Source organism: Engystomops pustulosus, chromosome 11 (assembly GCF_040894005.1).
Source record: "Engystomops pustulosus chromosome 11, aEngPut4.maternal, whole genome shotgun sequence".
Lineage (NCBI taxonomy): Eukaryota > Metazoa > Chordata > Amphibia > Anura > Leptodactylidae > Engystomops > Engystomops pustulosus.
Window position 1 is genome coordinate 31025502 of NC_092421.1, and position 72089 is coordinate 31097590.

The following is a 72089-nucleotide window of genomic DNA, read 5'->3' on the forward strand; positions in this document are numbered from 1 at the left end:
CCCTGATAAAACTACGCATTTCATCCACAAATGAGGCTCTCTCTTCTCTGAGTAGGTTATCCACACAGGTTTTACAGACTGTTTTTTTGTAGTCCGTAGGGAGTTTTTCTAAGCACATATTGCACTTTTTTGAAGCGGCTTTCTTTGTGCCTGACTGATCTTTGTCCTTAGCTATCCCTTTATCCTTCTCCTTCTCCTTTTCCCTGGGATCCTACCAAGGAGAAGGAGAAGTAATTAGTCCTTAACCGGACACCTTATGTGATAATATGGGGATATGTGGGTGACCCACCACCCTATCCCTAAATAACCCTACTTACAGGGTTCAAGGATATGAGATCCAGACTCGAAGCCTCCATGCCATGTGTCTCCATATTCCCAATCGTGGGACCACTGATATCAGCAAGCCTAAACATTTAACAGAAATGTGTGATAGACTCTGACATTTAACAATGTGGAGTATAAGTGAAGGAGTACCTTGAAGTATCTTGAATAAGTGATACACTGCACAAGTTCCTAAAAGAAATATACACAATGATATCCTGCCTCCCCGCCAGGACCCTCCACCGGCCGAGGACCGACACCCGGAACCCGAATGCCAGTCCTCAAAACAGAGGAGGCTCCAGCCGGTGGGTACCGCCAATGCTTCCACTCACCCCACCACATTCGGCCCAGCATTAGTCTCCCGGGACCGCTGGGTTTTGTTCCCCTCCACTCGGTTGTGGAGGCGGAACTATAAGTAGAAAAAAAAAAATCAAAAAAGTTAAAGTAAAAAGTAAAAAATAAAAAGGTGAAAAAATTTAAATTTCTTGTATCCCATATCCCGTAGGGACAGGAAGACACTGGTGTTGGGTGCTAGGGAGGAGCTTTTAATCTCTTGCAACTTCCTGTCCCTACAGGATAAAAGGAGCATCCTCCAGGTGGGGGCCGTCATGGGAACGTGTTGGAAAAATTATGGACAAACCCTTGAAAATGCATTAACTCAGCCCTATACCAACAATGGAAAATAACTCCAAGGCTTGGAGGTAACACTCCCAGTAACAATCCTGAAAGTCAGGGTTATGGCCGGATTGTCTGTACATACCATTATAGTCAATAATCCCAATAGGAAGAAAAGCACCAAACTTTTTTTTTTTTTTTTTTTTTTACAGAAATGTATTTAGGGGAAGGATGCAGTGCACAACGATACAAAGATCACCATTAGAACAGGATTAAGAATCTGTTCGTACATTAAGTTATCTAAATATAAACACTTCACATTCCAGAACCCCACAGACATGTACAAAAAAATCATTTAAAAAGGGTTATAAATAGGTAAATTTTGCCAGAAAATAGATTTTGAATTACAAAAATTACAGGAACATTACTGCAGCTGGTGAAAAATTCTGGTTTATCGAGCAACACGTAAAATAGAGACCACATGGGAGGATCAACGGAAATTGGCAAATTCATGGGGGACTATAATGTAATCATTTTCCTGTTGGCACAATATTCCTCGGCTTGTATATAGGAAGCTAAGGCACGGATCTGTCAGAGCAAAAGCCAATAAGTACAGTAATGTGTGCAGTACATCAATACATGACATGTTCACACAGCAATGGCGGCGAGGAGGGAGGGCACTTTAGAGGCAGGCAAAATGTGCCCAATATTTCAGCAGCAAAATGCCATTCATCTTCTTCAGCACCATACTGCTGTGCTACACTCGGATACATACAAGGTACCTATACTTTAATCAGCGCTATAATGTAATGCACAATTCACATTTATTGGCTTCTGTACTCCCACTGTACAGGGACTAGAATGCTTCCAATAAACCAACCGAAATGGGTAAAGATCCCTACTGTTATATATAAGCCCCATCCATTCTTACATTGCTGGACATTTGGGAGAACTGACTTACCTCCCCCACTGATCACATGGCTGTCACTACAATTCAAAGTCTATAGGACTAAATGTAGACATTTCTGCACTTCATCACCAAAAATTTTGAATGAAAAAGTAGCAGATTTCAAGGACTTTCCATTCACATCCACTAGTGTTATTGTGTGGATAATGGCAATTGCTGAAGGAGAAGCCTTTTAGGAGTCATTAACAGAGTCTTGTAATTTATTAACTCTGGTCTAGACATAAGAAAATTGGTTGTCAGATTCTTGAATAAGTTTTGAAGCAACATGGTTTTGGACCGGATAAATCTTGAATCAAAGCTTCAGCTCGATCATCTCTACAGTTCGGAGGAGAAAGTATATCACAGGGCAGGAAGTTTGAGCTTCTTTAGTGTAAGTGACAACATTTTTAGAGCCCATTGATTGTTAACGAAGTACTGTTTATGGATGAGGGGGGGGGGAGGGGGTGTATTGCTTAGATGGGGTAATAGTTTTCTATTGGACGTGTCCTCATGTGTGTTCTCTCCCCAAGGCTATGTGGTCATCATGATACTGCACTAGGAAATGTCCTTTAAAATAAGATACGCTAAATCAATTATTTTCCCTGATCACTTAGACAACCTGAGGCAAGTCTCTACTACTCTCTACTGTATTATGTCTAGTCCACGCAGCAGCACATGACGCAGGGGAAGCCAAGGCCTGCTTTAGGCATAATACAATTTCGTAGTATTACCTGGAGTGTTTCTTTCAAAGTTTTTATTCCTATATGTAATAGGAATTTAACTTGTGCAAAATGAAATGTAATGCTGCAAACTAGAACATGAATGTTGAATAAAGGAAAAAAAAATGGTGGCATTTCTAAAAAGGAAAGTGATCACACCCAACCCTGCACCAAACGAGTGCTCAATAAACCTTTATGTATATAAATATAGTTTTTTTTTTTCTCTTGGGGTCACCAAAGCAGAGAGGTCGGGACACTTTAGCATTAGCTTGTATCGCGTGGCTCCAGTTTCAATGAATGTTACTAAACGGATTTGTGCAGATTTTCCATCTTCAGAGGTTTAATACAAATAATGAATAGTGTCCTCCACAAATTATTATTTCCCCGAGGTTTCTGAGACTACGGCTTTATAGTTCTTTGCTAGCAAACTGGGCAAAGCACAGTCTGGAAAGCTTTGTGGCTGAGACGTGTTCCTTATTCACATAACGTAGGCTCGGATCATTCCAATTCAGACAATTTACACGGCCTTCGGAACTCCTGACCGCGCTCGTGGATCCATTTATTTGATACTGCAAGACAAAACGTGTGCATAAGATTTCATAGGTTTTACCACTTTCTTGTTTTCATTTGCAGCTATTTTTTTGTGAAAGATGGAGCGAAACCTTTAGGCAGTGATACCATATTAAAAGGGTTTGTTAATGCGGTTTATAAAGCCAAAACCATGTGTGGATCAAAACAGTAAAGTGCAAATGACAGGTCGTACTACTTCACCATTTGCAACAGAAACTGGATGCCAAAAAATAAATGTGAAAATCCGACCAGAATACTCTCTATACTCACCCCATTTACTGCCAACTAAAACGGGACAGGCCGCGTGCCTTGTACTGTAATCTCCTTCTCCACTTTGGAAGAGATTATACCAGAAAACTGCAGTTCCCTACAAAATAAATACAAAACTATATGTATTACATGTGATTGAAGCAAGCAATGACCAAAAATACAATTACAAACCCATTGTATCCAAAAAGTACAAATCAACCCATACAAGCTAGACATACACTAACATAGAAAAACAGCTTGTCAGTTGTAGAAAGCATACAGTGGGTTGCAAATTGTGAGAGTTCTACAGCTAAATGCCAAGAATAAAATAAAAATCTGCAGCAGAAGCCAGCAGAAAAGTGGATTCAATTCTCATTCACACGCTGCAAAACCAACAAGTTGAAGTGAGATTAATGTTACTATAACCACAGTAGGTCACATTTGCTGTAGATTTTGGGAGTGAATAACATGCAAACCTACTACATACCTTTTTAGGGTATACTGCAGCTCCTACTTCTGGAAAGACTGTGGCGCCACCTGCTGGCACGTCGCTCATCTGCAAAAATAATGGCTCGTATTGTAATGATTGACTGGAGTTATGATTAGTTGTACAATCTGATAACATTTACAGCTGTAGGCGCCTGAAAGTAAGGTATTACAGGAAAATGGTAGAGACATTCATATTTCTAATTTTCATGTATAACCACAAGTCTATTGAGCAGTAGTGATGAGCCTAAGAACCTCGTAGCATCGAACATACCAAGATTGTGACACTCAGAGTTGGGCTACATTCACTTGACCGTTAAGGGGCCATACATATGGCTGCCGTATATACGTCCTTTTTAGGCTGGCAATGGGTGCACGTACCCAGGGAATTGATAGGACAGGTTCTATCTTTCCCCATATAAACCCATGTAACTCTATGAATAGGGCGGGGGCGAACAGCGTTCTCCCCCTCCTCCTCTCCCGAGCGCCACGGCAGAGGAAGCACACGTTCATGTGAATCTAGCCTAAGTGGTAGGACACTGGCTCAGTGGCCAAATGTAGACTTACATAAAACAGCCAAGTGGCAATTCTGTTGCCTGTGCCCAGCTCTTTGAAAGCATCCGGTTCATCTTTCTGCAGATCACACAAAAACAGGTTAGTGCACAGTCAGCATTTTACAAGACGTCCAGAGAAACATGCATTGTTTACATTGATTGGAAGAATGATTCAGCTTGCAGATATATAGCAAAATCTGGCTTGTATGGTCATTGGGTTGCTATCTCTAATAGTAATCAGGTTATGGGCATTGGGAAACATGCTTAGACAAATAATTATAGCTTAGCATCAATGCACTACATCTAAACATTCAGAGATGCAAACCTTGGTCACACAGTCTTATCCAAGGCTATAAAACCACCATATTGTCAATGAAAAAAATAGTAGACTGCAAATTCAATGTTTTCAATGCAATCTCTTTGAAGGCGGAGTTGTTTTTTCCCCCCAAAATTCTTGGTTGGTGGTTTTATAAATTGTGACTATGTAAATCTTAAAAATTGATTCATTCCAACACACACAATTATGGCGGCCTCACTGAAAACAGCAGTCCCATCAGTCTCAGCTCAGGCTAACACATACAAATGCATATCACAGGTAAGAGCCCACAGATGGAAATGCTGCTTGCAGGACCCCAGAGCGTTACTTGCCCGTGCAAAGTCAAAGTGGGGTTCATACTGTCCTCCCATGCCATAATTTGCCACCTGAAAGAGATAAAAGACAATACATGGGAATATTTAGCTGTCCTCCAAAAATAAAACTTACCCTTCCAAAATCAAAGTGGGGCTCATATTGGCCTCCAACACCATAGTTGGCCACCTACGAGAGGAACACAGTGAGGAATGAGAGCGGATAGACATGGATAACATTCCCTATGTGGAATTTATTTCACTTCAATTGAATCAGAGAGGATTTTGATAAAAAAGATTAATAGATGTGCTTCGGGTGGTAAAGGGTCTGTGTCTGTAATCTGATATAGATTGCCCATAAATACAAAGTGCAGCACTATGCATGCCGCAACATAACATTGTGCACATAAAGGGGCATTTTGTGGCTTATTCGCACCGGCAACCACACACCCGTTATACTGACTGCATTAGAAAAAAAAAATTGCACTTTGCCTCATGAATCTGCCCCACCCTGTGGGTGCCCCAAAGCGCATGAACTGACAGCATGTAGTACACACTGCCTCACTGTTAATAAATGTGGACCAGTGTATTAAAAAATGTGCAGTTCATTTTAAATGAATGACAAGGAAACTAAGGCGCACAATGGCAGCGGTGATAACCATAATGCTGTATAAATCTGCAGTAATAAAATCCACATATCAATGTTTGTCCGGTACAATAAACACATATTGTGCAACAAAGACAACTGGGAATGAAAATGGATTGAACAGCTGCAGGAAGGACGCTTGTGGATGCCGCCGGAGAACAATGCAATCTTGTCCTTTTCTTTTATTTTCTTATTTTGTTCTATAAATTCTACAAATCAAGGATTTCCATCAACATACCTGTAGTTCCTCTGCAGTGGTTACATCTAGACCTGTTAATTCTTGTATCCGAGTGTTAATTCGGGCAATGGTGGGGTCCTCATAGCCGGAGAGCCAAGCACTAAAAAGGTGGACACAGATTATTATTCCAGTCAGATACTAACTAGTCTCAGCTCTATTAAGTATAGTCTCATTTAACATGCACAGCCCTACTGCTTTACTGCTATTTCCAGAGGTCAGGGTTGCTACTCTGCATACATATTGACTTGAGTTCCTACACAAAGTGTAACTCAGTTAAGCAACACATTGCACAACTGTCAGGCTTTGGATGCCCACGGTTTATGCTTGCATAAATTTAGGACAATTCTCCCAAATGATCAGTTAGCCTGGAATGTTTCAACACATTCTAAAAAAACCTCTGGTGATGGAACCGGCTACAATAAAGCTTGTGTACTGCGCCTTTCTTTGCATTTGCTGACACTGCAAAGAAGTTAGATTTTTTTATTGCACTTAGAGGAAAACAAATTTTCTTTCAAGTAGGAGCTGCCAGTGAGGAAAATATCCACAGTTACCCTTTTGAGAGTCCTAGAATTCCTAGAGTGCCAGCAAATGGTTATGGCTGTTGTGTGAGACACATCACAGGCTGCCCTGGTTCACTAAGGATATTGGCTATAGGCCATGGTGAATTGCCACGTACTTTGCGCAAGGCACACAAGTTACAAACAAGGGTGTACTTGTCATTCCCAGCAGACTTGGCTGTGGGCCGGAGTGTTAAAAAAAAAGCAAGTAAATGAAACCTCTGGAAGAAATTACATTAACATGACTTTATTCTATACAGCACACATTCCTATCAACACAGAGCATTGCCTGCACAATATAGACTATTACATCATATTGTGGGGAATTTAGAATTAGAGTGTGGTTCAGACTATGGAAACTATACCTCCTACATAGAACACGCCGGACACCAGTTCAATGTTGGCTATAATGAAGCCAAGTTTTGTCCCGGCTGTCAAGAATCCACACTGTGGAGCGACATCTATAGCAGAACTCAACAGCAGTGATGGATCTAAGAGATGTAAGACCAGTACCACTTAAAAAGTGTCACTTTTATTGTGAGGGGAAAAAAAAAAATCTAGACATCCTCCATTAACTGTTGATATCATCTTCCAATGAAAGGCTACTATAACTACCCCAGTAGGAGTGTTACCAACCTGTTTATTTGATTGGAGAAATTCCTGTATGAAAATATAGAATTTGAGGACACTTGGGGTCCATAGCTCAATACACAGGCAATGACACTACTATCCGTGGTGGGAGGGAGTGGCTAAAGCAACATGGAAAACCATAGGTTGAAGGTGAACTGAAATGACTTTCATACTCAAAGTGATGGGCGAGGGATAAGGGGCTTATACAAGTGTTTGTTGAACCTCAATAAAAACCCCCAATGGACATACTCAATAAGAGTTCCCTTTGAAGTGTTGCTGGCAACATATTCCACTAACCCAGGCAAATCTGGATTGAAAATAAAGAGACCTCTAACTACCGGCATTTCTGGGGGTTGATAGGGACTCCCTTTTAATTACTACACCTATTCAGCAATATACCTAAAATAGACATTTATAGTTATTTTTTTTTGTATTGCAAGGGGACCTGTCAGCTGGATTTTCCAACCTAAACTGAGGTATGCTCACCATCATGTAACAGAAGGCTTAATAACACATGCAAAATTTCCTTCAACTAGTCATTGGATTAACATGATAGAAAGCTTCACAATGTCATTACTTGATGGTTTGTATGCAGGGCCAAAAACCACCTTATCCTTTCAACTACAGTAAAATCATAATACATAGAAAGACAAAATACATTGTAATAAAAAATATTTTAGATTGTAAAGACCAAGTCATGCATCAGCCAGAAATAATTGAAAGAAAGATGGGAAAAGGTTAGTAGCAAAGTATTAAATAAGAGATCATTCCCAGCGAGTGAATGCATTACAAGGTTGACCTCTCATTCCTCCAAACAGGAGGCAGCCATTTACAAAAGGCATTGAGATTAGTTTACTTTCTGCTCACTTTTTCATAATAAAGGGCTGGAGAAATAAATTCTATTGCACCCCAAACAAAATTTTAAACAAATGTTATGTGTAGCCTGGAAGTACATGGAGCAAGCAAATTGCATATTGCAGCCAGTTTTAAACCCTCGATAAAACGTGAAATGATTAATTTAAGTGGTTACCAAAACCACTTGAGGTACCACGCAAGTCGTGCAATTCAATGAATCGAGAAATACAATCCAATGGCTCACTATGACAAATGGAGTCAGAGCCTCATGCCCACAAGGGCCTTCCCTTACCTCTTAGAAACTCTGTATTGTGCAGTGGTCAACTGTCCTGTCACAGGGTCATGCACAGTAGCCCGTCTCAGCTACAAAAAGAGAAAGGACTATGGTTTAATTTGGAAGCAGGCATGATGTGTGCCTTGCCAGAGGTTCTGATTGGTCTGGGTGACTCTTGACTAAGAAAACCATCCTTATAAATACAATAGGAAAAACATAATGCCTTGTTCTGCAATTTGTCGTCCTTTCACTTTTTATCAGAGACACTGATAAGGATCACTTGTGGTGCAGTTTATATTTGAAGCAAAAAAAATAAAAAAATAATAATATTATATACATACATAAGATAATAAAGTTAGTTAGCATTCGCTAAATAAGAGGTAATAGGCCTTTATCCATCTTGTAGAAAAATACAACTATAAGAAAAAAAACTGCACCAGCAGTGATGGAAGATCAGACTGATCCATCGGGATAGAAATCCTGATACCTCAGTTTCTTAGCACAGAAAATTACCTGGCCGAAAAAATGACTTACTTGTATGGTTATGGAAAACTTTTTTTCTTACCTTTTACTAATTCTGTAGTGAGCGGTCTCCAGGACTCCTGTGATAGGGTTGGAAATGGTGGCTCGCCTAAGCTGTGAAGCCAACCAATCACAAGAGTTGTAACAACCAAAAACTAAAATTCACCCAACCAATCAGAAACCCCTTGGATGCAAGCCATGTTGTCAGGGTAAGAAACTATAATGCAATTCATTTTATATCTCTGATAATAATTTCCCCGCAAAACATTTTTGACAATGAAAGATGGGTAAAAATACCATTTTATGAAATCAATTATTGGACATTGTACTACAAGACCAAGAATGGATTGTGAAATAATATGGTCATCATGAAACCTCTCCAACAGGATGGATAAAAAGTAATATGTAATGATCCTATAGAAACCCTACTAAAGTACATTGAGTTAATGGGGTCTTCCAATAACATTGATAAATCAGAAAGATAGTTTTAAATAACCCTATTAAAAAAAAAAAAAAAGTTTTATAAATTCCCACTATTCACTTCTTCAATCCCCTCGAAATAGCACAGATGTTCCATAATTTTCCGAAAATGACCACTACAACTACTTTGTGATGGCAAAGGCTAGTGCAAGTTCAACCCAAAAAAAAAAAAAAAAAAAGGGAAGGTACTGGCAGACCATTTGTACTGGGTCATTGGGATGCAGAGGAATGTGTTTTATGTCATGTGTAGTCTTTTATCAAGCCCTTAAAGCGAACTGGTCATCAGAAATTGGCCCCACTAGCAGCAAGTTGTCAAGCAGCTGAGCAACTTCTAGATCATGTTTCTTTCATGGCCTGGTGCAGTGGCATCATCCAGAAAATCCACTTTGAAGTGAGATGTAAATTGGTTTTATGAAGTCAAAGAGGCGGAGAGTTTAAAACTTAAGTCAAGCTTCCCTTGCCTTAGAACTCCCCCTTTACTGCAATTTATGGTCCTGCATCCAGGGAAATCATGGATAAGATCTCCTGAAGTATGTTGCATGAAGAGGTGTTCGCAGGCAGGGGGAGGTTGACGTGAATGTTAAACCCTTCACCTCCCTCACTTTATACATCTAACTTGAAAGTTGATTTACTGGATAAGGCAATTACACTGGAGCATGCCAGAAACCTGATCTAAAAGCTGATAAACTGCTTTACAACATACAGGTAGTGATTTATTAGACCAAATTTCTCATGACAGGTTCCCTTTAAAATATTAAAGGAGATATAAAAATCATGACGAGCGAGAGCGAGTGCAAAAGAGCGAGCGCCACACCTGACCTTGCTGTGTGTGACTATTCCAGCCCAGCTGTATAGAAACAAATGGAGTTTAGTTGCAATCCTATATACTACATATGGTCAGGTGTGGTACTATGCAGTCATGATTTTTTTAACCCCTGGGCAAACACTGAAGACAAACTCATTTTTTTTTTGTATAAGAAAAAAAAAAAAAAGAATGGAATGCTTTAAGCAAGCTCCAGAAGACCCCTGTGTCCACACTGAACTACAAATACCGCACTGAACTATAAAATGGTCTACAGACAGGGCTGATGCAATGCACTACTCACCCTGGGTCTTGCAAGCGCTTTGACTTTTTCAATCTCTGCATCAGAAATGATATCATGGTATCTCACAATGTGAGGTTTATCCCATTCATCCTCTTGCTTTGTAGGAGATAAGATTAAGATCGGACTCCTGTTTCCATCATAATAGCGGCAAAACAACTTCTTCTGTCTGCGAGGAGTCTAGGTAGGGAGAGCAAAATGAGGACTAGACCCTTCATGTCATACAACATGTTCTAATTCACCATAGACTGATCCCTCACCATTTTGATCCCCTCTCCACGGCACAGCTTCTCATACTTCTGTCTTTCTGGCAAGTGACCCTTGGGGCGACCCTTCTTCGTTTTTGACACTACAGCCTCAGAATCAGAGGAGCTGGATGTATTCTCTTCTTTTGCCCTGATGTATTCAAAGTATTTTAGATTACCATTTCCTCTTTGATGTTCAGGATCTAGAATAAGAAGAGACAGATTTTTGGTGAGATACCACTGTGTGAAGGTGAATGGCTCCATCAGGGGATCTTATCTACTTGTTTTCCACCACAAAAATAATTTTTTTCGGCTTCAGTACTTTTATTTCTTGGTTTCAAGACACTAAAGCATTTGACTAAACAAATTACATGAAAGATTCGGGGGATATAAAGGACGGGTTGCAAGGGGTTTTCTTCCGATTCAACATATTAATGAAACAAATACATAGATACATCTAATGGGATCACCAACGCCTACACTTCACCACCCATCTCCTGCATTTCTCTCCACAACTGTTCTTGTACATAACCACAGACCATGGAACATATCCGAGGCATGTTCCTGACAATTGGGACATGCCGTTTTCTTGTCCGGTTTCTGGTGGGAAAGCGTCAGATTAAAGGCATAGATTGTTCTACGCATAATACCAAAATGGCTGTCCCTCCATTTCTCACTCAAAACATCCCTTTTGGGATGGGTTTGCCATGCCAAAATAATTTTCTCCCCAATATTTGTGCACTGCATATTTGTGATCCAATCTGTGACACAATCTGCCCTAATTAACCTCTTATTTTGCTGGGTTGAGAAATATTCATACTAATATCAAAGAGGCAAACACATTTGTCGCAACCTCCTTATTTTTCGGTGCAGACTCATTTCCACCCAGCCATTGTTCAAGCACATCCCTTTTTGTTGGAGTCAGGAAAGTGAAGGGGGAAAAAAAAAAAAAAAAAAGTTGTCCCATGAGCCACAGGATAGTTTGCTGAGTACAGCTCTTCATAAAGGTTGGCAATCTCCATGATGAACCTGGCAGCCCGTGCATACGCCATGGCGGGATACATCAGACAACCCGGTTCTTGTCATCAGTGGGGGTTCCACCACTGAGACCCTCATCATTCAGCAAGTTAAGCCCTATCCTGTGGATGGCATCTAAATTGCTTTGTGGGAAAACCCCTTTTATGAATTCCACATGGTTTTAAATATAATGTTAATTGTTGCCACTTGTTATATATTTCCACCTATTATGTGAGATTTTTGTCTTCCTGTCCTTCACCAAGTGCAAACACTGGGGGAGTTACATTATACCTTCTCCGTCAGTTTTCTGGCAAAAAAATCCACATTAAATCTCACGTCCCCACTGGTTTCTGACCTACACACCACTATGGACGTGCCAGACACCAAGCACGGAGCTTGTCGGGCAATGGACGTGGTAAGGAGAGAAAAATGACAACTAGACCCTACACATCAAGCAAAGATACAACATGTCCAAATACACCATACACTGCTCAATCACCATTTTAAATCAGAGCCGGCCAAAGCCTCTTATTAAATATGGGCACAGGAAAGCCTATGGGGGAATTTAAAATACTTGGTTATTTCCCATGTTCTAATTTTATGTTTAACATTTTTGGAAAAAATAGAAGAAAAATGCCAAGAGAAGTAATTACAGTAATTGAAAGCAGTAGTTTCATGTGACATAAGATGCAGCAGGTAACGCTGTCATCTCTATGGCTCTATTCCTAATAACCACAAGTTGTATACCGCAATGTTAAAATGCCAACAAAAAGTGCATCTACGATACCCAATGTGTGTTTTATAAAGTGCAGGCATGTGGGAAGATAACAATACACCACATATATCCTGTTGGATGAAACAAATATATCTGCAATCCTTTTTCAGCAGAGCCACATGTATGTATGGGTCACAATGTAATTAATTCTGACAACTCTTATTCCCGCAGTACTTTGGCAATGTAGCTCTGTATCCCAAAGGCAGGATGAGTTATTATAAGCAATACGACTCCAGTTCAAAAGAAGCTACTAGGTATACGTTTATCCTTCATTTGTGCCATTGTGGGTGCATAATACTGCAACTACTGTCCTTATTAAAACTTCCCTTATATTTTTCCATCCCAATATACAATTTAACTTGTACAGAATTCTTTCCCGAGTGCTGACCTTGAAGAGCATCCAGCTTACAAGACAAGGAAATGCTGGAGAACATATACCCACATCTCAAGAAGACGCCCGTGACTTACCAAGCTCTAGCAACCTCTTGGTCAACATCAAAGCTTTTTCCAAGTCTCCTTGTTGGTATACAGCATAGCTGAGGTAATCCAGAACCAGGACCTTATCAATAGAGGATTCCTCGCCAGCATCCAATTGCCGCAGAGCTTGCTCCATCCATAGCTCTGTGTGGTAATAGTCAGCTTCTGTGTAGGCAATTTTTCCCAATTCATAACAGTCTTCAGCCGTCAGGGTGGATTTGTGGTGTACACCTATGGAAAAACAAATCTTAGTTGCACTCATTTCCATGCCCTGATCTATTCTGAAAGGAGCTAATGATAGGGAGATAAACTGGATAAACTCAGATATAAAGATTTTTAGGCAAACCGAACCATGCGGAGAAAAACGTGGAAAACTTTCCATTCTCCCTTATGCTCAACTACTCCTGGGGTAGGTTCACAATACCTGATGACATAACCAAGACATAAACTGACCCTAAGGGCTAAAATCGACACATCAGGCAGCTACAAAAGCCAATTTTTCACGGACCGACCAAAATGCAGATTACAGATCAGTGCTGCTGTTGTGTGTGGGGAAAAAGGGATTTTATGTGTTGCATAAGTTAACACTGTGGTCGGTCCTGTAAAATCAGGGCCTTGTATATTTGTTTTTCATAGACTGACCAGAGTCGTCTGAAAGAGCCATAATTTTACTTTGTTTCACAAAAACCCTGACACATTACACATCTATATCTATTTATACCACTGAGCTCAGATTTTAGAAGGCAGCAGAAATCAAACAACAATAAAAGGAAAACGTAACCAGCACTGCATTACCTGGAAGGTTTCCCTTGGAGATGGTTTCTGTGTCCAAGTTATACGTGTCTTGTAGACGAATCAAAGCCCTGGCTGCTCCAGTCTGATCCTCATCACTAGGAAAATATTGGCGCTGGATGGTCAAGTTGGAGATAAATCCTTGAAGAAAAGTAATAGTTAATAAAACATTTTTTTTCTAATAGAAATATTAGAAATATCCAGGTTATAGCCAACAAAAAAAAAACAAAAAACAGAACAATTAGAGGTTCATAAATTGAAACCAGGAACCAGATTATATGGCAGGCTTCGGGGTCATGCACTCCAAGACCCCCACTAGTAATGTCCGATTGTCCAGATTGTCTCTGACTGATGCGCCTGCATCCAAGCTGTGACAGTGATTTACTGACTCCATCAGCGAGCGTGCCCACCGTACTCAATTGCATACTGTATGCAACATTCTTTTCAGTACTGCATGTACAGTGTCACCAATATACACCCCCCTCCCCCTCAGCGCATAACACCTAGTTGACTGGTTGCCAGCCAAGTCCTATCCAATCAGAGTTCGGAGTACTTCAAATATCAATCGGACTGATCTGGAGGGGAGAGGGCACTCTCAGGGAAGCAGAGGTGCATGGGACTAGTGTGGTGACTAGGACTCATTCAGTATTAGGCTAACACCACTGTACCAGCTAGACCAGCAGCTGGACCAGGGGTAGAAAACCTGTGGCTCTTTTGATGGCTGCATCTGGCTCACAGACAAATCTAATAAATAGTGATTGGAGCAGTGTGCGTATAAGACACACACAGCTATGGTCACTAGACTCGTGATCCAGGTGCCGTTGCTACCAGCATCTTTGTTCAGGCGACACTCAATGCCAGCATTCATTCCTCTCTATGACCCAGACACCTTTGCCTAAGCAATGATGGTGGCAGCTGGATCACAGAGAACAGCAACAGAGTGACAAGAAGCCAGCTGCAGGGATTATAGTTAGGTTAGTATAACATTTGTATTTGCTGTAACTAGCTGGGGGGCATGTGCTGTGACTACCTATCTACAAGGGGCCATATTCAAATTGTATGGCTCACACGGAATTACACTTTAAAATATGTGACATTCATGGCTCTCTCAGCCAAAAAGGTTCCCGATCCCTGAGCTAGGCCATCCCCACTGTCACTTGTACCAGCTAGGCCATCCCCACTGTCACTTGTACCAGCTAGGCCATCCCCACTGTCACTTGTACCAGCTAGGCCATCCCCACTGTCACTTGTACCAGCTAGGCCATCCCCACTGTCACTTGTACCAGCTAGGCCATCCCCACTGTCACTTGTACCAGCTAGGCCATCCCCACTGTCACTTGTACCAGCTAGGCCATCCCCACTGTCACTTGTACCAGCTAGGCCATCCCCACTGTCACTTGTACCAGCTAGGCCATCCCCACTGTCACTTGTACCAGCTAGGCCATCCCCACTGTCACTTGTACCAGCTAGGCCATCCCCACTGTCACTTGTACCAGCTAGGCCATCCCCACTGTCACTTGTACCAGCTAGGCCATCCCCACTGTCACTTGTACCAGCTAGGCCATCCCCACTGTCACTTGTACCAGCTAGGCCATCCCCACTGTCACTTGTACCAGCTAGGCCATCCCCACTGTCACTTGTACCAGCTAGGCCATCCCCACTGTCACTTGTACCAGCTAGGCCATCCCCACTGTCACTTGTACCAGCTAGGCCATCCCCACTGTCACTTGTACCAGCTAGGCCATCCCCACTGTCACTTGTACCAGCTAGGCCATCCCCACTGTCACTTGTACCAGCTAGGCCATCCCCACTGTCACTTGTACCAGCTAGGCCATCCCCACTGTCACTTGTACCAGCTAGGCCATCCCCACTGTCACTTGTACCAGCTAGGCCATCCCCACTGTCACTTGTACCAGCTAGGCCATCCCCACTGTCACTTGTACCAGCTAGGCCATCCCCACTGTCACTTGTACCAGCTAGGCCATCCCCACTGTCACTTGTACCAGCTAGGCCATCCCCACTGTCACTTGTACCAGCTAGGCCATCACCACTGTCACTTGTACCAGCTAGGCCATCCCCACTGTCACTTGTACCAGCTAGGCCATCACCACTGTCACTTGTACCAGCTAGGCCATCCCCACTGTCACTTGTACCAGCTAGGCCATCACCACTGTCACTTGTACCAGCTAGGCCATCACCACTGTCACTTGTACCAGCTAGGCCATCACCACTGTCACTTGTACCAGCTAGGCCATCCCCACTGTCACTTGTACCAGCTAGGCCATCCCCACTGTCACTGTACCAGCTAGACCAGCAGCTAGGCCATCACCACTGTCACTGTACCAGCTAGACCAGCAGCAAGGCCATCACCACTGTCACTGTACCAGCTAGACCAGCAGCTAGGCCATCACCACTGTCACTGTACCAGCTAGACCAGCAGCAAGGCCATCACCACTGTCACTGTACCAGCTAGACCAGCAGCTAGGCCATCACCACTGTCACTGTACCAGCTAGCCCAGCAGCTAGGCTAACACCACTGTCACTTGTACCAGCTAGGCCAGTGGTGGCGAACCTATGGCACTGATGCCAGAGGTGGCACTCAGAGCCCTTTCTGTGGGCACTCAGGCCATCGCCCCAATTTCAAACAGGACCAAATCCACCAAATCTTCCTGCAGTGCCAAGCAACTTAACAACAATGCTATTTTAAAGCGACACTTCAGGACTGCATTGACTTTGAAGGTCTTCCTGCTGGACCCACCATTCTTCCTGGACAATGATGGTCTGAATTTGTCCAACTCTTTTTAAACTGTATTGGTGGCCTCAGGCGGCCAATACAATTGAATGATGTTGAAGAACAGGTAGCAATAAGTTACTGCGTGAAATGCCATGTTGGCACTTCATGGTAAATAAGTGGATTTTCGTTGTAGTTTGGGCACTCTGTCTCTAAAAGGTTCGCCATCACTGAGCTAGGCCATCAGCTAGGATAACACCACTGCCACACTGTACCAGCTAGACCAGCAGCTAGGATAACACCACTGCCACTGTACCAGCTAGACCAGCAGCCAGGATAAAACCACTGCCACTGTACCAGCTAGACCAGCAGCCAGGATAAAACCACTGCCACTGTACCAGCTAGACCAGCAGCTAGGATAACACCACTGCCACTGTACCAGCTAGACCAGCAGCTAGGATAACACCACTGCCACTGTACCAGCTAGACCAGCAGCTAGGATAACACCACTGTCACTGTACCAGCTAGACCAGCAGCTAGGATAACACCACTGTCACTGTACCAGCAGCTAGGATAACACCACTGCCACTGTACCAGCAGCTAGGATAACACCACTGCCACTGTACCAGCAGCTAGGATAACACCACTGCCACTGTACCAGCTAGACCAGCAGCTAGGATAACACGACTGTCACTGTACCAGCTAGACCAGCAGCTAGGATAACACCACAGTCACTGTACCAGCTAGACCAGCAGCTAGGATAACACGACTGTCACTGTACCAGCTAGACCAGCAGCTAGGATAACACCACTGTCACTGTACCAGCTATACCAGCAGCTAGGATAACACCACTGCCCCTGTACCAGCTAGACCAGCAGCTAGGATAACACCACTGTCACTGTCCACTATACCAGCAGCTAGGAATACCACTGCCACTGTACCAGCAGCTAGGATAACCCACTGGCTAGCCAGCTAGATAACACCACGTGCACTGTACCCTAGGCCAGACCAGCTAGGATAACACCACTGTACACTAGACCAGCAGCTAGATCACCCTTGTCACCTGTACCAGCAGCTAGGATAACACCACTGTCACTGTACCAGCTAGACCAGCAGCTAGGATACCACCACTGCCACTGTACCAGCTAGACCAGCAGCTAGGATAACACCACTGTCACTGTACCAGCTGGACCAGCAGCTAGGATAACACCACTGTCAGTGTACCAGCTAGACCAGCAGCTAGGATAACACCACTGCCACTGTACCAGCTGGACCAGCAGCTAGGATAACACCACTGTACCAGCTAGACCAGCAGCTAGGATAACACCACTGCCACTGTACCAGCTAGGCCAGCAGCTAGGATAACACCAATGTCGCTGTACCAGCTAGACCAGCAGCTAGGATAACACCACTGCCACTGTACCAGCTAGACCAGCAGCTAGGATAACACCACTGCCCCTGTACCAGCTAGACCAGCAGCTAGGATAACACCACTGCCACTGTACCAGCTAGACCAGCAGCTAGGATAACACCACTGCCACTGTACCAGCTAGACCAGCAGCTAGGATAACACCACTGCCACTGTACCAGCTAGACCAGCAGCTAGGATAACACCACTGTCACTGTACCAGCTAGACCAGCAGCTAGGATAACACCACTGTCACTGTACCAGCAGCTAGGATAACACCACTGCCACTGTACCAGCAGCTAGGATAACACCACTGCCACTGTACCAGCTAGACCAGCAGCTAGGATAACACGACTGTCACTGTACCAGCTAGACCAGCAGCTAGGATAACACCACAGTCACTGTACCAGCTAGACCAGCAGCTAGGATAACACGACTGTACCAGCTAGACCAGCAGCTAGGATAACACCACTGTCACTGTACCAGCAGCTAGGATAACACCACTGTCACTGTACCAGCTATACCAGCAGCTAGGATAACACCACTGCCCCTGTACCAGCTAGACCAGCAGCTAGGATAACACCACTGTCACTGTACCAGCTAGACCAGCAGCTAGGATACCACTGCCACTGTACCAGCAGCTAGGATAACACCACTGCCACTGTACCAGCAGCTAGGATACCACCACTGCCACTGTACCAGCTAGGCCAGCAGCTAGGATAACACCACTGTCACTGTACCAGCTAGACCAGCAGCTAGGATAACACCACTGTCACTGTACCAGCAGCTAGGATAACACCACTGTCACTGTACCAGCTAGACCAGCAGCTAGGATACCACCACTGCCACTGTACCAGCTAGACCAGCAGCTAGGATAACACCACTGTCACTGTACCAGCTGGACCAGCAGCTAGGATAACACCACTGTCAGTGTACCAGCTAGACCAGCAGCTAGGATAACACCACTGCCACTGTACCAGCTGGACCAGCAGCTAGGATAACACCACTGTACCAGCTAGACCAGCAGCTAGGATAACACCACTGTACCAGCTAGACCAGCAGCTAGGATAACACCACTGTCAGTGTACCAGCTAGACCAGCAGCTAGGATACCACCACTGCCACTGTACCAGCTAGACCAGCAGCTAGGATAACACCACTGCCACTGTACCAGCTAGACCAGCAGCTAGGATAACACCACTGTCACTGTACCAGCTAGACCAGCAGCTAGGATAACACCACTGTCACTGTACCAGCTAGACCAGCAGCTAGGATAACACCACTGCCACTGTACCAGCTAGGCCAGCAGCTAGGATAACACCAATGTCGCTGTACCAGCTAGACCAGCAGCTAGGATAACACCACTGCCACTGTACCAGCTAGACCAGCAGCTAGGATAACACCACTGCCACTGTACCAGCTAGACCAGCAGCTAGGATAACACCACTGCCACTGTACCAGCTAGACCAGCAGCTAGGATAACACCACTGCCACTGTACCAGCTAGACCAGCAGCTAGGATAACACCACTGCCACTGTACCAGCTAGACCAGCAGCTAGGATAACACCACTGCCACTGTACCAGCTAGACCAGCAGCTAGGATAACACCACTGTCACTGTACCAGCTAGACCAGCAGCTAGGATAACACCGCTGTCACTATACCAGCTAGACCAGCAGCTAGGATAACACCACTGTCACTGTACCAGCTATAAAAGCAGCTAGGATAACACCACTGTCACTGTACCAGCTAGACCAGCAGCTAGGATAACACCACTGCCCCTGTACCAGCTAGACCAGCAGCTAGGATAACACCACTGCCCCTGTACCAGCTAGACCAGCAGCTAGGATAACACCACAGTCACTGTACCAGCTAGACCAGCAGCTAGGATAACACCACTGTCACTATACCAGCTAGGCCATCAGCTAGGATAACACCACTGTCACTGTACCAGCTAGACAAGCAGCTAGGATAACATATTTATAGGAGAAAGTTTAATTTATAATAGTAATGTGTACCACCATCAGGGCCATATTCAGTGGGGGCCCCTCCAACAAATTTTGGGCCAAGGGTCCTACATAAAAATTAAATCTAACCCTGGTTGCAACTTATGTATGAATAGTTTCTATTACCGATAGGCAGTAATTAAGCACAAACTGAATCATGTCCATACCATCTGACATATCCTTCAGCACAAGATTCTCCAATTCCAGCCATTCAGTATTGAGCCTCTTCATTAATTTGAAAGCATTGACTGGGTGACCCAGGAACCCCTCTGGGTCTTTTGTAGCAGTTTCGGAAATCGAATTGAATTTCTCTGCCCATCTGCAGGGGAAAAAAAATGGATTTTAAAAGATTATTTAAAAAAAAAAAAAAAAAAGGAAGAAGAAGATGTGCACATTGCCTGCCACGTGTTTGTATATGTAATGTGCGGGATTAGTATAATTAACTCTGACAAGTCAATGAACAACAGGATTATGCTAAATGAAGGAGCTAAAATCTATCTTGTCAACAAAAGGAAAAATTTCTATCACAGAGAGGAGGTGGAAAAATACTTCTCCACTGCAAACTAGTTCTTATATGCAGGCCATAGACATTAGACAGCTGTTCAACCAGAATTCAGAAACTACAAAGGAGTGACCAAGAAGTCTAGTGCACCCACGCTGCCACACCACAGGCACAGCAAACACAACACAACATGTGAACGGTACTTTAAAAAACAAATCCTGTAATCTCAGGCAAGATTGACTTTTTTTAGTTATGTTCATAGGGCAAGGTGCTGCATGCTAACCACTGCTCCTGTGACACCCAGAGTATGGGGGGGCTTGGCCTAAAAGTATGGGTGCGATTATGACACTTGCACCAAACCCTGGTTCCGACTACCTTGGGGCCTCCTCATGGTGCACAATTTGCAGCAGGTAGAACTTGATCAAAATTTATCTGCCACATTTGCGCACGTGAAATTAACTACATACTGTTGTACATTGGTGGCATTTCACAAACAAATATTTTCTACTTCTGCTGATTCTCTGCAAGTAAATGCTTTATTCTCCATGATGGCGATTACTGTGGATCACCCAGAGCTGTGCTCTAGCCACAGGAGTGTCAGTCTGCCCATCACAACCCTCTCTTATTCTTACTGCATCTTCCAGGTCAATTAAAGGACATTAACACCAGGATCATGGATTATAAACAAAGCACACAGACATACCTGTTCTTCTTTTAGTTTTTTTTAAAGGCTTTAAAATTATGCAAATTAGCCCAAGAGGCTCCAGGCTCCATAAATGTTAATGGAGCTTGGAGCCCCTCAGGCTCATTTGCATAATTCTTAGCCTTTTTTCTTAAAAACGAAAGAATAACAAGCTAAAAACAGAGTGGATCCTGCCAGAGAAAGCACACACTAGTATGTTCGTGTTTGTGGTTTACAATCCTTGATACTGGTGGTAGATATCCTTAAAAGGGAACCTACCACCACAAATCTAACTATAAAAAGGTAGATTGTGTGGTAGGTGGATCAATAGGTTGTGAGGATAGCCCTTTTAAGGGCTAATCCTCACGTCCACGCACTTTTTTGATAACTTTTATTAGCCAAATATGTAAATTTTATAAAGAGGCTACACACCCCAATAGCCTCTTTACAAAATTTACATATTCGGCTAATAAAAGTTGTCAAAAAAGTGCGGGGACGTGAGAATAAGCTCTTAAAAGGGCTATCCTCACGTCCTATAGATATACCTACCACCCGATCTACCTTTATATGTAGATTCGTGGTGGTAGGTTCCCTTTAAGCTCCCAAGTCAAAGACATCTTCAGCGTCATGCTGCCTTCCCTCCAGACAACCACCCAAGTACATGTAGCCCAAGGAAAACCCATACCTAACCAAAACAAATCAGTCAGGCAGAACTTCGAAAAAGCAAGGTTTCTCAGAGCCTCGCGTCCTGAGCAGAGGGAGGGTGGTGTGACACAGGGAGGAGTATGGTTGGGTGCCCTGGCGAACAGAGACTCTCCCCATGCACCACCGTGCTTATAATAAAGCTTCATTTTTAGAGGATCTGCTACAACAAGAAAAAAACGAAATATGTAGGTAATTTCATAAATACAGATGCTGTGGTAGGCTCTCATAAAAGGGTAACCTAGTGATACACACCCTTCAGACCACAGGTCCATCTTTCATAATCTTAATACTGAAATGGATAATAACCAAGTCCCTAATAGGCATCTAATAAAAAAGGATAAGTATATACGAATATTCAGGTGTAATATTGTTGATAAAATTCGATATAAGATGATTGCCAAAATAAGTACAAAGAAAAGAAGCACAAGAACAGAAGAGAAAGGGATAGATGAGAACACTCACTTTTTAATCTGTTCCAGCTTTAACTCCTCAGCTTTTATGTATTCTTTTAGCGATGTTAACAGATCCTTTTCTGTATACAGCAGGTCGGTCATGTGACCTGAAATGCAAATAACACACAGATTTTTAACAACATTTTTAAATGCTTTCAGTAATACCAGCTGGTAAAGGGTTAAAAGTCCTCCCCCATATCACCATAAATTATCTGCCACTAAGGCACTGTAACTTAGTTACAGCCAGTTTTCTGATATGCAAATGAGTAGACAGAGTCAAATTCTGAAGAAAAGAGTCATGTTTCTTCAGGCTGCCTCTTTTTGATTGACATCTCAGTGTCTCTTCATATCTCAGCCTCAGCAGACAGGAAGACCTCTCCCTATCCACCACTTGATCTTACCAGAATGCTGGCCCTCTCACTGCATGGTGTATAGTAGTGAGAATTGTGTGGGAAACTGCAGATCTAGTCATTATTTCACATGGGTGGGGCCGTGTGGTGAGGGGCGGAGCCAAAAGAGAAGGCCATAAAAAAATTGTGGAATTATTAAATTGGTTGGAGAAGGTAAATATAAGCAGGGATGTCTGCATTACACTTTTCAACAAAGGACGGGATGGGGTTGGGGTTAAGGTTTATGGTTCTTGATGACAGGTTCCCTTTAAGATTTGTTATGTAGGATAATACCCATTCGTATTGTTCTATTTTCCTATGTGCAATCTATTTTGTGTTAGTGTGAATGGGTAATACCCTAGTGCTTCATCCCTTTGATTTTCTGGAGGCTTCCTTCACAGAGTAAGACAATAGAAACAATCAAGTACTTAACAAGAAAGCAGCTTACCGATTGAAGTAAAGAAGTCTTTATGTGCTTGGCATGAAGAAAACAGCACCAATAGTGGCAAAACCTTGAGCATTCTCATTGCCTTCATTGTGCAACTGTAGAGAGATGAACAACGTCTCAGTTAATGCACTTTATAAGCGTCATCGCCTTTTGTGCTTTAAAATTGGCAAGAAAGACAGACCGCAGCTTGAGGTTCTGTTTGTTAGGTGCAACCACAAGTACTGTAATAGGAGGTACATCTGATTATAAGGATAGAAGTATTTATCTTCACAATATTGAGAAGCCATATCCTCCATAGATTCTACCAAGATGCTACCAGATGTGACCAATGAAGAAGCTTCAATGTTTGTCATCCATTGATGGCCTACAGTAAGGCTCTAGATTGTGAATCTGGAAAATACATTTAAGGTGATGTTCCCAGAATAAGAAGGGACTATACAGTGCCCAAGGCTGTGTTGTACTTCTATTTTTCTATGGGTGAACGAGAACACCCAAGAAAAGTTGGTGATGGGGATTGAGGATCATGTAGGGATATAAAGTTGAAATGCACCCAAAATTGTTTTATTGATAATGCTCAACAAAAGCCATGGTGGTACAGTATCTCTCCGCAGCGTACCCATGCACCATGTGTGATCAGGGCACCAATGAGCATGAAAAACAATTGGAACATAGTGCGCCATAACCACTTATCATAAAGTGACAGTATATCCAATAAATGCATTCAATTGTATCAGGGAGCAGAAACTTCCAAATGCAGATGCGTTAAGGACTAAACTCTTCTTGATCATCACCAAAAGACTTCCTCGTTCCCAAACACAAGCGTTTATAGCAATGCATCCGCGTTCCAGAGCCTTGGAAATTCATGTGCACCGTGTGAATTTGGCCATGAATATCGGAAAACCCCTTTAAAGAAGGATTAGAGATTTCACAAATTCTACAGCCCTACAAGTATTATCTACCATCAATTCCAACATAATTAAAATATACATTTTCAGGTTACTGCTTCTACTCATTACATGCCAGTATAAAGGGTTTCTAAGGAGATGTAATAACATTACATGATTAGTACTTGGATGGACTTCAAGCAAAAAAAAACAAAAATCAAATTCAAGGATAAGCTAAGAGCATCTGTTCTTATAGCGTAGACATTTACACAAGTAATCACTCTCCTGAACAAATGATAGAGGGTTAGGAAGACCAGGGCCGGATTTACATTGCCATGGCCGGTCAGTGAATCCGCAACATTGTCCCATTGTGTGTGGTCCTGTAAATCACGGACCACACATTTTCTGACCACAGCATGTATGATGCAAGTGGTCCCTTCTTCCCCACGGATGTTATCATGATTATAGTTCTTGCTCCATAGGGAAGAAGAAAAGACTCCTTGTATCATATCTTCAGGTTGCAACTAGCCCCATCCTCTGCACGGTTATCGGTCCTTGAAAAAGGACAAATCTACGACAACCTACTATAGCCTGTCGATTTGAAACAAGGTGGGTGTAGAGAGGTGGGTACAAAGTATAATAGTTTAGTTGGGGTGCTACCACTTGGCTCCCTTTGAAGTGAATGGAAATTCAACAACACAGTATTTGCCTTCATCCGTATACAGTGCAAATCAGATGGCTGTGCCAGTTAATAAAATCTCATCCATAAGCTAATGACCCACTAAAATGAAATATTTGTAAAGTGCATCTAATCTGGCAGAAAATAAGTCCTTATATGTCCAAATTGCCCAAAAAAATAAAAAATAAAGATTGTAGAGCATAATCTGCTCTGAATGGCGCAGCTTGCCCTCAATGCCCTGGCGTGTGCCCATACAGCAGGTTACCACCACATATGGGGGATTGTTACACTCAGGAGAAATTGGGTATCAAATTTTGTGGAGCGTTTTGGTATTTTATCCACTGAGAATTTGTAAATTTTTTTTAAAAACTCATTCACTTAGCCGAGAAAAATGAAAATGTCATAATTGCACATGATTTTGTTTTAACCCCTGTAAAACAATTAAAAGGTTAACAAGCTTCATGAAAGTTGTTTTATATACTTTAAGGATGTAGTTTCCATAATGAGGTAATTTATGGGGTTTTAATATTATATAGGCCTCTAAACTGGGACTTGAAATCTGAGCAGGTCCCTAAATAGTAGGATTTTTTATTTATGAAAATGTGAAAAAAAACACAACTGAAGTTTAAAGCCTCATAACATCCTACAAAAATGGAAGGATGCAAACCAAAAAAACAACATGTCAACATGAAGCAGACATCTGGTTAATGTTAGCTATGAAGTTCTGCCATCAAATTTTGCTATATGTGGAAAAAGCAGAACATTTTCAATTTCGAACATTTTTCCAACAATATGCATTTTTCATAAATAAACAAAACATAACCCAAAAATTGTTCACGAGAAAACAATTTCAAAATCACTTGAATATGTTAAAGCGTTCAAAGGTTATAACCACTTATAGTGACACGGGACAGATTTAAAAATAATGGCCCGTGTCAGAAACGTGAAAAGCGGCTCTGGCAGCAAGGGGTTAATATACTAGATTAACAAAAAAAAGCCATCAGTGGCAAGGTCAAAGCTCAAGTTGTTTCCTTCTCACAAAAGTAGGAGTTAACTGTATTTCACTTTTCATGAAGAACAAAGCCACGCCTGTGCGGTCACTGCTCCGAAACGGGAGCGGGCCTGCAAGAAGCTGCGCGCTGAAGATTGTGGGTTGGAGGGGTAAAGTGGCTACTGGGGCGTGGAGTAGTCGCGCCGTGTAGCCACAGCTGTGGCTACTCCACGCCTCAGTAGCCACATAACAAAATTAGCACAAAGCTATAATATAAGTTCACAAAACAGCGCGGGGACGTGAGGACTTGCCCTTAAAAGGGCTATCCTCACGTCCTATTGATCCACCTACAACCCGATCTACCTTTATAGGTAGATTCGTGGTGGTAGGTTCCCTTTAAGGCTCAGCCCGATTTTTTGGATTCTGTCTTGCGTCGCTTTATATGGTTATAACGTTTGAACACTGTTACTTATTAAAGTGATTCTGATATTGTTTTTTCCCCACATGTTGTACTTCATTTTAGTGGTAAATGTTGGCTGATAAGTTTTGCATTTATTTACCAAATATGATGAATTTATTAAAAAAATTTGCCATGTTTGAAATCATTGCGTTTTCAGGCAGATCGATTTACCACCTAAATAAGTTGCTGAATAACATTTCCCATATGTCTACTTTACATTTTCATAATTTTTGAAATATCTGGATAATTTATTTTGATGTTACGCGGCTTACAAATTGAAAATCGGTTTTCTGTATTTTGAGAATTGACTATTTTGGGGATAATTACTGTTTTGAATGAAATTTTACATATCAAAAACCCCTTTTTTTCACTTTTTCTAGCATGGGAAATTAACAAGCAATCATCTGATTGCTTGTTCATGACAATACTCTGCAATACTGATGTATTTCAGGGTATTGGAGTGTCAGCACAGATGCCATCTTACCGGCAGTTCTTGCAGGTAACACTGGGGTTCAGATCGGACCCCAGTGATGCCACAGCAACGATCAGCGCCCCCCGCCCTCCCGAAAACGATTTGGGGGTGGGGGCATCGTGGAAAGACCCCCCAGAGGCATGTTAGATGCCGCGGTCGCGCTGACTGCGGCATTTAACGGGTCAAGCACCCGCGATCGGAGCACACTCCGATTGCAGGTGTTACACTGGGGTTACACTGGGGTGCCCGCTCTGCATCCGATATATCGGACTTAACGCTGAGCGCAAAGTCACGTCACTCAGCGTCCGACTGACGCCATAGTAATGGCACATTGAATACTGGTTGCACCGGAAGCAAGAAATTGGTACACAAGTCTGTCAGTGTATAATAAACTTGGCAGTCTTAAGAAAACCTCATGGGGTAGCGCACACCGACAAAACGCCTATGATATTAAGGCTGCACTAAGAAGCTAACACTTCTCTTGGATTGCTCAGATATTTTATGCTAACAGTTCTGCCAAGATCCTCAAAACGCTCAGAGATTTGGATGCTCCCCAGGTTCTTCATTTGAGCAGACAATTTCTGTCTTAATTCAATAATATGTCAGGTTTTCCAAATATTTTGGAATTATGACGTCTGTTTGCTACCATGATGGAAGGCTTCATAGAAAAATTTCATCTGGAGTATTGTCCTATCCAGATTGGCCTGTGTGCAGCCACCCGGATACAAGGAAATAAGCTGACACCATCTAAACCTTGCTCCATACTTGGCATTAAGGAGTGAGAAACAAATATCCATCACAAGCTCAGTCACGTGGTTTACTAGGAAGGGGTTTTCTCCTAGAACCAACGCTTGTTACACAAATGGCAATCTGCAACAGGGTTGACTTTCTATTAGTATAACCCTGTGCATATGAGCTGTATTATGGTACAATCACATGGGTGTATGGCCGGGTGAGCATACACCGGGCACGCTGGAGAGGTGAGCACTGCTAACCTGACTCCTCTCTATAGAAATTAATGCCACAGGCCTTTCTTACGGGCAAAGATAAAGCATGCCCTAACTTTTTTGCGGCAACGGCACGGCATAGCACCAGTCATGCTCACTGAACCCAGCCCAACGTCATAGCTGCCAACGGTGGATGTATAACCGGCCTACAAAAGGGACCATTGAGGAAACTAAAATCCTGGCTGCTGCAGGTCGCTCTTTCCCTCCTGCGCCTCGCTGTGCGCCCATAAAACAAATAACGGCCACATGTGGGGGTCTCTGTACTCTGAAGGATTGCATAACAAATTGTAAGGTGGGTTTTCTCATTTTATCTTATGGAAAAGTAAATTTTAGGGCTAAATAAAGGTATAACCGAATACACAGAAAACAAGCCCATACACAGATCTTTACATGGAAAAATAAAAAAGTTACAGATTTTTGAAGGTGGGGAGTGAAAAATAAAGGGCCTGGTCCTTAAGGGGTTAAGAAATTAAAGGAAACCTACCATTTGACTTGATGCAGTATGAAGCAAACATACCTTGAGACTGCTGTAGCCACACTGATGCAGGATAATATCTTCGTTAATCCCTGAGCTGAGTGGTTTTGCTGATAAAACAGACATAATATTATGATAATGAAGCTCTGTGGCCTCTATGTCTGCTCTGGCGCTTGCTTTCCCACTTCTTATAGCAGGAGAGTTTCTATCTGATTTCATCATCATCTCCTGCAGTTTTCTTCCTGCCAGACAGAATAATCAATTTCTGCACCAGCCCCCAGCCGCTGTGTATGAGTGATCCAGCTCAGGTTGATTAGTGCTTAGTCATTCTTTACATAGCAGCTATTTGTAATTCCAAGCTCCCGTGTGTAATGTGGTACATGTTGACCCAGCTTTTCCAAGGTCCTGAATGTTATAATTGTTTTTTCAGCAAAACCACTCAGCTCAGGGATTAACCAAGATATGATCCGGCATCAGTGTAGCTACAGCATTCTCCAGGTATGTTTGCTTCATACTGCATCAAATGGTAGGTTTCTTTTAAGCTCTTAAAGCTCGTTTTTAAGAAAAAAGTTTTAGGTTTTGCAAATGAGACTGAGGGGCTCCAGGGTCACTAGATGTTAGAGAAGTCTGGAGCCTATTTTTTCTAAAAACAAGAAATTAAGAAAGTAAAAGAAGAGCAGATCCTGCCAGAGAGGACACACACCAGTATATCAGAGAGCTTGGCTTACAATCCAGGTGGACCAGGAGTGGACACTGTAGTCACACAGGGATCCCTATTGTCAGCCAAATTTAGAAATCATTTTATTAAATATTTGCATACTGTGTGTGTTTTTCCTAGAGGACATTTACATATTTGTATACTTAGGGAAACTTATTATGTTGCCAAGAGGAGCACAAACTGTTTCAATACATAAAATATTGTTAATACACATCATTAACTACAGTAATACGTTTATACAGGAAAATGTCCAAAAGAAAATGAAAGAACAGAACCCAAAGATTAGAAATCATTTGCTAAGAGAACTAGTAATGGGGACAGCAAAAACAAAACCTTGCTTCATGTATCCCCCCTACCACGTCAACCAAGGATAGGAGCCTATAATGAATTTATACACTGATATTGTCAGGATGTAGGGTAACAGTAGAAGATGATGGGAAAAGTCACTACAGTCTCTTGGTAATGTTAAAAACCCCTTCCACTACTCTTCTTGTTAGGATACAGGTTATAGTAATGAGGAGAGCAGTATCCGCAGCCAATACATGTACATAAGTCAGGCAATGCTGGACAGTGTCAGATGTGGTTCACAGTACACAGGGAGGCAGCATTCCCACTGACAATAACCAAGGAATATTGAGCATTAGAAGCACATTGCCATAGCTCTGTTACCGGATCGTTGTATATGCTTTGTAACAGCTCAGTATAGAAGACAGTGGTGAGTTTTAGATCTCCAAGATATTTGGATCCAAGGTAAAATAAAAACCCTATAGTAAATATGTGCAGATGTATGCAAGAAAGAAGTCATCTCCAATATCACACTAAGAAATATACTGGAACACCAATAATATTGCTGCGCACGGCTTTCCCTTCTCTACAAATAGTGATTGTTAGCACCTGTATTGCTTTTCTTGCATAAAAATATCTCAATCGCACCAAATTTCCAACACATTCCTAAAGTAGAATGAACTCTTACGCATGCGCCTAAGGGGCATGACATAAGAGGCCAATATGCAGCACACAGGTGGTACAAAGTTGCAAAAAACAAATATTAAAAGAAAAATTTACCAAATGCATCATCCATCTCAGTAATAAAAATAAACCTTTTATATACGATTAGGCCTCATCTACATCTCAGTTTAGTCTTGGTCAAGATTTGGTTGTAAGCGAGAACTATGGCGCGGCAAATTGAGAATATGTAGGTAAAATACCATCCATAAATCATGCTGGGATGAGTGACCTTCGTATGGACCGTTTATCCATCCATGTGCATTGGGGTGTTGTAAGAGGTTAAGCTACAGGCAACACATAGAAAAACATGTCTGTCTGGATGAAGTCTGCAGTCAGGTCGTCTTCCATCTATAAACTTAGCACATATGACCTGCAGAAGGCAGGATGGATACTCACAGAGTGGTTATGCATGAGGAGGGAACTATTTTAGTTTATACTTTTCAGTGATACTTGGGTACTAAATCACATTCAAAAAGTGTGGGGTTCAGTTTAGCACATACAAGTCATAATGGAAATCTCTCATCAGAAAATTCATCATGATAAACCAGGGCACCTACTCATAGATCAATCCACCGTGACTATGGGAATATTCTTATGTTTGTTATCCATGGCCTCCTCCTTTCTAAAACCTACTTTTTAAAATTATGCTAATAATAATCCGGAGTGTTACCAGAGCCCCTGGTTAAGCCCCTGGAGCTGTAAAGAATACTTCTCAATACTCTCAGATAAATCAAAGTATTACACCCTATTGATGTACCATATGATGTCTTGTTGGGGAACAGAATATACCCTGCCAGCTACTGCTCAGTTTCTACATACACTGATCCGTGAGCCCACATAATATTCTAGAGTAGCCTTACTAGCAAAAAGCAAATGACACGTGTATCCAAGAACAAGCATAGGAAAGGTTTGCTAGACAGGATACAATTACTGCAGTCTGGCCCCAGGAAACAAATGGCTACTTGTCCAATGATGAGGAGGACAGGGCCCTGAGCAGCAGAGCCGACACGGAGGTTACAATTGACTATTACTTCAGGCTTCCGAGGAATTCTGCGTCCTCAGAGAGCCAGAACTCCCACAACTCACATACTTAACTCTTGAAATTCAGATGTTTTACAGCTACCCAGAAATCTACAGAGGGAAAATAATCCCTATTAGAGAGTTTCAAACCTAAACAATTGATATAGTGGTGGGACTTACGTCATTTAACCCTTTCATATTTCCAATTGCAGATACATTAGCAACAACCCAATAATTCTGGTGCCTATTTTGGACAACCCTTTATAAGTCAGGGCAATGAGTCCCCTTCAAAAATATGTAATATAGCTGGTTTCATTAAAAAAAAAAAAAATGCTGTTTGCCAAGGTTTTTAATAGATCCCATCACCAAGGATTTCCGTGGAGCAAGTTGGCAGAGTAATAAAGTAGTAGCGTAGAAAAAGGGGTTTCCTCCAAAATCCCACTTACACAATGTTATAGAAATCTTCAGTGGTAATGGGTTGTGATCTGCCGGATGACATTCATCTGCTGCGGATTCTGGTGCAACGCAAAGCTTGAGCATCCGAAAGAGGATCGCAGAAAGACTGCAGAATAATAACCAAGGCCATTCCTCTACATACGTAGAAACCCTTAAGAGGTATAGTGACACTGAAGCAATTGGTCAGACCTAATCCCTACCGAAAAACACTGCTACATGTCCCCAATGGTCATGCACATTATTGTAGCTTAGTTATAACATACCCAGGCCAAATCTATGGTACATACAAAAATAAAGTTTTCCAAAACCCCATAAACAGTAAAAAAGGAAAACTAAATATCTGCATAGTTTAGTCCTAATGATAACTTACTAGTAACATAACCCCTCTAAACCGCTTTAACTCAAAACTATGCAGTGTATGAAATCGGCAGCAAGCGCCACAGAAACCTTTGATGCAGCAATCAGAAGAGTCTGGCAGCGTCTATCGCTAGTCTCTCTATCCACACAGAGTCACATTTCAGTATATACCGTGGCCTCACACTTCATAACTGTTTATATAGGTTTAATTCTCATTTCATGAGTCAAGGCGGCATCTTTCAAGCATCTGATACACATCAGGGCTCTGTCCAACTGGTAGTACTCAGCAATATTCCCCTGTAGCTCCTCCACGTCTACTCCATGACTCACATGTATCTGGCTTAAAACCAAAAAGTGAGGCAGACTATAGATACACGTAAAACTGCCATAAAGATCCCAAAGAAAGCTGCTAAAATGATAAAGATGCACAGAAGTCGTGGAGGCAGCGGCTGCAGAAAGCCACCTCGGCACTGAACATCTGGAACATCACTTCCACATCAAGCATCGGGTCTCCCACAATGCAAAAACATAAATAAAATGACAAATCCAAGCTCTGATATGATTATTTATGTCTAATTTACAAATAGAATATGTGTTTGCTTTGATTTACAGACTAGAGAAAATAAACTAAAATATGATGTGAATACCCCCCCAACGCCCCCCAGCACATACCATTTATCATACATAGGATGACCATTACTGCTATAACACAAGTCACGTACACTTGGGGAGTCATATGCTTTATCCCACCCCTTGTTGGAGGAGGGGGGGGGGGTGCTACTTGTAAAAAAATTGGATGAAGATGCAGCATGAGTTTTACAGATGTGCCGGTTTTGCAACCAGTTGTGTCCAGGAATCATCCAATTATTATATAACAGAGGCAAGATGGAAGATGATCTACATGGAGTCAGGTGTCAGACTGACATGTGCAGCAAAGGAAAACCACTGCACAATGCGAAATTTTATGTAACAACGTAAAAAATAAAACTAGTTATTTCAGAGGCAAGACTGAGATCATCTAGAATTATAAACCCTTCTATGCTATTTATAAAAATTCAGGGGATGAGAAAAATACAAAAATGTAAAAAATTACAAAAGAAAAAAAAAAAAAAAAACAATATAAAACATAAAGCAGAAGCGACTTCCCAGCAATAACACACAAACCTCATACTCCCCTCCCACACAAGTGAGACTTTCACCAGACTGGGCAGAAAATAGTAAAACTTGGTGTTAGAGTAAATAAAGTAGAGGAAGCAGCAGCGGTAGGGGGGATTCTGGGGCAGGATAGAAAGGTGGAATGCTCTGCCACGTATATATCTATATATGCGCCCCCTCCCCCAGCTGGGGAATGTCATCTAACACCCCTCCATACAAGAGACTGCAGCAGTATCCTAATCCACTGGCTGCTGCGGATTTCATCCCAACCTCTGGAAACTTCCTCCTTTCCAAATAAGTCACAAGAGGGAAACGTAACGACTAGACTAGAAATTTCTACCAGGCGAACGCTGCTGCGGAGATCCCAAAGAAGAAGAAAAGACACTCCAGCCCTGCCAGGGGTTAAATGCTTGGCAAGCAGAGGGGCAGCCTTCTCCTAAGAGACATGGAGGCAACTTCTGCATCACAATGCTGGGTAAAGAATGGGCACTGCCATGCACCCAAGTGTCTAGTGAGAAGTTGGGATTACACAGGACTCAGATAGTAACCATATATCTAGTGCTGGGATTACACAGGACTCAGATAGTAACCATATATCTAGTGCTGGGATTACACAGGACTCAGATAGTAACCATATATCTAGCCCTGGGATTACACAGGACTCAGATAGTAACCATATATCTAGCCCTGGGATTACACAGGACTCAGATAGTAACCATATATCTAGCCCTGGGATTACACAGGACTCAGATAGTAACCATATATCTAGCCCTGGGATTACACAGGACTCAGATAGTAACCATATATCTAGCACTGGGATTACTGCATCAGATGGCATCAATGTGATCTGGAAGCATGTGGATGTGGATGTCAGGATTGGTATCAGAAGGAATGTGACACTTGATATAACAATGTATCATTACAATGGGACGATTAGATATATAGACACTATAGAGCAGCGCTGAGCAGACCTCTACTCATGAACAGCAGTAATCCCCATATAACTCCCCTGACAACCGCCTGTTCTCTGCACAAGTTTCCAGGGAAGTTCCCCGAGTGCTACCTGCAGAGTGAAGTGCACAGAGCACAGCAGTGTCCGCTCTCACCTCCTCCTATGACGCTCCGCGCTGCAGTGCCCGGTCCCTCCAGAGTGTCAGCCTCAGGCTCCGGCCCGTACTTTATATCCTCCGCTCCCCACACCCCTCTACTGAAGGAACTAGTGCAGCTCCCCCCACTCACTCCGCTCTACGTGAGACTCCTCACACTGGCCCGGAGAGCCGACGCAGGCGCAAACTTCCTACCTACTGCGCATGCGTCATCATATCGATTTCCGGAATGAGCCGAGCATTTACGAAGCCACTCGGCTACCTAATGCTGTGCACAGCAGAGGAACTATGGAGAAAAAGTGAAAAGATGCAGATAGCTGCAAACTATGACTATACTGCACTAATGTTTATACACAATATCCACTAAACTAGAGATCAGACAGGCTGATTATCCCTTGCACTGTTATCACTCAGGACATATCTAGCTAATAGTACAAATAGGCAATAACACAACAACATTTCCAGAAATCCCTGTGAGGGAAAGGGCTAATAAAAACAGAAACCACAAAAGCCAAAACGCAGATGTGGACCGGCTTTAAGGATTGTAATTCTACTGTTTTCAGTATTAGGCCCAGTTCACACTAAAGTTCAAATCTTTGCTCCTTACTGCGGTCAAAAGTGAAGAACGGAGGTTTAAAGTACATCTAGCGTGATTTTCACTGATGGTGGATGTAGCATTTACGCGCACGTTTCTTTATGGACTAATTGGAACTGTTCTTAGTGAATTAAAAAAAAACTGCACACTTACAAAGAAAAAAGTTAAAAAATATATAAAATTAGCCAGCCAATTTATATATTTTTAAAATGCTTTTTGTCTTTGTAATTGTTTTTTAATTCACTAAGAATACCTCCACTTAGTGCACAAAGAAACGCGCATGTAAGTGCTGCACATCGGCCATCGGTAGATGTCCTTTAACATATCAATTAAAAATCCAATTGACATTTGATGTCATTTGTTATCTTCCGTTAAGGCAGGCATCCGTTATGCATGCATTTTTTTTTTTTACCGAAAAAATTATGGTGACTGCAGTACATTTTTTGTTGCATTTTGCAGTAACAAGCATTTGCATAACATTTACATTGATGTCAATGGGATTTTTAAATAATACATAAAATCTTCGGGTTTGAAGGTTACTGTAAAAGTAGCCTAATACTCAAAATAGCCCAAATTTGCTAAGGGTCGTGCGCCAGTTTTATGTTGGACGTTGCATATTCTCTTCAGTGTAAACTGCTTGCACAGGTATTAACCCCTTTCCGACATTTGACATACTATTACTGCATGGCGGGAGGTGCGTTCCCGCAAAATGCAGTAATAGTACGTCAAGCTTCTGGCGCAGGCTCCTGAACGGAGCCGGCGCCAGAAGCTGCGGGTGTCGGCTATATATTATAGCCGACACCTGCCTCTAACACCCGCGATCGGAGAAACCGTGGCGTGTCAGGGGCATTTAGCTGGAATCGGACCCCCCGCGGCGCTTACCGGGGGGTCCGCTGCTCTGATCGCAGCCCCGGGACTGCCAGTGCCCGGGGCTGCGCGATCCTCCTTCCGGGAGCCGGGTCCGTGCCTTCTGGCAGGACCCGGCTGTGACACACTGAGCATGCGCAGCATACATCTGTATTACACTGTACTAGGTGAAGAATAGCTTGAACAAGTGATCAGTGGATCACTTGTTCAAGCTAACCTGTAAAAGTAAAGAAAAAAAAGTAAAATACACTAATTCAACACACTTTTGAATAAAAATAATTAATTAAATAAAGTTAAAGTCCCCTAAACAGAAACATTCCCTATACACATCTAATAAAGTGAAAAAAACTGAAAATCACCAAAATACCCCACATATCTGGTATCGCCGCGTCCGTAACAATCTGTACAATAAGTCAGAAACATTATTGGACCCGTACGGTGAACGCCGTAAAAACTAAACGCAAAAAACTCGCCAAAAATGTACATTTTCATAAAATCCCTTCACAAAAATGTTCCAAAAAGTGATAAAAAAAAAGTTATGTGCACCAAAATGGTACCACTGAAAAGAACAACTCAACACGTAAAAAATAAGCTCTAAACTAGCACTGTCAACCAAAAAATATTAAAGTTATATCTCCGAAAAGATGGCGATGCAAAAAAAAAAGATATTTTCTTTATATTTTTTTCCTGTAAAATATATAAAAAACTATACAAATGAGGTATCACCGTAATCGTAGTGATCTAGAGAATAAAAATATTATAGTATAGTACGACCCCCAAAATGTACAAAAAAAACGAACCCAAAATTGACAATTTTCTTTTCCTCCATACATTAAAGAGTTAATAAAATCTCATCAAAAAGCTATAGGCCCACTAAAATGAAGTATTTGTAAAGTGCATCTCATGTCGCATAAAATAAGCCCTTATATGTCCAAATTGCCAAAAAAATAAAGATTGTATAGCCATTATAAAGTGACAATGCATAATCTGCTCTGAATGGCGCAGCTCCCCTCCATGCCCTGGCGTGTGCCCATACAGCAGGTTACCACCACATATGGGGTATTATTATACACGGGAGAGATTGGCTATCAAATTTTGTGGAGCGTTTTGGTATTTTATCCACTGAGAATTTGTACATTTTATGAAAAACACATAAATTTAGTAAAAAAGATAAATAAATTTCAAAATTGCATCCGATTTTGTTTTAACCCCTGTAAATTAATTAAAGGGTTAACAAACTTCATAAAAGTTGTTTTACGTACGTTGAGGGGTGTAGTTTCTATAATGGGGTAATTTATGGGGTTTTACTTTTATTTAGGCCTCTCAAAGTGACTTCAAACCTGAGCAGGTCCCTCAATAGCAGGATTTAGCTTTTTTTATGAAAATGTGAAAAATTGCACCTAACGTTCAAAGCCCCATAACAGCTTATAAAAAGGATAGTATGTATAAAAAACCACGGAGGTATAAAGTAGACATTTGGTGAATGTTAGTTATTACATTTTCTGGTGTTATGACTCATGTGTGGAAAAAGTAGAACATTTTGAATTTCAAAAATTGAGAATTTTTCCAAATTTTTCCAAAACGTTGTGTTTACTGCATGCGTTTAAAAACCCATTGCTACAACTGAAGGGAGATTTGCCTAATTAACCCCTTAACGCTCTGCGCCGTAGCTCTACGGCGCAGAGGTATAAGGGATGTATGAAGAGGGCTCACGGGCTGAGTCCTCTTCATACAGAGGTGGGGGTTTTTGCATTCTGCACAAAACCCCCACCGCTAATAACCGCGGTCGGTGCTTGCACCGATCGCGGCTATTAACCCCCTAACCCCTATTAACCCCCTAAACGCCGGCCCGCGCGCCGCCATCTTTTTTTCGATCGCCACGCCCCCGAACGTCATCGGGGGGCGGCGATCGGTTGCCATGGTAGCCTCGTGTCTTCTTTTGACACGAGGCTATCTGGCAGCTGCATATTCGTTACAATGAGCCAGTGGCTCATTGTAATGAATGTGCTGCAAAAATGCCATATATTGCAATACAGAAGTATTGCAGTATATGGTAGCAGCGATCTGACCATCTAGGGTTAATGTACCCTAGATGGTCTAAAAGATAGTGAAAAAAAAAAGAAAAAAAAAAGTTTAAAAAATAAAAAAAATTTATAAAATATTAAAAGTTCAAATCACCCCCCTTTCCCTAGAACGGATATAAAATATAACAAACAGTAAAAATCACAGACATATTAGGTATCGCCGCGTCCCAAAATGCCCGATCTATCAAAATATAAAAACGGTTACGGCCGGCGGTGACCTCCGAGGCGGGAAATGGCGCCCAAATGTCCGAAATGCGACTTTTACACCTTTTTACATAACATAAAAAATGAAATAAAAAAAGATCAAAATGTCGCACAGACCTCAAAATGGTAGCAATGAAAATGTCGCCTCATTTCGCAAAAAATGACCCCTCACACATCTCCGTGCGCCAAAGTATGAAAAGCGTCAGAAGATGGCAAAAAAATTTTTTTCTTTTTTGTACACATTTGTTTAATTTTTGAAAATGTATTAAAACACAATAAAACCTGTATAAATTTGGTATCACCGCGATCGCACCGAACCAAAGAATAAAGTAGGCGTGTTATTTGGAGCGAAGAGTGAAAGTCGTAAAAACTGAGCCCACAAGCGTTTTTTTTCAATTTTTCCACATTTGGAATTTTTTTTCAGCTTCGCAGTACACGGCATGTTAAAATAAATAACATTACGGGAAAGTAAAATTTGTTACGCACAAAATAAGCCCTCACACAGGTCTGTACACGGAAAAATGAAAAAGTTATGGATTTTTGAAGTTGGAGAGCGAGAAATGAGGCGAAAAACCCTCCGTCCTTAACCCCTTCACGCTCCGTGGCGGATATATCCGCCACGGAGCGCAGTGACTTAGCGCTCAGTGGCGGATATATCCGCCACGGCGCTTATGCCGGCTCGGCTCTGGATCAGAGCCGAACCGGCATCAAGAGACACGGGGTGCCGGCTGTAACTAATAGCCGGCACCCCAGTGTAACACCCGCGATCGGAGTTGTCTCCGATCGCGGGTGCTTAACCCGTTAAATGCCGCGGTCAGCGCGACCGCGGCATCTAACATGCATCTGGGGGATCTTTCCCCCACGATCGCCCCCCCCGAACCGTTTTCGGGGGGCGCCGATCGTTGCTATAGTAACTCTGGGGTCCGATCTGGACCCCAGAGTTACCTGCAAGAACTGCCAGTAAGATGGCGTCTGTGACGTCATCTTACTGGCACAGTGCCAGCCTATGCAAGTGTATAGGCTGACACTGCTAATATCCTGCAATACATGATTATTGCAGAGTATTATCATGAAGAAGCAATCAGATGATTGCTTCTTCATGTCCCATGGTATAAAAGTGAAAAAGTTAAAAAAAAAAGTTATTCAATAAAAAAATAAAGTCATAAATCACAAAAAATGCCCCAAACTCCCAAAACATATAAAGAGACATATAACTCAAAAAAAGTCTAAATCATAACACAAACCCCACATATATAGTATCACCGCGTCCGTAACAACCCGTAGAATAAAAGTAAATCATTATTGAACCCCCACGATAAACGCCGTAAAAAAAAACTGCTATAAACCTTCCAAAAATTATGATTTTTACCTTTTCAATCCCACAAAAAATGCTATAAAATGCGATCAAAAAACCATATGTACTCAGACATGATACTGGTGCAAAGTACAACATGTCCCGCAAAAAACAAGCCATCAACCAGCTCCGTAGCCAAAAATGTAACAATGTTATGCCACTTGGAAGACGGCAATACATAAATGATAGATTTTTCCCCACATTAGGGTTTTGTTTGACAAATTTAGTAAAACATAAGAAAATATATTCATGTCTGGTATCCCCGTAATCGTATCGACCCATAGAATAAAGATAACATGATTATTAGTCTATACGGTGAACACCAAAAAAAAAAAAAGTAAAAAATCCAGTACAGAATTGATGCTTTTCTACTCCTGCCCTCAAAAAAAGTTCCTAAATTTTCAACAATAGGTGATACCAACCCCAAAATGGTAACAATGGAAAAAGCATCTCGTCCCGCAAAAAAAATGCCGTCACATGGCCCCAATAACGAAAAAGCGAAAATTTTATAGCCTTCAAAAGGGGCCAATGAGGAAACTAAAATCCTGGCAGCTGCAGCGCCCTCCTTCCCTTCTGCGCCTCGCTGTGCCCCCATAACACAAGTCACAGCCACATGTGGGGGGTCTTTGTACTCAGGAGAAATTGCAGACCAAATTGTATGGTGGGTTTTCTCTTTTTATATTTTGGAAATGTGTAAATTTTAGTGCTAAATGAACGTATAAGGGAACAATATGACCATTCTAAATTTCACCTCCATTTTGATTCAATTACTATGAAGATCTCAAGGGGTTAACAATCTTCGTAAAAGCTGTTTCTGATAGTTTGGGGGGTGCAGATTTGAAAATGGGTAGATTATATAGGGGGTTTTGATGCTAAATATGTAAAATTTCATTCAAAACTGTATTTATCCCCAAAATAGTCAATTCTGAAAATCCGGAAAAGCGATTTTCTATTTGCAAGCCGCGTGACATCAAAATAAATTATCCAGACATTTCAGAAATTATGAAAATGTAAAGTAGACAAATGGGAAATGTTATTCAGCAACTTATTTAGGTGGTAAATCTATCTGCCTGAAAACGCAATGACTTAGAATTTCGAAAATGGCAAATTTTTCAAAAAATTTATCATATTTTCTTTTTTTTTGTAAATAAACGCAAAACTTATCAGCCAAAATTTACCACTAAAATGAAGTACAACATGTGGGGAAAAAACAATCTCAGAATCGCTTTGATAAGTAACAGTGTTCAAAAGTTATAACCATATAAAGAGACGCAGGTCAGAATCCAAAAAATCGGGCTGAGCCTTAAGCTACAAAATGGCTGCGTCCTTAAGGGGTTAAGGGGTTAAACAGCTGTTAACACCTGCGTTTACAAAACGCATGTTTGTGTGCATGGAGCCTAAACCTGCAATAAATTCATGTGGATCCACAATTACTTTTCCTGCCGAAAATTCTTTCTCTTCGTTTGAGCAAACCATGAACTGAATTAACACTGTTCACATGCAAATCAAATATTCAAGTGTAGGAAGTCTTAAAGGAAACCTACCACTTCAAGTGGCAGGTTTCCGATGGCAATACCGAGCACCAGCTCAGGGTGAGCTGGTGCCGGAGCTTATTTTAGTTAGTGTTTTAAACCGCGATATCGCGGTTTAAAACACTTTTTAAACTTTATAGCCGGCGCAGGCAGGTACGCGCTCGGCGCTTACCATGCGCGCGGCTCTCATTCACTTCCTATGTAGCCGCGTGCACGGTAAGCGCCGAGCGCGTACCTGCCTGCGCCGGCTATAAAGTTTAAAAAGTGTTTTAAACCGCGATACCGCGGTTTAAAACACTAACTAAAATAAGCTCCGGCACCAGCTCACCCTGAGCTGGTGCCCGGTATTGCCATCGGAAACCTGCCACTTCAAGTGGTAGGTTTCCTTTAAGTGTGTTTGTATTCATACAAACATATCTGTGCTGAAAATAGGAACAATTTTTATTGAGAGAGCCCTATTTTAGTGTAGGGAATATTCGTGGTGAACTTGTGCCCTTTATTTGGCTATATATGTCGGGGGTTATCGATTTTTACAGCATTGAACAAGACAGTAAACTGCAATAATGGGTGATCATAGTTTATTTTATCATGGACCTTGGTTGATGAAGGCACTAGCAGCAGAGTGAACAGAGTCCCAAATTGCTGTATAGTTATTTCCAGTGCGCAAAAATGACAGTTCTCTATAATGTGGCACATGATCACAAAAATAACATATCTCCACAATGTCCTTTACTCTTCCTGGCCAATCCTTTACACATTCCTTAGAACTATATTTCCCATACTGCCCTGTAACTAAAACTGCTGACGGTCCTAACCGGCCGGTAGGTGGCGGATGGGTTTGTGGGAAATGTAGTTCTTATAAAGAATGTTCCTCCTTGTTAGTGGATGCGCCCGCGCGAGCACAGGGACTACATTTCCCATAATTCACTTCAACAGTGGTCCGAACAATGATTGGTGCTGAAGGTTGATCTTCCAAAGTGAAAGTAAGTAAAAGTAATTCCCAGCCCCGGTTCCAATCGTTATTCACACGATATTGTGCGGCTTGTTGTGTCTATGATCAGTGTGATGAGGAAGCCTATTGTTCGTATTCATTGCCATAGGGGAGAGGAGAGGGTGAGACAGGTTGTGTCTGCAGATGGACACTGGGGATGGTCCTGTCATAGAATCATAAATGTTAGACTTAAATATTAATTTTAAGACAACTTCAAGTAGTAATAGTCGTCTTTTGTGTATTTTCAACTTCTTGGAAAAATCTCCATAGTGTCCATATAAAGCAGCCATTCAGAAAGAAGTGATATCTGCTGGTATCGGAAGCGATTTTATGCTGCGACAAGGGGATGGGGGTTGAGGAGAGCCGCGCAAAAGTTGATTTCCATTTCATTATCTGCAACAATTAAATGACCTGGATTATATATATCTCGATGTATTGTCATACATCCAATACACTAGATTGCCATGGTATTACACTGTGGTAGTAAAGGGAACCTGTCATCAGGAGCCCTTTTTCTGGCTCCCCCATGTCCCCATAGTGTGCACATTGTCAATACATCATCAATCATACAGTTTCCTTATAACACTTTGGCAATGTGCACACTATTCTCTATAGGGACATGGGGAGCCAGAAAAAGGGCCCCGGATTATAAGGTTCCCATTAACATATAGGAATGCTGTGCAGCACACCGGCAGGTAATACAATATCTGTGTGGGCTTCCTTTATTGTGCGCTGTTGTCTATATCGATGTGTAAACATATATTTTATTTTAAGATTCGCCCTGATAATTAATTCACTACAGAAAGACACTAAAATGCTCATTGATGTACCCAAGAATTTACCTATGGCAGCATAAAATGACCATTTTTGAACTTCCCTACCTTGTGTGAATGTATACATACACAGAAATATGGCACCACATAGTGAAGGCAACAGACAAAAAGGTATGAACCTAGGACGATACCATAGGTCATCAAGGTGAAAAACATTGGGTGGGCATCATCAAGAGCTTCTATACGGTTTTCCTCTGCTCCCCCTCGATTGTGCATACTATTCTCCTTATTCTCTCTGAGTATACAATGTCCTCTCCTTGTCCTGTGTGTATACACAATACACAAAGGGGCAGATTTATAGTTAGGCAGGATCTTATTCCAGGTTTTTGGAGTGTAAATCTGTTTAGCACATCTGGAGTAAATTGGGTGAAGTGAAAAGTAGAGTGGGTTGGAAAAAGTTGCAAGAAAAAGGTGTTATTTTGCGCAAATTGGCAGATAAAAAATTGTAATACAGGAAACTGTCTCCACTGCAATGATACTTTGGGCCTTGGGGGATGTGTTTCTCCATTTTGCTTAGTGGCTCATTGGACAAACCTGCTGGGTCAGTGAATTTTGGACTGTGTGGTGGACAAATATTATGGAGTGAACGCTGTGCCAAGGACGGGACTCCAAGCATCATAGAAAAACCCTCGGACAACAGCGCCATAATGTCATCACAACTACAGCGTGCTGATGCTTTTTTGTGGGATAACAAGGACTCCGTGCATCTTTCTTCAACATGGTCCTTGAAATCTGCCCACTAGGTGTATTTTAGCCCTAATGAATGGCTACTGAGCATAACCTGAAGGATACCGTACTTGACTTTATAAAATAATTATCCAAATAGAGTTATCCAAATACTTTTTGTTACAATATGTAAAAGTGCAACATTCACTTTACACCCTGAAGCCTTATGTTAATGGGGTTTTCCAATGACATTGTTATGTGATTGTATGAGCAAATAACCGAGAGTGCAAGTTGTTTGTACAGGTGGCCAGAGGCTATGAAAGTACAGATCCCACCAGGAACACCCACATCTGCGTACACGTCTTGGTCACACATTGGGTCGTATCAGTAAATGCACTGAAAAGTCTATCCTTACATACGTTAGATGCACCTACCACCGGATATACTTTAATAGGTAGATCTCGGGGTAGATCCATAGTGGTAGGTTTGCTTTAAAGGTGCACTAAAAAAAAGTGGTGCACTCTGTCGGGACAGTGAAGGGAGCACTAGATTCATGCAGAAATCCTGAATCTGGTGCACCCTGCTCTATACACAGGCAAACTGCATATAGTGCAGTTTGCACTGTTCTTAGTAAATGTTCCCCTATATCTCAAAATGAAGAGGAAATGTATTTTCTAAAGTTATTACAAATCCTTACAAAACTATTCCCAATTGTTAATGGGTGAATAGTTTTTTTTGCTTAAAGGAAATCTACCATTTTATTTGATGCATTATGAAGCAAACATTCATTGAGAATGCTGAGCTGTGAGGTTTCGCTGAAAAAACAATTATAAAATGATAATGAGTCTCTTTCACTCCTGTGTCTGGGCTAAGTGCGTTTCCTTGAACATTAGTTTTGCACTGCACCAGAGGATGATGTAATCACTGTTCTCCCTGCCAGGCAGAATAATCAATTGCTGCACCATCCCCAAGCTGCTGTGTATGAGTCATCCAGCTCAGGTTGATTAGTCCTGTCTTGGCTGTTCAGAAAGCTTGTGTGTAATGTGGATCCAGCTTTCCCAAGGTCCTGAATGTTATAATAGTTTTTTTCAGCAAAACCACTCATCACAGGGATTAAACAAGATATGATTTTGCATCAGTGTAGCAACACCATTCTCAAAATATGTTTGGTTCATAATGCATCAAATCAAATGATTTTCTTTAACAATAATAATAATATGTACTTATATATATAGCGCTATTATACAAACAGTCATATGAAACAATAGGAGTGAGGGCCCTGCTCACAAGTAAGGGGAGGACACAAGAGATATAAGAGCCTGTATAATGGTCCAGCCTTGCTTTTCTTCCATGCTGGCCAGCAAACCTTCATCTCTGTACAGGTTGATGCTAAACTGCGTTTAGAAGTAGAATTCAAGACTTGGGAGGAGTTTCTCTCGGTTGCAGACGTGATAACAATGAGGGTGCGTTCACATGTTCAGATGCAGTTTTCAATGTGTTAACCGGGATTGGAGTGGAAGAAAACGGCAGCATCCCTCAATGATATGTTCTCACCCATTACAATCCACACCTGCTTTTGGCTTCGAAAACTGCACATCTAAAAAAAACTGAACGTGTGAACATACCCTGAAACATTTGAAATCATAAAATAGCACTATGGGTTTTGCATGTAAACAATGGCCCTCGTTCCATATCGTCAGCGGTTCAGTGTCAACACATATGTGTTTGGTAAAACCCTTAGCGCTTGAATTTTTAGTTTTTCTAAACACAATTCAATTGCACCGAGGAGGAGTAACTCCGGATAGCAGATGTGCTTAGACATAAATGCTGGGGTTCGAGAACGAGCAACATGTGTTTTACATTGTTTACCGACAAAACACATGTTGCTCAATCCCAAAAGAAAGTGTTTAGGTCTTAACACATCTGTGCTCGGAAGTAGCTCCACCTCAACTACGCTTAACTGAATGCAAATTGTGTGAACTCAGCCCAAACTGGGTAATGGAAACTAAAAATGGAATGTGACAGAAAGGTCTTCCATTCATCTTCCAATCCCCATAAACATTGATATACCTTCCATCACACGTGTAATTAAAAGTGAAAACCAGAACCCACTGAATGCAGGTGTTAACTCAGTCTTGTTTGAGTAGATTATAAGCTCCTGTGGAGATGCTGGAAGTGTGAATCGCTGAAGAGAATTCCTTTAGGAGGGGGAATGAGGGAGTTGAGAGAAATGAAGTCCCTCATTTTCTCTCATTCCTGAGGAAGATGGGAATGAGGTAGCAGGCCGGAGTTGGCTCAGCTGAAGAGAATGCAGGCTCATTGTCAATTAGGAAGCTGTAGGCATGACTGAGGTGGAAGAACATGAATATGCATAGATGGTGATTCAACTTTACGAACAGGCTGTAGGGTGTAGAACTTTAGGGTTCTACGTTCACACGTTTTTTGCATTTTTAAATGCATCTAGAAACACATGTGTCTGGTTTGAAAGCTTTTTCATTATTGCTGGAAGTGTAATCTGCGGTGTTAACATTGGGAAACAGCTGTTGGTACACTTTAGACAATTTAGCAATAAAGAAAAATGCTGTCAAATCAGGCAGATGCCTGGTGACATGTAAAATTTATGCATTTTTGGATTTATTTTTAAACAAATGTATTTCTGGTATACGATTAAAAGAGCATCCAAAAAAATGCCACATATTAGGCATGGAGAGGAACAGTATAGGGATAGTTAACATCAGTTTACAGCCTTGAAACCTATATATAACAGATACTAAGGCAGTCATGTTAGCTTTCTTCTTCGGTAGTGTAAAAGCATGGAGCTTTACCATGTATACAAATACCAATATTTGATTCAGAGATACAAATTGTTCCTTTTCTAGATGTTCTGCCAATGTCTTAGCGTAGATATTAAGTGATCCAATAATACTTTTATTTTGGAAAATAGCAATAAATTCAAAACAACTTGTACAGGTCATTCCCTAATATTTCTTGATGACTTTATTCTTGGGAAGGTGACCAATTGTCCATTGCGCATTGTAGCTACGGGAGAATTTAGAGACTATACTGCATATATATAGTATATAGAGGGTATTGCTTATGTTGGGGATTATAGAGGTGTATAATAAGATGGACATAGAGTGGTAGCTAATCCCGTAACATGGTAATCGGATTGGGAAGTTAAGCGCTGAAAGGATTTTTTTTGTTGATTTGAGAACTGGATGGAAAAACACCAAGTTGTGGCTGGACGGGCAGAAAGCATTACACTGGTTGTATGAGGCGGATTGTCCGCACATTAGGCATTTCCAAATGGGAACATCTGCTTTCCATTTGTGGAATGAAAAAGCTGGACCATTACTACACTAAAGTGCAATAAAACAAAATGATGAACATTTCATATCAGTGAGATATAAATGAGGAATATGACAATTGTGATACAATGTGATGGGGAAAGAAGTACATCTATTCTATATTCTGTGCCGTCCAGCCCGCTAGGTCACCAGCAAAGCTGAAATACTGTGCTCAACTACTAAAAACCTAAACATTCACCTCAAATAAACCTTTTTTTGTATTAGTTAGCTGAGCCCTTTCTTCATACTGTTCCCCATTTCGTTAGTAATGAGTGGAAATAATGGTGCCATACATCTTTTTTCCCACTATTAATAACAAAAGCTTAATGGATGTTATCTTTCCGTACATTGATGTTAAGGTGAATGAAAAACCTTCTGCACACCAGTTTTTTTTATTTTTTTTATTTTTTTTTAGCTACGTTCTCCTGAAATGGAGAGTGTAAGAGAAAGTCCCAACACAGGTGTGAACTGGGCCTTACAAAATCAGATTCCAAACACTGACATATGAAATGAAATGTCAACTCTCTTTTTATTAACTCATTCTGTGTCCTCCTCCAGTCTGTTATCCGCCAAATACCTGATACCAAGCTCCAGGCTTCCCTGCAGTCACTTTCACTTAGGAGCTTGTATATAAGATGACGGCAGATGACTGGTTAAAGCAGCAGAATTTTTATTTTATAATTATTTTATATTGTTCCCTTATAAAGAATGGCTGGACAATTATACAAGCTTTTATACCTCTTGTGTCACCCCCTCATCCTCATAGACTGTAAGCTCTTGTGTCACCCCCTCATCCTCATAGACTGTAAGCTCTTGTGTCACCCCCTCATCCTCATAGACTGTAAGCTCTTGTGTCACCCCCTCATCCTCATAGACTGTAAGCTCTTGTGTCACCCCCTCATCCTCATAGACTGTAAGCTCTTGTGTCACCCCCTCATCTTCATAGACTGTAAGCTCTTGTGTCAACCCTTCATCCTCATAGACTGTAAGCTCTTGTGTCACCCCTCATCTTCATAGACTGTAAGCTCTTGTGTCACCCCCTCATCCTCATAGACTATAAGCTCTTGTGTCACCCCCTCATCTTCATAGACTGTAAGCTCTTGTGTCACCCCTCATCCTCAGACTGTAAGCTCTTGTGTCACCCCTCATCCTCAGACTGTAAGCTCTTGTGTCACCCCCTCATCCTCATAGACTATAAGCTCTTGTGTCACCCCCTCATCCTCATAGACTGTAAGCTCTTGTGTCACCCCCTCATCCTCATAGACTGTAAGCTCTTGTGTCACCCCCTCATCCTCATAGACTGTAAGCTCTTGTGTCACCCCCTCATCTTCATAGACTGTAAGCTCTGGTGTCATCCCCCTCATCCTCATAGACTGTAAGCTCTTGTGTCAACCCTTCATCCTCATAGACTGTAAGCTCTTGTGTCACCCCCTCATCTTCATAGACTGTAAGCTCTTGTGTCACCCCTCATCCTCAGACTGTAAGCTCTTGTGTCACCCCTCATCCTCAGACTGTAAGCTCTTGTGTCACCCGCTCATCCTCATAGACTATAAGCTCTTGTGTCACCCCCTCATCCTCATAGACTGTAAGCTCTTGTGTCACCCCCTCATCCTCATAGACTGTAAGCTCTGGTGTCATCCCCCTCATCCTCATAGACTGTAAGCTCTTGTGTCACCGACTCATCCTCATAGACTGTAAGCTCTTGTGTCACCCCCTCATCCTCATAGACTGTAAGCTCTTGTGTCACCCCTTCATCCTCATACACTGTAAGCTCTGGTGTCATCCCCCTCATCCTCATAGACTGTAAGCTCTTGTGTCACCCCCTCATCCTCATAGACTGTAAGCTCTTGTGTCAACCCCTCATCCTCATAGACTGTAAGCTCTTGTGTCACCCCCTCATCTTCATAGACTGTAAGCTCTTGTGTCACCTCCTCATCATCATAGACTGTAAGCTCTTGTGTCACCCCCTCATCCTCATAGACTGTAAGCTCTTGTGTCACCCCCTCATCCTCATAGACTGTAAGCTCTTGTGTCACCCCCACATCCTCATAGACTGTAAGCTCTTGTGTCACCCCCTCATCCTCATAGACTGTAAGCTCTTGTGTCACCCCCTCATCCTCATAGACTGTAAGCTCTTGTGTCACCTCCTCATAGACTGTAAGCTCTTGTGTCACCTCCTCATTGTCATAGACTGTAAGCTCTTGTGTCACCCCTCATCCTCATAGTCTGTAAGCTCTTGTGTCTCCCCCTCCTCCTAATAGACTGTAAGCTCTTGTGTCACCCCCTTATCCTCATAGTCTGTAAGCTCTTGTGTCTCCCCCTCCTCCTCATAGACAGTAAGCTCTTGTGTCACCCCTTCATCCTCATACACTGTAAGCTCTGGTGTCATCCCCCTCATCCTCATAGACTGTAAGCTCTTGTGTCACCTCCTCATCCTCATAGACTGTAAGCTCTTGTGTCACCCCTCATCCTCATAGACTGTAAGCTCTTGTGTCTCCCCCTCATCCTCATAGACTGTAAGCTCTTGTGTCACCCCCTCATCCTCATAGACTGTAAGCTCTTGTGTGACCCCCTCATCCTCATAGACTGTAAGCTCTTGTGTCACCCCCACATCCTCATAGACTGTAAGCTCTTGTGCCACCCCCTCATCCTCATAGACTGTAAGCTCTTGTGTCACCCCCTCATCCTCATAGACTGTAAGCTCTTGTGTCACCCCCTCATCCTCATAGACTGTAAGCTCTTGTGTCACCCCCTCATCCTCATAGACTGTAAGCTCTTGTGTCACCCCCTCATCCTCATAGACTGTAAGCTCTTGTGTCACCCCCACATCCTCATAGACTGTAAGCTCTTGTGCCACCTCCTCATCCTCATAGACTGTAAGCCCTTGTGTCACCCCCTCATCCTCAGACTGTAAGCTCTTGTGTCACCCCCTCATCCTCATAGTCTGTAAGCTCTTGTGTCTCCCCCTCCTCCTCATAGACAGTAAGCTCTTGTGTCACCCCCTCATCCTCATAGACTGTAAGCTCTTGTGTCACCCCCTCATCCTCATAGACTTTAAGCTCTAGTGTCACCTCCTCATCCTCATAGACTGTAAGCTCTTGTGTCACCCCTCATCCTCATAGACTGTAAGCTCTTGTGTCACCCCCTCATCCTCATAGACTGTAAGCTCTTGTGTCACCCCTCATCCTCAGACTGTAAGCTCTTGTGTCACCCCTTCATCCTCATACACTGTAAGCTCTGGTGTCATCCCCCTCATCCTCATAGACTGTAAGCTCTTGTGTCACCCCTTCATCCTCATACACTGTAAGCTCTGGTGTCATCCCCCTCATCCTCATAGACTGTAAGCTCTTGTGTCACCTCCTCATCCTCATAGACTGTAAGCTCTTGTGTCAACCCCTCATCCTCATAGACTGTAAGCTCTTGTGTCACCCCCTCATCTTCATAGACTGTAAGCTCTTGTGTCACCTCCTCATCCTCATAGACTGTAAGCTCTTGTGTCACCCCCTCATCTTCATAGACTGTAAGCTCTTGTGTCACCCCTCATCCTCAGACTGTAAGCTCTTGTGTCACCCCTTCATCCTCATAGACTGTAAGCTCTTGTGTCACCCCCTCATCTTCATAGACTGTAAGCTCTTGTGTCACCCCTCATCCTCAGACTGTAAGCTCTGGTGTCATCCCCCTCATCCTCATAGACTGTAAGCTCTTGTGTCACCCCCTCATCCTCATAGACTGTAAGCTCTTGTGTCACCCCCTCATCCTCATAGACTGTAAGCTCTTGTGTCACCCCCTCATCCTCATAGACTGTAAGCTCTTGTGTCACCCCCTCATCCTCATAGACTGTAAGCTCTTGTGTCACCCCCTCATAGACTGTAAACTCTTGTGTCACCCCTTCATCCTCATAGACTGTAAGCTCTAGTGTCAGCTCCTCATCCTCATAGACTGTAAGCTCTTGTGTCACCCCTCATCCTCATAGACTGTAAGCTCTTGTGTCACCCCCTCATCCTCATAGACTGTAAGCTCTTGTGTCACCCCCTCATCTTCATAGACTGTAAGCTCTTGTTTCACCCCCTCATCCTCATAGACTGTAAGCTCTTGTGTCACCCCCTCATCTTCATAGACTGTAAGCTCTTGTGTCGCCCCTCATCCTCAGACTGTAAGCTCTTGTGTCACCTCCTCATCCTCATAGACTGTAAGCTCTTGTGTCAACCCCTCATCCTCATAAACTGTAAGCTCTTGTGTCACCCCTTTTATCCTCATAGACTGTAAGCTCTTGTGTCCCCCTCTCATCCACATAGACTGTAAGCTCTTGTGTCACCCCCTAATCCACATAGACTGTAAGCTCTGGTGTCATCCCCCTCATCCTCATAGACTGTAAGCTCTTGTGTCACCTCCTCACCCTCATAGACTGTAAGCTCTGGTGTCATCCCCCTCATCCTCATAGACTGTAAGCTCTTGTGTCAACCCCTCATCCTCATAGACTGTAAGCTCTTGTGTTACCCCCTCATCTTCATAGACTGTAAGCTCTTGTGTCACCCCCTCATCCTCATAGACTGTAAGCTCTTGTGTCACCCCCTCATCTTCATAGACTGTAAGCTCTTGTGTCACCCCTCATCCTCATAGACTGTAAGCTCTTGTTTCTCCCCCTCATCCTCATAGACTGTAAGCTCTTGTGTCTCCCCCTCATCGTCATAGACTGTAAGCTCTTGTGTCACCCCCTCATCCTCATAGACTGTAAGCTCTTGTGTCACCCCCTCATCCTCATAGACTGTAAGCTCTTGTGTCACCCCCTCATCCTCATAGACTGTAAGCTTTTGTGTCACCCCCTCATCCTCATAGACTGTAAGCTCTTGTGTCACCCCCTCATCCTCATAGACTGTAAGCTCTTGTGTCATCCCCCTCATCCTCATAGACTGTAAGCTCTTGTGTCATCCCCCTCATCCTCATAGACTGTAAGCTCTTGTGTCACCCCCTCATCCTCATAGACTGTAAGCTCTTGTCACCCCCTCATCCTCATAGACTGTAAGCTCTTGTGTCACCCCCTCATCCTCATAGACTGTAAGCTCTTGTGTCACCCCCTCATCCTCATAGACTGTAAGCTCTTGTGTCACCCCATCATCCTCATAGACTGTAAGCTCTTGTCACCCCCACATCCTCATAGACTGTAAGCTCTTGTCACCCCCACATCCTCATAGACTGTAAGCTCTTGTCACCCCCACATCCTTATAGACTGTAAGCTCTTGTCACCCCCACATCCTCATAGACTGTAAGCTCTTGTCACCCCCTCATCCTCATAGACTGTAAGCTCTTGTGTCACCCCCTCATCCTCATAGACTGTAAGCTCTTGTGTCACCCCTCATCCTCATAGACTGTAAGCTCTTGTGTCACCCCCTCATCCTCATAGACTGTAAGCTCTTGTGTCACCCCTCATCCTCATAGACTGTAAGCTCGTGTCACCCCCTCATAGACTGTAAGCTCTTGTGTCACCCCCTCATCCTCATAGACTGTAAGCTCTTGTGTCACCCCTTCATCCTCATAGACTGTAAGCTCTTGTGTCACCCCCTCATCCTCATAGACTGTAAGCTCTTGTGTCACCCCCTTATCCTCATACACTGTAAGCTCTTGTGTCACCCCCTTATCCTCATACACTGTAAGCTCTTGTGTCCCCCTCATCCTCATAGACTGTAAGCTCTTGTGTCACCCCCTCATCCTCATATACTGTAAGCTCTTGTGTCACCCCCTCATCCTCATAGACTGTAAGCTCTTGTATCACCCCCTCATCCTCATAGACTGTAAGCTCTTGTGTCACCTCCTCACCCTCATAGACTGTAAGCTCTTGTGTCACCCCTTCATCCTCATAGACTGTAAGCTCTTGTGTCACCCCCTCATCCTCATAGACTGTAAGCTCTTGTGTCACCCCCTTATCCTCATACACTGTAAGCTCTTGTGTCACCCCCTTATCCTCATACACTGTAAGCTCTTGTGTCACCCCCTTATCCTCATAGACTGTAAGCTCTTGTCACCCCCACATCCTCATAGACTGTAAGCTCTTGTCACCCCCACATCCTCATAGACTGTAAGCTCTTGTCACCCCCACATCCTCATAGACTGTAAGCTCTTGTCACCCCCTCATCCTCATAGACTGTAAGCTCTTGTGTCACCCCCTCATCCTCATAGACTGTAAGCTCTTGTGTCACCCCTCATCCTCATAGACTGTAAGCTCTTGTGTCACCCCCTCATCCTCATAGACTGTAAGCTCGTGTCACCCCCTCATCCTCATAGACTGTAAGCTCTTGTGTCACCCCTTCATCCTCATAGACTGTAAGCTCTTGTGTCACCCCCTCATCCTCATAGACTGTAAGCTCTTGTGTCACCCCCTTATCCTCATACACTGTAAGCTCTTGTGTCCCCCCTCATCCTCATAGACTGTAAGCTCTTGTGTCACCCCCTCATCCTCATATACTGTAAGCTCTTGTGTCACCCCCTCATCCTCATAGACTGTAAGCTCTTGTGTCACCCCCTCATCCTCATAGACTGTAAGCTCTTGTGTCACCTCCTCACCCTCATAGACTGTAAGCTCTTGTGTCACCCCTTCATCCTCATAGACTGTAAGCTCTTGTGTCACCCCCTCATCCTCATAGACTGTAAGCTCTTGTGTCACCCCCTTATCCTCATACACTGTAAGCTCTTGTGTCACCCCCTTATCCTCATACACTGTAAGCTCTTGTGTCACCCCCTTATCCTCATAGACTGTAAGCTCTTGTCACCCCCACATCCTCATAGACTGTAAGCTCTTGTCACCCCCACATCCTCATAGACTGTAAGCTCTTGTCACCCCCACATCCTCATAGACTGTAAGCTCTTGTCACCCCCTCATCCTCATAGACTGTAAGCTCTTGTGTCACCCCCTCATCCTCATAGACTGTAAGCTCTTGTGTCACCCCTCATCCTCTTAGACTGTAAGCTCTTGTGTCACCCCCTTATCCTCATACACTGTAAGCTCTTGTGTCCCCCCTCATCCTCATAGACTGTAAGCTCTTGTGTCACCCCCTCATCCTCATATACTGTAAGCTCTTGTGTCACCCCTTCATCCTCATAGACTGTAAGCTCTTGTGTCACCCCCTCATCCTCATAGACTGTAAGCTCTTGTGTCACCCCCTCATCCTCATAGACTGTAAGCTCTTGTGTCACCCCCTTATCCTCATACACTGTAAGCTCTTGTGTCACCCCCTTATCCTCATAGACTGTAAGCTCTTGTCACCCCCACATCCTCATAGACTGTAAGCTCTTGTCACCCCCACATCCTCATAGACTGTAAGCTCTTGTCACCCCCACATCCTCATAGACTGTAAGCTCTTGTCACCCCCTCATCCTCATAGACTGTAAGCTCTTGTGTCACCCCCTCATCCTCATAGACTGTAAGCTCTTGTGTCACCCCTCATCCTCATAGACTGTAAGCTCTTGTGTCACCCCCTCATCCTCATAGACTGTAAGCTCGTGTCACCCCCTCATCCTCATAGACTGTAAGCTCTTGTGTCACCCCTTCATCCTCATAGACTGTAAGCTCTTGTGTCACCCCCTCATCCTCATAGACTGTAAGCTCTTGTGTCACCCCCTTATCCTCATACACTGTAAGCTCTTGTGTCCCCCCTCATCCTCATAGACTGTAAGCTCTTGTGTCACCCCCTCATCCTCATATACTGTAAGCTCTTGTGTCACCCCCTCATCCTCATAGACTGTAAGCTCTTGTGTCACCCCCTCATCCTCATAGACTGTAAGCTCTTGTGTCACCTCCTCACCCTCATAGACTGTAAGCTCTTGTGTCACCCCTTCATCCTCATAGACTGTAAGCTCTTGTGTCACCCCCTCATCCTCATAGACTGTAAGCTCTTGTGTCACCCCCTTATCCTCATACACTGTAAGCTCTTGTGTCACCCCCTTATCCTCATACACTGTAAGCTCTTGTGTCACCCCCTTATCCTCATAGACTGTAAGCTCTTGTCACCCCCACATCCTCATAGACTGTAAGCTCTTGTCACCCCCACATCCTCATAGACTGTAAGCTCTTGTCACCCCCACATCCTCATAGACTGTAAGCTCTTGTCACCCCCTCATCCTCATAGACTGTAAGCTCTTGTGTCACCCCCTCATCCTCATAGACTGTAAGCTCTTGTGTCACCCCTCATCCTCTTAGACTGTAAGCTCTTGTGTCACCCCCTTATCCTCATACACTGTAAGCTCTTGTGTCCCCCCTCATCCTCATAGACTGTAAGCTCTTGTGTCACCCCCTCATCCTCATATACTGTAAGCTCTTGTGTCACCCCTTCATCCTCATAGACTGTAAGCTCTTGTGTCACCCCCTCATCCTCATAGACTGTAAGCTCTTGTGTCACCCCCTCATCCTCATAGACTGTAAGCTCTTGTGTCACCCCCTTATCCTCATACACTGTAAGCTCTTGTGTCACCCCCTTATCCTCATAGACTGTAAGCTCTTGCTCGCTCCTCTTGTTCCATATGACTGTTTGTACTCTGTAATCTGATATTATATTTGTATTTGTCCCCTATGATTTGTGAAGCGCAACGGAATATGATGGCGCTATATAAATAAAGATTATTATTATGAACTGTGCCCTCGTGTGTGGGGAGAAGGGGATTTTCTCATTATTGGTGGAAATACTGTGAATACAATTTTTGGGATGGAAATGTGATTGTCTTTGTTGTTTTTAGGTATTTTGATGCTGTGGTAACAATGCAGAAGATGCTGTGTGCTGCGCTCCGGTATACAGCCCGCTCTGCCAGGCTTTGCTCTTCCTATGTTAAAGAGACACGGTATGTCATCTTATATGTCATCTTATATATCATCTTATATGTCATCTTATATGTCATCTTATATGTCATCTTATATATCATCTTATATATCATCTTATATGTCATCTTATTTGGCTTTTTATTTTCATTTTTGTTGTTATTTCTGTTTTTAATAACTACAGTTCATTCATTATAAAATTAAAGGTCCCGGAACTTTTTCATTCCTTAGTTTTAGGACCTATCTGTATATTTGTGTGTTTGTTTGAAATTGTAAGCTGAATGAGCATATCCAAGGCTAAGCTCACATGTTCTTTGGGCGCTCTGCTATTGGCCTCAGTGGTAACACTCACATTAGCGCACATCATCATTGCAGAGACTGTTTTGACCACTCCAGCAGTAGGTTAAATACAATTTTATGAAGTTTACATGTCCACTTCGTAAAAATTCTTCATTTTCAAAGTTTGAAATGTTCTGCATTCCGGAGAGGAAGTAAAACTACCCAAAAAGCTAATAACTAACATTTCCGGAATGTCTGCTTTAAGTTGGAACGATATTTTATGCAGCCTCTCATTTTCTCCAAAATCATCATAATTTTATTTATCATAATTAATTAGTTTTATCATAATCTCAGTAATATACCATTCACCATGTACCGTATTTTTCAGACTATAAGGCACACAAAAAATCCTTTGATTTTCTCAGAAATCAAAGGTGCGCCTTATAGTCCAGTGCGCCTTATATAAGAACCGTACTTACAGACAACAGCTGCCTTAAACTGTGCACAGGTCTGCCACCTGCTGGTCATTCATCCTTATAATCAAGTGCGCCTTACAATCCGGTGCGCCTTATTTATGAACCTAGAGGTTTTAGCAGGCATTTATTGATGGTGCACCTTATAATACGGTGCTCCTTATAGTCCGGAAAAAACTGTTATAGTCTTAGGATATTCAGCATTGCATTTTGCTTCAGGCAAAACTGTATAATAGCGGGTAGTAGTAAACTGACCAAACTCTGAGTAGATACGGCTATTTTTGACAATTCTTTCCTTTTTTTTGGAATTTTAGAGCATAATTATAGAGGCAAAAGGGAGGGTCAGAAAATGACAATATGCAAATGACAACCTCATTTCCGTCCCAGCAGATATTCGCCTGTGAGTTAAAATATCGCAGGTTCAGGTCACGATCTAAAGCTAAGATATAAAATACATAACATAGAAGAGGCAATTTGTGGAGGATGTAGGTGCATACGAATAATAGAGAAGACTTTACCCTCCAATGACTGTAGGAACATGATATAAAAGCAGTAGGACATCATGAAGAAATACTACTCCAAGATTTCAGCTTTTTCTCAGCATGTATAAACATCTGTGCTAAGTTTATGATGTAGGGTGTAACCTTGTGACTGCCGCCTTCAAGTGGAAGGAGCAGTGGAAACTGAATTCAGGAGCCGATTGGTTGACTGCAGTGGTTTTTGGCCGGAGACGTAGACGAGTTATTTTTGGTTCTTTTGGGCTTCTGAATTGTGCTCTGTGGTATGTAAGGAATAATCAAGTGAATATTTCAGGAAGTTGAATACTTGTGCATCAGAGCAGGTAGCAAGGATTGCTCCTCACTTACATTGCCCTGTCCCAAGACTTCTTGGGAATCGGTTTCAAACATCTGGGGTCCAGCAAACTGGCAACCAAGGTCCATGTTCAGACACTGGTCCTACAGTTTAATGTCTGTATTGTAGAAGATTACAGTGCAGACTCCTTGATGATCTCTTACAATTTAAGGAGAATAAAGAAAGAAGGATAAGGATGGTACTTTAGCAATTTATGCAATGCTGTGTTGAGGCATCCTGGGATTGATAAAAGACAGCACCGAGATGCAGAAATCTAATAGTGGAGGAGACTGCACTGCACATGTATATAGGGATCAGATATCCAAACAATAGCTTAGTTATCTGCCCCCGACAGCTTAGATTACTTAGATTATGGCTAGCGATTGTTGAGGATTGAACGGTTACAGGCGATAGTGAGTACACAGGTCCTGTGTCAGCCCTTTTTGCCACCAACTGCGCCCCCTTCGCGCCCCTCCACACCCACTTGGCTTAGAGGTAGTGTAAAGTAATTACAATTCCTGGCGGGTTAGCAAGGGAACTGCGATCATTTCAGAGCTTGCAAGCCAGAAAACCTAGTACAAGACCTGATAAATAGACCCAAAAAATAGATATAAAGGCAGTCCCTGGTTTACGTACAAGATAGGTTCTGTAGGTTTGTTCTTAAAGGAAACCTACCACTGCTTGCATGATGAAATCATGCGAGCAGACCACCCTGTAGGCTACTTAATGCTGATGCCGGCACATAGTTTAGTTAGGCTCAGCGAACTTTAGTTGAGCTAAAAAAACGATTTTCTTACATATGTAAATAAGCCCTCCGGTGACATCACCAAGCTCTCGGCACCTATCGCCGGCCGGCTGTCCGAGACTTAGTGTTTGCGCATGCGCGATAAGTGCCGAGAGCTTGGTGACGTCACGGCTCTCGGCACCTGAAGGAGGAGGGTAATTTGAAGTTGGCTGGAATAATTAAACATCGGAAGCCATCGCCAGCCCGAAGGTGACGTACGGTAGCACCGGAGGGCTCATTTACATATGTAAGAAAATCGTTGTTTTAGCTCAACTAAAGTTCGCCGAGCCTAACTAAACTATGTGCATTAAGTAGCCTACAGGGTGGTCTGCTTGCATGATTTCATCATGCAAGCAGTGGTAGGTTTCCTTTAAGTTGAATTTGAATGTAAGTCGGAACTGTATATTTTATAATTGTAGATCCAGCTCGAATTTGTTTGGGTCTCTGTAACATTTGGATTTTAAAAATGTTGGTTTGTCATAAGAACCAGGAATAACACTAAAGCTTCATTACAGGCACCATTGATAACTGTTATAGCTGTTTATTGTAGCCTAGGACTAAAGTACAGTCACTTACCAATATCCAGAGGTCCGTTTGTAACTAGGGGTCGTCTGTAAGTCAGATGTTCTTAAGTAGGGGGCCGCCTGTACATAAAAATGATACATTTATCAGAAGAGTAGGGAATATTCATTTTTTAGATTTGTTATTATTTGCCATTTTTATGTTCGCTGGAAAGATTATATTGTGTACAAATCAAATGTTCCCAGTTGAAATGACATATTAGGGATCTGTGGACATAATCCGACAAACATTTACAAAATTGCCATCTGAATATTGACAGATGTGTGTGATGCAGTTTACTGTGCAGAATTATTTTCCCACTTACTAATATTAAAGACTATTTGGAGATTGATTTGACTAAAACAAGTGCAGTCTTTTCTTCTAAAACTGGATCGCAGGCAATAATCGCTTCAACATTTGTTAACTTGGTTTCATCTGTGATATCACAATGGATCAGGGCCCCAAAAGTCTTTATGTTTTTTTTTTCCTTTCAGAAAAGTCTATTAATGAGGCCTGAAAAGGTTTTAATGACCATTTTTAGCGCACTGCCTCAATTTTTTTTTTTTTGGCTGTGCTACCTTTTTGCTGAGTTTTTTAGTGTGACACATAGAGCTAGTTAAAAATTATAAATTGTCAAAGGATTTTTTTCTATTCATTTTTAGTTTTATTCATTGGTTAATTGTACAAAAGTGAAAAAAGACGGTTTTGTCATGTGTAGTACTTTTTTTAAAATTTTCAAATGATTTTAAAGTGACCAAAATAAATTCCCCATTGTATAACGGTCTTTTTGATATATAATACATTTAGTCCCAGGTAAACAGGGGGAAAATATGCCAATGTTTTATGGGAGGGCAATTTTATACTAAATCTATAAGAGCCCCAGTTACAGAAGAAAACAATTGTTATCAAGAGCAACCGGATAGTAGCAGCAGGACTGTGAAAACTGCATTTATATATCAGGAACCAGGACTATAGCGGCACCGATTCCTGCTGACACCATACAAATGCAGGCGGTGCATGCACACCGTTCTTTAAATGCTAGAGGCGTGTTCACATGGGATTTAAAGCGTAACACCTGCACTCAATGGCAGCATTGATTGCGGTGTTACCAGTGGGGGTGAGCGTTGGGGTTTGATATCCAAACACAAACAGAACCTTCAGTGGTTCTGAAAAATACTGAAAAAACTACATGTTTACAGCATGCTGCTTTTAAAATAAATGCAATTGACCCAAAAATCACAATAAAAGTGAAATAATTCACTTTTAATTGTGGAAAAAGGTATGGAAACAAAGACAATGCTATACCAGTGGTAATAGGATACAATGAAAGGGAAATAAGCCACCAGAAATAAAAACTGTTTTGCATCATAATAAAGACCTGACATTACTATTATTATGTCTTTCATCAGTTTCTTATTCGAACTAAAGGAAAATGATGACGCTTGTCGCCAAGCCCTGAAATCAGGATCTTTTTACTTATTCCACAATCTTTCACCTCTTGTTCACAAGTCTGGAAATGGCTTCTATGCCCCGGCAGTCAGTGGTACCGGTAAGTCCACACTGTAACACGTAACACGTGGTCCACTTTTTGAAAATTGGACCGTAATACAGTAGTGATTATATGTAAGGAGGGGGTAGGATTAGGGCCATGCTGCTGTCATTGGGGGGTGGCCAGGAAGGGAGACAGTGCTAGTAGTAGTGGATGAACACATAGACATTGCTATACTAGTAGAAATAAGAACACATATGGGGCTGCTGCCAGGGAAGCCCCACAGTGGTATTTTGTGCTGCTATCTGGTATTAGATATTTATTTTCCACAGTTTTTGCCCTACTGTGGTATTTATTCAGCATTTGGTGCTCTTTATGGTAGCCGGCTCCAAGACTCAGTAGAACTAAATATGGTAATGTACATAGAGCCGGATGTGTCATTGCACCTCTAATATCACACATGTATAGAAGAAGATGCAGTTGTTCATAGAATACGAATAAACTAGCCTTCATTATAGAATTACAGCAGTTTAAGCTTTGTAGTGACTGATAAGCCTCAGGGCACATGTTATTGGACTGGGATAAGAATTGTTTTATTTTCCTATCCAAAGAGGACCTTTTACTACATTTCTCCACCCCAACTCTTTAAATCATTTAAAAGGGGTTGTACCAAGTTTTTAATTTGGGAATTACACAGATCATGAGAGCGGGACCCCCAGAAATATTGAGAACATCAAACCTGCTCTCACTAATGATGAGGGGCTTCTTTCAGTAGAATAGGAGTGTTGGATATTGCTGAGCACAGCATTCGGCTATCCACTACACTCACAGAGACAGTCAATGGGAGCGCCAGAGACAGTTAAGTGCCATGTTCTTCGTGTTCTTCTCTTATTCTGACACTCCCATTGAATGGAGCGGCAGGACAAATACTCATCCAGCCGCTGTAACCATTAGTGAGAACAGGAGTGACGTCTAGATTGCCAGGGGTCCCCTAGTCGTGAACCCCGCTGATCACTGGGTACCAGCCCTTTAACATGCATTTTTCTACTTTGTAGGTACTGTAGATAAAAAATAATACTATTGTGAATTGTGAGAGCTAGAGAGGAAGTTATTTAAAGGACATCTACCTCTAGGATCAAGGATTGTAAACCAAGCACACTGATATATTGGTGTGTGCCCCTCTGACAGGATCCACTCTTATTTAAGATTTCTATGCCCTTGCTTCTAAGTAAAAGAGAGGCTTTAAAATTATGCAAATGCACCTGAGAGTCTCTCCGAGTGATCCCTGGATCAGGCCTTCCACCATCACGGGCTCCCCATCCCCCATCATCAGGGATACCTATCTGGCCACGGTGGGGGATGTTGCACTTGCTTTACAATCCTTGATTCTGGTGGTAGATGTCCTTTAAGGGTGTGAAGTTGGTCTTTAAATGATCTCATTCAGAATTGTTCTATATACATTGTTTCAGCAATATCATTCTGTTGGATCTTAGATTTAATGCAAGTCCTCAGTAGCTGTGGCAAAGAGAAGGTCAACTTAGAAGACTCCATTCTGGTTGGCTGCTCAGATTCATCCATTGCCAAGTTTGCGCTGGATGTCGGTAAGTGAATTTCTTGTACATTTATATTAATCAATCCTTTTTCCAAGGGGACCATATGAATTATATTGTGCAGTCAACATAGCTGCAAACCCACACACAGTTAAATTCTATGATTTCATATTTTTTAGGGTCTTTTGAAAAATCTGCTTTAGAACAAAAATTTCCTGGAAAATTCACTGATATAAGGAGCGCAGTGGTGAAAATAGATGGAGAAGATGGATCTCTGTTATCAAGGGTATTACCATTGGGATGCTTTCATCTTGTCTATTTTCATAAGTATACTGTATTTTTCAGACTATAGGACACACTTTATAGTGCTAAAAAGTGTTTGTGTTTTATAGTCCGAAGGTCTGAAGGATCCAGCAATGCCAGACCCTCCTGACTGCTGTTCTGAAGATCAGGTGAAGGGCTGAGTAAACATTTCACCCGATCTCCCTCTTCTGACATCTCAAAAAGTGTTTCTGTAAGACCTATAGTGATGTCAAAACCATGTGACTTATCACATGCTTCCTGCATCACTGCAAGGTCCTTAAACCCTCTCTTGTTTTCAGGGGATGGGGATAGAAAAGACACTGCGGTTTGTGTGAGTGTGTTTATAGTAGTGCTGAGTGTGAGTGTGTGTTTATAGTTGTGCTGAGTATCTGTGTACAAAACTGCTGTGTGTGTGCATAGCAGTGCTGATTGTGTGTGTTTGTGTGTACATAGCTGTGATGAGTGTGTTCATGTGTGTATATAGCAGTATAGAGTGTGTTTGTATGTATAGCATCGCTTAATGTGTGTGTGTATAGCAGTGCTGGGTGGGATCATGTGTGTATATAGCATTGTTGAGTGTGTTTGTGTGAGTAAATCAATATAGCTGTCCTGAGTAAGTGAATGGATGTAGCAGGGCTGTGTGTGCTGTGCACGTGTGTGACCAACAAGGAATATTTAATTGGTGTAAAATATATTTCTCCTTTTTTGTATGACCAAATCTGCCGTACGGCTTACAGTAAGGTGTCTCATATCTAATAATATGTAATATAGGAAAAATTCTGCTACTTTGTAGTTACCCAACATATATTCATTTGAGGGAAATTAGTTTTAGAATGGTAAAAATGTGCAGTAAAAGTTTCTATAAATATGACTCTATCTCCAGATTCTTTAATTCCTTTCACATAGGCTGGAGTATGTAAGGATTGATCGTCCAAAAATACTCTATGAGAATTTAAATGGAAGTTAAAAAGCCCCATTTGACTTGCTCTATTGTGAAATGGTGCACGGTATGGGCAATAACCTGCTCCTTACCTAAGCTTAGAATCCTAAATAAAGATGGGAGTCTCCGGCTTGTGTTCCATGGCCATGTGCATTACATCACGTAGTGGATTCTGAGTACGTTCTATTTTATGGGTTAGTAGGTTAGCAGACACATTGGTTAGCATACCTGGATGATGAATAGCTTTACAAGTCCCAACGGGGGACAGTTACCTGCCCCCAAGAAAACTACAGCAGTGTCCTAAATGTGTCATTCTTTCCTAAGGTGTAAGGACCTGCTGGAACAGAAATCTACTACTGCCCAGGGCACAAATCTTTGAAGGGGGAGCACAATGGGTGAATTTTCATCTTGCCCAGGCTTGTATGAGTGCTCATGTCTGCTCATACATAAGGCCATGATGAGGAATGACAGAGATCATCCACAAGGGTAGATCAAATACTCCCAGAGGCTGTACATTTTTATAAAAAAGTGCAAGCAAAGTGTTTCACAGCCTTTACATCATGTACATCTGGTGGGGGAGCGAATGCATCCTATGATCTGTGGTTTTCAGAGAAGCGTCTCAGCAATGGAAGGGACAGTCTTGTTACACCCATTTTATAAACCAGTGGTTAACTGAAAGATTAGCAATCTCTGTGCAAATATCAGGCCAGTATAACTTACTCTATGTACTGGATACCGATCTCTGCAATAATTTGGTGGTTTTACAGTTTTGTAGTGAATTTTACTTTAAAAGCCTTCACTGGGATTTTAATACAAAGAGAAATCTATATGCACTCTATAAGACATTGGGGGTCATTTACTAAGGGCCTGATTCGCGTTTTCCCGACGTGTTACCCTAATATTTCCGATATGCGCCAATTTTTCCTGAATTGCCCCGGGATTTTGACGCACGCGATCGGATTATGGCGCATAGGCGCTGGCATGCACATGACAGAAATCGGTGGGCGTGGGCGAACGAAATCCCGACGGATTCGGAAAAACCGCCGCATTTAAAAAAAGAGTCGCTCAACACGCGCTTACCTTCACTCGTCCCGACTTGGTGAACTCCAGTGCATTCAACGCAGCAGCGACACCTGGTGGACGTCGGAGGAACTGCCTTAGTGAATCGCGGGAAGACCCGAATCCACCGCAGAGAATGCGCGCTGGATCGCGAATGGACCAGGGAAGTAAATCTGCCCCATTGTGTAGATCAGGGGCACACAGCCTGTGGCCCGGGATAGGTAGGTGGACTATAGTGCCTCAGGTGCAGACCGCAGCCTCCTGCCAGGAAACATGAGAAACCAGCGAATGTCTCCGTCACTGATGGTATTGCCCTTCGATGCAGGGGCCTGGAGCAGGAGAGATGAGGAACCAGAGAAGGCGAGGAGCTGGGAGTGTTGAGTACTTGTCAGGTGTACTCACCTCTTCTGCTCCATGCCACTTTGCTCTGGGTCCCGAGACTGGTACATACAGAAAGTGTTAAAGGGGTATTCCAGGAATCAGCATTATTCACATACAAATGGGTCCTTAAAATATAAGCTTATATGTAATTAATTATTTAAATTTTTGCTGTGGACATAGACTATAATAAAAGAATTAAAATGCTATTGGCCCTTTAATCAGTCTGTTGATTTTCTCCACGCGGAGGAGACGAAGGAGAGAAGATGGCTGCTGGTCACATGTCCACGTCACATGTCCTGCACCTGCCTGGGCCGGTCATGTGATCACCACTGTTTAGCTGTAATTGGTTGGTTGCAGTGCATCCAGTATGGCCGGTGTTGTGGTGAGACATTATTACAGTGCGGTAATGTGCCGTGATAGCAGTTACACATTATTACTATGGTAACAAAGCAGGACAGTCTGTTACATCATCACTGGGAGCATAACAGGGAGGAGGAGTTACTGAGAACTAAAGGATCATGGGACTTAATAACTCTGCTAACTTTAGAAAGCCCATAACATTTAGTGAATTGTAAAATCAAACTATTTAAGTTCCATTTTGTGACTAATGACATTGAGTTATGTTATATTTATTTACTTGTAGCATTGTGAGGTTTTGTATCAGACATTCATATTACCAGAATACCCCTTTAATACAGAGCGTTAAATGTGGGGCAGGGAGGAGGAGGAAAAGAGTGATGACAGGCTATTTATTTTTTTCTTCTCAAAAATGCTCTGGGGTATCCATTATTATTAAAAATGTGTCTGCTCTGTGGTCTACATTATACCTTAAAAAGAGGTCTGGCAGGTTTTGTCACTTAAAGGACACCTGTCATCAGGTCTCTGTCACTAGTCCTCTCACTACTACCTGTTGGAGCAGCTCACACGGATTCCATCCCAGCCTTTATCTAGTTATTTCATACATTAATCATTCTAAAATCATATTTTATTTATTATGTAAATGAGGCTGGTCACATGGTCAGAGGCAGTGATGTCACCCCTGTTACTCCTTCCCTCCTCCTCCAGTTTAGCCTAATATCTTGGGAGTCTCCTTTCCATTAATCTATCATATACAATTTATCATATTATTTACCATTAATTTCACTGCTCTTACAGTAAAGAACCCCCGGTTATGTTTGTGTAGAAACTTTATCTCCTCTGAAGACAAGTTCTTACTAATAATAGATCATATAGGAGATCTCTATCTTGGACTTTGAGATATATGACCAGTTTCCATATCTGTACTGAATAATGTGATTATACAGTGGATAACTCTGGACTTACCTGAAGCTTTTGGCTCACAGGCGCAGTCTCTTTTACGCTGGCATGACATGCATCAGTACTGCAGCAAATCAGGAAAGCCAACCCAGAAGAATGTCTCAGGAAGTAAGCGTGTGTGTCCTTCCAATGGGATCATCTACTACCCACAGGTCAGTTGAAAAAATGATATAATTAATTAAATTATTTTTAATCTCGCCTGTAATCCATGAACAATAAAGAACATTTGATGGTTGGCATTTATCTTACCCCAGAGAAGCCACTAGTGATGTCCTAACACTAAAAGGGAACCTTTACCCCAGTAAACTACCACCCCCCTGGGTAAAATTCCCACTTTTATGTGAAATCTCACCCATTTATCTATTTGAAAACTAACCTAAAGTGAGGAATAATTGACTTTTCTCACGAGATGAGTCAAGTTTAGTGGTCGCAGGGGGATTGTCACTTCAGAAGCGCCTATCTTCTGTTCTATATTACATAAAAACAATCTTTTTGTGTCATATTAAAGATAAGAATCTCATCTTTCATATCCCAAGCTTATGGTTCTGTGAGCTACAGAACTGGTCATAGAAGCAGGTAAAAATAGACAGGAACTGGATCTTTATCTGCCACGGGCATTTACAAATATGGGGCACATTTACTTACTCGGTCGCTGGAGTTCACCGAAAGTGCATTGTCCGTCTGTAATGCACTGTGGCGAGATTCACTGAGATCGTGCGTCCGATATCACGAATGTGTCGCTTCCCCGCTCAGGCCCGACAGAGTTCAAAATCTTTTTAGTGGTGTATGTTAGGGCTAGGGCTTGCGACACAATTTGAAAGTTAAATCCTGCGCTGATGGCAGGATCGGATCGTCCAATGGCACGCCCCCTAAATTGTGTCGCAGGGAAGCCAGCGCAGCTGCGACACAAAAGGATTGCATGCGCCAAAATCCCAGGGCAGACACTTCTTAAATACCTGTCCAAGCCATATAATCCCCAAAAAAAGGTGCACAATCAGATGAAAATGAGCAGCGCGGCCCTTAGTAAATGAGCCCCAATGTCTTTAGCTGCCTGTATTTCCAGTCCTGTAGCTCACAGAACTATGAGCCCAATGTGATTTGAAAGGCAACATCTGCTTCTTTAATATGACACAAAAACATGTTTCTAGATACTGTAGAACCAAAGATAGTGGTGTCTGAAGTGACACAACCCCTTCAACCACTGAAGCTGACTCATGTGAAAATTAAGTAAGAAGAGTCATATTTGCCCGATTGTGGAGGATAATTTTTTTTTATAGATAAATGGGTGATATTTCACACAAAAGAGAGAATTCTACAAATGACATTTCACATGCTAGCAGTTTAGTAGGATGAAATCTGGTGACAGTTTCCCTTTAAGACCGAAGTCTTGTAAAAACCGTAGAAAACACATTGGGGCACATTTACGAACGAACAACGCACTTTCATCAGGTTTCACAAATATTTCCGATTTGCGGCGAATTGCCTCGGGATTTTGGCACACATGATCGGATTGTGTCGCAACGGCGCCGGCTTTCACGCGACAGAAATCGGGGGGCGTGGCCGGCGGACGACCCGACTGATTCGGAAAAACTACGGAAATTAAATTTGTGTCGCAAGATCAGCACTTACATTTACCGGGAAGAAGAGGGTGAACTCCGGTGGACCTCGGCGCACCAGCGACACCTGGATATTGGGCGCACGACCTTAGTGAATCCCGTCAGACCAGAATCAGCGTCGGACAACGAGCTGCGGAATCGCGACTGGACCAGGTAAGTAAATGTGCCCCATTGAACTTATTGCAATACTTCTAAATGTCTTTGGCTTCATTTTTTTTCCTTCTCCCATTATGAATGCTTGTTCTATGCAGTATTTAGTGGTGGAGTACTGTAGTTTTTCAATGTCCATGGCACTTCATATACCTCTAATAGATTTAGGAGATTCTATCTGGGACAGAAAACCTTCCACCTAAAATAGATGCCTTTACTATGAGCAGATATGTTAAGCACATAGATGAAGGGTCTATAAACTTACTATAACTTGTTATAATTGCCTAGATGTCTCCAGTGGTGATCACCCTTGTGTCCAGCAGAAGGCGCTGCTTGCTGGCTCACCAGGAGAGTTTTCCTGCTGGCATGTACACTGCACTCGCTGGCTTCTGTGAAATTGGTAAGCTTTATTTATTATCTACCGGTATCTTACATTTATTTTTAAATCAGGTAATTTTTATTAGAGGTTTTTACCCCCCATATACCCCAAAAAATTACCAGCATCTTAAATGTTGGAATTTCTAATTTACATGGATTTACATTTCCCCAGCAAGATTACCGTATATACTCGTGTATAAGCCGAGTTTTTCAGCACAAAAAATGTGCTGAAAAAACTCCCCTCGGCTTCTACACGAGTCAAGTAAAAAATAAAAAACTTAATACTCACCCTCCGGTGTCCGGATCGTTGGCGCGGGTCCCGATGTTCAGCCCGCGGCTCCCGATCTTCGGCGCAGGTCCCGGCGGCTCCTCTTCTTTCTTTTCTGCTCTCTCGCCAGCAGAGTCGCATCCATGCGATATGCGGCGGGCGCACACTATGATGCGGCGGTGTCACCGCTGATGATGTCATCATCGGCGACACCGCTACATTATAGTGTGCGCCCGCCGCAGATCGTATGGATGCGACTCTGCCGGCGAGAGAGCAGAGAAGAAAGAAGAGAGAAGAGGAGCCGCCGGGACCTGCGCCGAAGATCGGGAGCCGCGCGCTGAACATCGGGACCCGCGCCAACGATCCGGACACCGGAGGGTGAGTATTAAGTTTTTAATTTTTTTTGGCAGGGGCTGCCTGTATACTACATTGGGGGGGCTGCCTGGCTGTATACTACATTGGGGGGGGCTGTAAACTACATTGGGGGGGGGGCTGCCTGGCTGTATACTACATTGGGGGGGGGCTGCCTGGCTGTATACTATATTGAGGGGGCTGGCTGGCTGTATACTATATTGAGGGGGCTGCCTGGCTGTATTCTATATTGAGGGGGCTGGCTGGCTGTATACTACATTGAGGGGGCTGCCGGCTGTATACTACATTGAGGGGGCTGCCTGGCTGTATACTACATTGAGGGGGCTGCCTGGCTGTATACTATATTGGGTGGCTGCCTGGCTGTATACTACATTGGGGTTGCTGCCTGGCTGTATACTACATTGGGGGGGGGGTTGGCTGGCTGTATGCTACATGGGGCTGGCTGGCTGTATGCTACATGGGGCTGGCTGGCTGCATACTACACCCTCGAGTCAATAGGTTTTCCCAGTTTTTGGTGGTAGAATTAGGAGTTTCGGCTTATACTCGGGTCGGCTTATACTCGAGTATATACAGTAGCTGTTTGCTGTGGGTGTTGGGTGCATCTCTTTCACTGAAGACACAATCCCTTTAAATCCCATACACTAACACAGCCCCTGGAAATTGTAATAATGTATTTTGAGTAATATGATTCATCGCCCTTCTTTCTTTCTAGTGTGTAGATGAAGTCCCCGTTTCATAATTTTAGAATTTAAAAATTCGAAATAAGGGTTACATTCTGGGTGCAATATTTTGACCCTGTTATGATTTGCCATCTCTTACTTTGCTAATTGAGTTACAATAGATTTGAGACTATAATACGCACCCCAGATTAGGTAACCAAAAAAAAGGAAAAAAAATATATCTACATTCACACTGCCGTTGCACGCCCGTACCGTACCGTAGCGGGCAACGGCAGTGCATGGGGAGAGGAGGAGGAGGTGAGCGCAGCTCACCCCCGCCCCTCTCCATAGAGATACATGGCGCACGGCCCCGTATTACGGGAAAAGATAGGACAGGTCCTATCTTTTTCCCGGGTACGGCGCGGTACGGTGCCCCGTACTGCTCCAGTAGGGCGCCGTGCGCCCATTGCCGTCTGTGGAGGACGTATATCGGCCGTATATACGTCCTCCATACGGTCATGTGAATGTAGCCTTACACCAAATCAAATTGTCACACACAAGCACAGCAGACAGAGCTCTGCTACATGCATTCACCCACACTAAGCTTTCTACAGCCACTAACTCATAACTCTGCTATATCTATTAACACACATTTCCGTTACATCCATTCACTCACTCCAGTCATTCAGTCACATGAGAACACCCTGAACAATCCTACATCCATCCATTCAGTCACACACAGCTCTTCTCCATACCCAGTCCCAGCTCAAACTTCTCCTTTTACCCTATTCCCTGGCAGCATGAAAAGGTTTAAAGGTGATCTACCACCAGGATGGAAGACTGTATGTAAATAAGCCTGAGGGGCTCCAGGTTTCATTAACACCTATAGAGCCTGGAGTCCTTTAAGGACCTTGCAGTGAGGCAGGAAGCATGTGACCAGTCACATGTTTCTGACATCCCTGTAGGTACTGCAGTAATACTCATTAGTGATGGGCAGTCAGACGGCCTGTTGGTTCATTGGACTCAGCTCGCTAAAAAGAGCGACTCCTCTGGATCCCTATTAAAGGGGTATTCCGGGAATATGAACGTCTGACAAAAAAACCCATGATGCTATAAATAAATGAATACAACAATACTCAATGTCATTAGTCACAAAACGGAGCTTAAATAGTTTGATTTTCTGATTTACAAAATTTTTGATGGAGTTATCACTAAGATGGCCGCCACTGGAAACTACAAGTCCCATGATCCTTTAGTTCTCAGTAACTCCTCCTACCTCTTATGCTCTGCCCCCAGTGATGATATAACAGACTGTCCTGCTCTGTTACCATAGTAATGATGTGTGTAACTGTCATCACTGCACATCACCGACTACACCGACTACAGCCAAACTTAGTGGTGATCACATGACCCTGCCCAGGCAGGTGCAGGACATGTAATGTGGACATGTGACCAGCGGCCATCTTCAGTCCTGTATCTGCTCTGCAACGGACCGCACGGAGGAAATTAAGGGACTTATTAAAGGGCCAGTAGCATTTTAATTCTTCATTACAGTCTATGTCACCAGCATTTTTCTGCTAAGGGGAGCAACATTTTAAATAACAACTAATTACATAGTAGCTTATATTTTAAGTGCCCATTTGTATATAAATTATGCTGATACCTGGAATACCCCTTTAAATATACAGGCGGTCCCCTACTTAAGAACACTCGACTTACATATGACCCATAGTTACAAACGGACCTCTGGATATTGGTAATTTATTGTACTTTAGCCCTAGGCTACAATAAACAGCTATAACAGATATCACAGGTGTCTGTAATGAAGCTTTAGTGTTAATATTGATTCTTATGACAAACCAACATTTTTAAAATCCAATTTTCACAGAGACCAAAAAAGTTCTGTCTGGGATTACAATGATAAAATATACAGTTCTGACTTAAATACAAAGTCAACTTAAGAACAAACCTACAGACCCTATCTTGTACGTAACCCGGGGACTGCCTGTATTATATGGATTATCTGTTCGGCTGCTAAAACCTAATTAGGCCACTTTGGTTTTTTTATGTAAAAAAGGGACATGGATTCTGGGGCTGGGGTCAGACTTTTTTCGTTCACTGAAAAGAGATGGCTCGTTCACTTAGAACCCATCACTAATACTCTTGTCCTGATGGCTAGGAGAGGGAGAGAGCTTCACCAGATCTCCAGGATAGCAGTCAGGAGTCTGGCAGCGCTGGGTTCTCCTGACTTTGAACTATAAGACAGTAACTATTTAGTAAGATCTTTTTCTTAATAAAAGTTTTTTTTGATGGAGTTTGTCCTAGGGGGCAGAATTTTGACTGTTGCTTGGTATTTCCTGGGGTTTAGGGGAGACGCTGGAGGAGACAGTTCGGAGAGAAGTAGCTGAAGAAGTTGGTTTGGTGGTGGATACCATCAGATATTCGGGATCTCAGCATTGGCCATTTCCTAGCAGCTCACTGATGCTGGCATGTCAGGCCACGGTCAAGGATGACAAGGTAAGAAATATTTGCCTAATGTGGACATACTATGTAACCAGTGACAGAACCAGTTCCCGTGTTACTGCAATTTTGTCCGGCTATTTCTGCCTCATCACATGAGACTACTATAAAGCTCCAATTTTTCATGCATATCTGACTGTGTGATTCTTACTATTACTAGCTAAAATTGTATTACTGGGCTCTGATGTAGTGACCATTTATTTCCTTACAGCTTGAAATCAACAGAGCAGAGATAGCAGACGCCCGATGGTTCACCCTGGAAGAGGTGATGGAAGCGCTACAAGTAAAGATGATGCCTTCCAAGCTACCAGATGGGACGTTGCCAGTCTGGGTGCCCCCTAAGTTTGCTATAGCTCATCAGCTCATACAGGAATGGGTGCAAGAACAGAAGTCTCTACGTGGTAGTTAACACTAATGAGAATTAAAGGGGTTTTCCAGGATTATGATATTGATGCTTTATCCTAAGTGAGAGCGGTGGTGGACTGACATGTGGCAATCCTGCTGGTGAGATGTTTTTAGCAGTTGGGGTTCCCTGGTCAGTGCCACTGCATTTTTCAGATGGGCACCCATTTGTCACATGTCCATTGTTCATCCTAGTGCAGTTTCAGATTAACCTGATCGGTCTGTGAATCCTGGACTGTGTAGTGTCCGCTTTCACAGACTCACCACAATGTAGAGGACGGGACCCCATGCAATATAGTGATATAGGAGTCCCTGCTTCCACACAAAGGGAAGAAGGGACTCCTAGCATCATCTATAGCTATGGTGTACAGAGTCCAGTGCACTGTGGTCGGTCCATGAAACTGGACAATGCACAGTGTGGGATTCATGAAATGACCAGGGTAGTCTGAAGCAGTCTATGTAAAAAGAAATGAACAAAGGTGCAATACCAAGAACAGCCACTATATGGTGTATGGCACTGCTTTTGGTAGCGTTGAGGCTGATACCGTCACCTGATTGGGGGAGCTGCCAGTATCCTGAGGACACATCAGAATCCTAGTACTGAAAATCCTCTTTTAACATTATCACGCCAATACTATTAGCCAAAGTATCTG

General features: G+C 42.7%; 2 protein-coding genes across 8 annotated transcripts in view; one reads left to right on the forward strand and one right to left on the reverse strand.

Moving 5' to 3' along the window:
* Positions 1-1956: 1956 nt before the first annotated feature.
* P4HA1 (prolyl 4-hydroxylase subunit alpha 1) lies at positions 1957-34028 on the reverse strand. Of its 6 annotated transcripts, none has more exons than XM_072130968.1 (15): positions 34003-34028; positions 23020-23114; positions 22193-22289; positions 20009-20160; positions 13702-13839; positions 12898-13137; positions 10653-10840; positions 10396-10572; positions 8306-8376; positions 5972-6071; positions 5109-5162; positions 4474-4539; positions 3908-3976; positions 3442-3538; positions 1957-3170 (listed from the first exon to the last, which is right to left on the reverse strand). In XM_072130968.1, the coding sequence occupies exons 1-15, from the start codon at positions 34011-34013 to the stop codon at positions 3100-3102; spliced, it is 1626 nt and encodes a 541-aa protein (XP_071987069.1). In that variant the 5' UTR covers positions 34014-34028; the 3' UTR covers positions 1957-3099. The 6 variants fall into 6 exon arrangements, with proteins under 6 accessions (XP_071987069.1, XP_071987071.1, XP_071987068.1 ...); XM_072130970.1 differs by lacking the exon at positions 5109-5162 and adding an exon at positions 5224-5277; XM_072130967.1 differs by lacking the exon at positions 8306-8376 and adding an exon at positions 8853-8923.
* Positions 34029-41274: 7246 nt separating this feature from the next.
* Positions 41275-72089, forward strand: part of NUDT13 (nudix hydrolase 13) — a 33640-nt gene continuing 2825 nt past the window's right edge. The window contains exons 1-9 of one of the 2 annotated variants that reach the window (XM_072130053.1): positions 41275-41426; positions 55005-55106; positions 59442-59581; positions 61015-61122; positions 61251-61357; positions 65098-65223; positions 67126-67237; positions 70883-71031; positions 71246-72089. The exon at positions 71246-72089 is cut by the window's right edge and continues 2825 nt beyond it. In XM_072130053.1, the coding sequence (XP_071986154.1) occupies positions 55027-55106; positions 59442-59581; positions 61015-61122; positions 61251-61357; positions 65098-65223; positions 67126-67237; positions 70883-71031; positions 71246-71443 (1020 nt within the window). In that variant the 5' untranslated portion in view covers positions 41275-41426; positions 55005-55026 and the 3' untranslated portion in view covers positions 71444-72089. Of the gene's footprint in view, positions 41427-55004; positions 55107-59441; positions 59582-61014; positions 61123-61250; positions 61358-65097; positions 65224-67125; positions 67238-70882; positions 71032-71245 lie in introns of those variants that run through there. The other variant, XM_072130054.1, reaches the window with a different exon arrangement.

Coding starts and splice junctions, on each gene's coding strand:
- P4HA1 (XM_072130968.1), bottom strand. Junction 13,138..13,701: donor CTCCAAGGGAAACCTTCCAG/GTAATGCAGTGC, acceptor GTTTTTCCATAG/GTGTACACCACAAATCCACC. Junction 4,540..5,108: donor CCCACTTTGACTTTGCACGG/GCAAGTAACGCT, acceptor TGTGATCTGCAG/AAAGATGAACCGGATGCTTT.